This window comes from Gymnogyps californianus, chromosome 11 (assembly GCF_018139145.2).
Source record: "Gymnogyps californianus isolate 813 chromosome 11, ASM1813914v2, whole genome shotgun sequence".
Classification (NCBI taxonomy): domain Eukaryota; kingdom Metazoa; phylum Chordata; class Aves; order Accipitriformes; family Cathartidae; genus Gymnogyps; species Gymnogyps californianus.
The window spans coordinates 11,925,558-11,997,646 of NC_059481.1; the positions used below are offsets into that span (position 1 = coordinate 11,925,558).

Sequence of the window (72,089 nt, forward strand, 5' to 3'; positions counted from 1 at the left end):
ACCTTAGAGATGTTACTGTGCACTGACAACGCACAGTTTATGTGCCTCCCCTTTCTCTTCTTTCACTGGGACAGCAGTGGGTTGGATATTTGGAGCCTGCTTTTCTTGAAAAAAAGACCAAAAACAAAGATTGTGTAACCATTAATGATTTGTTATTGTGTCTGGGAGCCACTGTGCTGCAGGACTTTGCTCTAATGGTGCTTTCACAAGGAAGAACTAATTTGACTAACTTTATTACTTCCAGTTTGTTTTAAGTTTGCTCATTAGTAATTTAACGCAAGATGCTTCAGCTGAAGAGGCCATGTCAGGACAAGGAAGAGCAGAGGGAAAGTGCCAGGAATCATTAGTGTTTATTAACCACTGCACTCATCAATCTTGACTAAGAGCACAGCCCATTCGTTCTGGACTGGTGGACTGCGATACAGAAATATCATTAACAGTGGAAAATGCTTCTTTTCAGGTCAGTCTGTAATGGACAGGCATTCAGACAACACCCACACCCCCACCCCCATCACCAAATATTATCAGCCTTCAAGTTGGTCTCCTCACAGTCCAGCCTGAACTGACAGAGCTCAGGAGCCTTATGGAAGGAGGAAGCCCTACCCCTAGCCAGCCATAGCATCAATTAACAAATACAGTATTTTCATCCCCAGTAAACATTACTGAAAGGTTAAGTGTTGTTGTGAAGGGGTTTTTTAATTGCTTTTCAAATTATTAAATGATTGATACTTATGTGCTTTGCTGGATCAGGCCTGGCACTTTGTGCTGGCAATGTGTACATCTCACAGCAATTCTTGAAACATTAAAATGGAAAGGCTTCTTTTTTTCTGTTTAGACAAAGAGCTTAATAACCAATTTCAGCAACTGCAAGGCATTGAGCTGGTGACTCAAAGCTCTGACCTGTGAATCGGGGCTGAATGAATGCCTCCAAAAGGTTGGAGGAGGAAATAGTACACATTTGCCAGGTTTCTAATGAGAAATATGACCCCTGCCCAGACCACTTGTGGTCATTAAGGATCGCATTTCACTTTGAGATGCGTTTTCTTGCATCCTACCCAAATTGCAATTTGAGTAGTTACGTTCTGCTCACTAAAATATCCCTGCGGTTTAATTGGAGAAGTTACGTTTCCCTTCCCCTCTTAAAAGCTTTGTTGTATAACGTTGTGGTGCTATCCTAGTATGTGCTGTGTAATCTATAGAGCGTGCGCACACACAAAACCCCCACCGTGAAAGTCTCTGAAGTTGCTAGCTTTCTACAGTAACAAATAGCAGTTAGGGGGAAAGTGGCATCTTGGGAACCCAGTTCAGCGTTGTGCCCTATTTGAGTCTCTTGCCACCCTTGCAAAGCATGTGACAAGCACTGTCACACCGCAGAGGCAGCATTTTTGCATTTACTTTGCACATGTGTAAATCACTGCACAAGGCAAAGCATCAAGTGTCGGGTCCTAGACATAAGGTCTTTCGCAATGAGCATGTTAGGCTTAGTATTATGATGGCACAGCCTAGAAACAAGCAATAATTTTAAAACATGGCATGGATGTTCAGACAGATTGTGTGTGTCATGACTTTTTGTGGATAAGATTTAGGTATTTTATGGGGAAAGGCTTTTATTGGATGACATTCAGTGATAGAGGGGATGGAAAGAGATTGCAGTTTAATTAAAATTCTAATCCCAAGTTTGACAATTTTTCTTGCCAGGTCAGCAGCCTGCATGTTCTGTTTGTGATTCCTGTGAATTAAATGGGCTGACAGTCATCAGCTTCTTCAGAAATGCCTGTAAATCCAGCTAAAAATTAGCAAACATCAATATGTTCCAGAGCAGCTTTCAGTAGGGATATGTCACGTAGCAGTTTTCCATCAATGTACATCCAGGAGCCTTTCATAAGCACTGATTTAGTCCGCTGCTGCCAGTGCTCAAATACAAACGAAAAAACCCTTCTTCTGCAGTAGGAAGTCACGTTTGCTGTCCTGTGCTGCTGAAATCTCACTGGCGTGTTCCGGTTTTCCAGGTAGTTAAACAGTGTTGCCACAAAGGTAGTACTCATCTTTCACCAGCCATGAGGCTTCCTCTGCTTTGTGCCTCCGTGATGCTAATGAGTCTGTGCCAGTGCCGAGCTGTCAGCTTCCCTGAAGATGAGGACCCTATTAACGTTGTTGACTACCACTGTAAGTAATCTGCAAATGGTGCTAACCACTAGGGAAAAAGTTTTAATGGTTTGGTTTTTTTTTTTTCCTTGGGAAGTTAAAAAAAAAAGTCTATTTCCTTTCAAATTGAAATGTGTTTACTGGCTTTGTGTCTTTAATAGAACACTTAATCATTTTCTTAAAAAAGCAATCAGAAATACAGCAATAACTTCAGGAAAAAGAACATTTGCTGACATTAGCCATCTTTTTCTCATTTATATTCAAGACATTACTCAAGGAATTTAGTTTAAACCCTTCTACACCTAGTATATACAGCTAATCAATGCCATATATTGATTCTTTAGCTCTATAATCCTGAGTGATGGTGTAGCCCATTTTTACTTGCAGATTCAAGGCAATATCCAGTATTTAGAGGACGCCCTTCAGGCAATGAATCTCAGCACAGACTGGACTTCCAACTGATGCTGAAAATTCGAGACACACTTTATATCGCTGGCAGGTAATTTTCCTTCACTCAGCTCATTAGATTAAAATTCTTTTCTCTTCTGGTTTTGCATTTATGTGTAAAATTCATTTAGAAAAATCTGCAGAATATGATAAAAATTAGAATTGATGGAGGGCTTCCCAGAGAAATATACCGTATCTATGGCCAGTGCATGAAAATTGGATTTGAAGGCTGCAGTTACTGTAGTTACGCTAAAACCGACGATCAAATACTCTTTTCCCTCTTTTATATTACTGCCCTGATAAAAACCTCTCCTGTTCATTTTAAACTTGGACTGACACATCAGGGATGTAGGAAGTGAGGATAACACACTTGACTGTTTACAGTCTGGATTAGTCTTCAACAGAATGGAAGGACAGAGATGGATAGCTGGACGCTGTAGATGCTATCTAAGGACCACACCAATAAAAATCAAAACCACCCCATGTTGCCCATGACCAACCTTCTCCGATTTGTATTAAACACAGAAGATCCGTAAGCATTTCACAGAAGTTTCTGGTCTAGCAAAACACTCTAAAAATAGATTTAGCTTATCGAAAATAAGGCCAATGAATTAATGCATGTACTTGTGTCTTTTTACTCTTTGCAAACAGGGACCAAGTTTACACTGTAAACTTAAGTGAAGTTCCAAAATCGGAAGTTACTCCAAGCAAGGTGAGTAGGTACAGGTGCTGGCAAGGGAGAGGTACTTTCTTTAGTTTTAATTTTTTTTAAGATTTTTTTGTGGAAAGGAAATCAAATGTTCTTTTCTGGTCTAACAGAAATTAACATGGAGGTCAAGGCAGCAGGACAGAGAGAACTGTGCTATGAAAGGCAAACATAAAGTAAGTTTAGCACATACATTATAGAAAAACAACACTAATATTTATTATATTTGTGAAGTCTATGATTAATACATCTTACTCCCTTTTCAGGATGAATGCCATAACTTCATTAAAGTCTTTGTTCCAAGAAATGATGAGATGGTGTTTGTCTGTGGAACAAATGCATTTAACCCTATGTGCAGATACTATCGGGTAAGGATATTGAAAATGTCATTAATCTATTGCTGGTTTTGCTTGCACTGATTATGCTGTAGCAAATACATCCAGTGTGATTGGAGAGTGCTTCAAGGTGAAATAAAAACAGACAGAAGCCAATGTGCTGAATTAAGTTTTGTGGAAAGACAATGTTATGCTTTTGTGCCAATGTACAAAATAGAAATGACACTATCACCCATTTATTTTTCTTCTCTAGCTGAATACCTTAGAGTATGATGGGGAGGAAATTAGTGGTTTGGCAAGATGCCCATTTGATGCCAGACAAACCAATGTCGCCCTCTTTGCTGGTAAGAACTTTTGCTTGTAATGAGTCTAAATGATTAATGACACCAAAGGAGCCAGAGAGCTTTTAAAGCAAGCACAGGAAAGCTAAAGGTGTCATGGTGCCCCTGCTCTTAAATTTTTTTAAAGGGCCTCCAAAGGATTAGAAGCTGACCTGTTAATAAATAGGTTACAGCAATTTGGGGAAGAGTGGCAATAAAGAAATGGGGAAAAATACAGGCTAGTCAGAATTCTGTAGATTATTAAAGGCCTCTTAATACCACGTTTTCTACTTCCATTTTAGATGGAAAATTGTATTCGGCAACAGTAGCAGATTTCCTGGCAAGTGATGCTGTTATTTATCGCAGCATGGGGGATGGATCTGCCCTAAGAACAATAAAGTATGACTCCAAATGGATAAAAGGTAATTTGGGGGAGTATTTTCCCATACACATGGCAAATGTAATTTCAGTGGCACAGAGGGTCAGGTAATTCACAGCCAGCGTGCTTTACACATACGCTACAATGTCAGCATATATGCGGCTTTCAATATAGTATGATTACAACAAAAAAGCAGTTTAATACAAATAAAGTAAATTTCTGTTAAATATATCAATGAATGAATCTGCAGTAACAAAATACCTTAGCTGGAATGCAGTTTCTGTGAGGCCTTTTTACAGTCCATTAGCCAACATTAAAGACTTCAAGTTCATGTCAGCTCCAGTGCCCCCATATTTGGACATCCTAAAGTATCTGGAAGACTGCAGCTCATGTTAGCTGGTATGGACCTGTGGAGACGCCACCGAGTCACACAGCGTAGTCGGTGTCGTATGCCGATTGAGTAGCTCTTTGAAGTAACCTTCTCCTTGCTCTTTCTTACAGAACCGCACTTCCTCCATGCCACAGAATACGGGAACTACGTTTATTTCTTCTTCCGAGAAATTGCTGTAGAGCACAATAATTTAGGCAAGGTAGGTATCGTCACAGTGAGCTGTCAGGTAGCCGTGAGTCGTAGTGGAATGAGAACATCTCCTACAACAGCATCAGTAAGAAGCACAGTTTACAATATGAAGTAGGAACTAGTACAAAGTTTGCACAGTTTTCCCATCATTATAATTTACGGGGGGGGGGGGGGGGGGGGGGTGGGAAGAGAAATAGAACAGTGCATTCTTCAACCAAAAAGTTGTTTCTGTTCTCTATGCCTTGCTGTTAGGCAAGCTCACTACAGGTATCTTTTAGTATTGCTGTGGCCTTACTGTTGCTGTTGCCTTAACACTTGTGGCAAGTAATGGAAAATCTGAAGGTTTTTTCGTGCTTATTAAAGAAACAAAAGAAAACAACACAAAAGAGTTTCAAAGAAGTTTCTCTAATGTCCCTGGATATTGAATAATTCAGTCATGCCAGTACAGGGTATAATACTCATGCCTCACAATGGAAGGATATTCTGTAATAAATTATTAAATCCTTTACACATGGTTAATTAAAGTCTTTAAATCTTACTAACAATATGATTTTGAAGGGAAAAAAGGGTGGGGACAAGCTGCAGAATTGCATTTGCTTGGTGATACATTAAGATGTGTGTGCACTACAAGCTAAACACCATTTGCTTTCATCCTTTCTGTGCAGATAAATGGCAGCTTCCTCTTAACAAAATTATCTTTGGTGTTTTATTAACAGCTCAGAAACAAGCACTGTTTTCCTTGCATCTCTCAAGCCTTTCTCCCTTTTTCTTTTTTTTCTTTTTTTCCCCTTCACAGGCTGTGTATTCCCGTGTGGCACGCATATGCAAAAATGACATGGGAGGATCCCAAAGAGTCCTGGAGAAACATTGGACATCCTTTCTGAAAGCTCGGCTCAACTGCTCAGTTCCCGGGGATTCATTCTTCTACTTTGATGTTCTGCAGTCTATCACAGACATAATAGAAATCAATGGGGTCCCCACGGTTGTCGGTGTATTCACCACACAGCTTAACAGGTGAGAGATGAGCAACCTTACATCAAAGGTAGTTCTCTGGTTCTCTCTTACACTGAGACTGGTGCCATTGTAGTCTGAGTTCTTGCAACTATTTTTCTGATTTTACAGCATCCCGGGTTCAGCAGTGTGTGCTTTCAGCATGGATGACATTGAGAAAGTCTTCAAAGGGAGATTTAAAGAACAAAAGACTCCTGACTCTGTTTGGACAGCTGTACCTGAAGACAAAGTACCAAAGCCAAGGTAAAAGGTTCTTACTCATGATGCCATAATATTCTCCTTGTAAAGAGCTACCTTAAATCAGCTGCACTCTTGAGTGCCTTGTCGGGTACAAACCAAGGCAGAGCTTTACACCTCAGCCATAAGGATGCTCATTAGCAGGCTGCCTTCTCTCATTAACTAAAATACCAAGAGGAAAACAATGTTGTTCTCCTTTCAGACCTGGCTGCTGTGCAAAACACGGCCTAGCAGAGGCTTACAAAACCTCCATTGATTTCCCAGACGAAACACTCTCCTTCATCAAATCTCATCCTTTGATGGATTCAGCTGTTCCCTCAGTCATTGAGGAGCCCTGGTTTACCAAAACACGTGTCAGGTATGACACCGTTCAAAAATAACGCATGTGAAAAGGAAAACAAGAAAATGCGCTGTTAATGATATGCCTTTTGGTCTTGATAGATACAGATTGACAGCAATTGCTGTAGACCACGCTGCTGGACCCTACCAGAACTACACAGTCATATTTGTTGGCTCCGAAGCAGGAGTAGTACTTAAAATCTTGGCAAAGACCAGGCCTTTTTCTTTGAATGACAGCGTATTACTGGAAGAGATTGAAGCATATAATCATGCAAAGTAAGTATTACCAGAACACCTAAGCTCTTCATCTAGTCCTTGGTACCTAGCTAAAAAAATTATGGTAAACAAAAACCAACTCATTATCACCAACATTACCACTTGTTTGTCATTTCACAGTGTTCCTTGTGTTGAATAACCTGAAAATACTTGGTCACTTGCCGTTTTGCATGGGTTGAGTGAACAACCTAATTCCACTCCAGTGACATCAGTGATACAGTCTAATTCTTCCGCAAATAGATACACTTCTTCCTGAGTATGAAACATCAGAACTATCTGCTGCTGTTAAAAAGAAGTGATGTGAGCTTATCTTGAGGGTTTCTCAAGAGTGACCAATAATGTATAAACTACATCTAATAATTTTAAACTTGCTTGTTCTGGCGCAAAGAATTTGAGAATGGAAGCGTTCCAATTAGACTCTACAGGCGTCCAATACAGGACTCCTGTTCTGCTCTGTCGAGATATTTATGCTGACCGAGAGAACGAAGAAAGTGGATTTGGATTTTTTTCCTACTTAGTTCAGTGAACTTGTCACCTAGCTGTAAATAAGAGCCAGAAGCTGGCATTTGATAACCCATAGGTTTGTTTAGAAATCACTCAGCAGAGACTAGTAAGTTACATGTAGAAATGTAAAAAGTCTCTTTTCAGTATCTACACAGACAATAAATAAATAAAATGTTTGCCCTGTAAGCACTGCACAAAGTACTACAGTTACTAAAATAATGGCCTCCTATTATTTTTGCTGAACAGGTGTAATGCTGAGAGCGAGGAGGACAGAAGAGTCATTTCCCTTCAGCTGGATAGAGACCACCATGCTCTGTTCGTGGCATTCTCCAGCTGCGTCATCAGAATTCCTCTGAGTCGGTGTGAGCGTCACGGGTCATGTAAAAAGTACGGCCACGTTCCTGAACTCCCCCTTAAAGGAAGGGCACCAACATCTCTTGGGAAGGAAGTAAAAAATGCATGATTTCTTGGGGTTTTTCTCTTGCAAGGGCATGTATGGCTTCACGGGACCCATACTGTGGCTGGTTAGACCACGAGGCATGTGGAAGAGTGACACCAGGCATGCTGTAAGTACTCCTTTTCAAATTAGCCCAGCATCTCTACATATGCTTTATAGACCACATGAGCTCATATCCTATGCCTGTTCCCTTGCACTCAATTAATAAATCTCCATTTTTTTAAGATGTTTTTTCAGTGTACTGTATATGTAAGAGAACAGAGTGCTAAAGTCTGACCTAATTCTGCGATCTCTAGGTGAAGACTTGCTTTCAGTGGGAGTTTTACATGTGTGTGGGAGGACAAGCAGACCTGTAGGAAGAGCAGTTGGAAGCAGGAAGGCAAGAAATTGCTGCCTGCAAACCTGAGCAGCTCAGAGAGGACAGTACACAGTATCCCCTCTGAGGCATGCTCACGGCCAGGGCACAGTCAATTGCAAATATGAAAGCACAGGATTCACAGTGGGAAAAGAGTAAGATTTTTCCTCCACGCTGGAGCTTGGGTGATATATATGCATACCAAAGGCATTTTGCACAAATCAAGTCTGTAATATACAGTGCATTAGCAGCTGTATCTTAAAAAGAGGCCTTTGTAGCAGGCCAGTGCAAACTTTAACTAGTATAATTGGACGGTTGTATCTGAAACCAAGAGCACGCCCAATGTAGAAGACATGATGAAGTTGCTGAAAAAAGGGATTTTTTTTCTATTTCCTGGCATAAGCACATATATAGAGTTTTAAAGCCTAGTTATAGCTAACTTGTGCATTTTGTAAAACAATTTTTTGGGCCATACACTAGCTCTCGTATATGTTTCCATTTGCTGCTTCCAGGAAAAAAAAAATCACCATTTGTTTCCCTACTAATACTGTTAATTGCAGGTTCTCTTTGTTTGTTTCATACAACCACAGCACCGGAGGATACGTACAAGATGTTGAATACGGCAACACAGCGCAGCTTGGGGACTGCCATGGTAAGGCACAGTCACTGCTGCTAGTTTATAATATCCCAACAGTAGTCTGTGGCCACACTTCACTATGGATGTTAAATTTATGATGAGCTTTTCAGTAACATGATGAACACATCACCTGGTGTTACTGTGAATGTTCACAAAGCTGAGCTTTTTAGTCCTGGGTGGCAGAGTTTTGTCTTTCCTTCACCAGTTTACAACTATTTGGGGTCTACAGCAAAGTATTGAAGAATTTATTTTTTGTAACCAGTAATATTTTAGTTTTTATTTTCCATTACTCAGGTTTGAGATCTTTTGCTTTCTTTTTTCTTACTTTTTACTGATTACTTGTTCCTTTAATTCTTTTAGAAATTTTGCCTACTACAGCTACACCAGATTACAAAATATTTGGCGACCCAACATCTGGTTAGTTTTTTTTAATTTTTTTGAATTAATGACCTTTACTTTCCTTCAGTTCAGCATTTTCAGCCCTTTTTTCCTTCCTTTTGCACAGTTGGCAATCCTCCATTTTTGTGCTTTTACTCATGTTCCCACTGATGGTAAAGATAGTCAGACTCTTCCCACTCAGCACTTCACCCTGTGTAGCCGCATGTTAACAGCTCATTATTTATTGAGACATCTTTTATTAAAGAGCCTGATTAACATAGATGACATCTTCACTGCACGAAAGTCCACTAAGCTTTACTCTTTGTCCCCAGCCATGCATTTGTGAATGCCCCTATTGGTCATCTCTAATAGATGAATGGCAGAATTTCATCATCTTCCTCCTTACCTTTCCTTTCCTCTCTTCCTTCTGTCCCAGCAAGCTTTTTGCACAAATACACATTTTCTAATATGTGTATTTCTATATTTTTGAAATGTTTTAAAAGTAGTTTATGCTAATGGAAAAAATTTAACATCACAAACTGTGTAGCTGAATGAGGACTTGTGTAGACAAAGGTGGCTTAGAAAAAACTTTATGCATTGTTGTCAGATGGACTTTCACATCCTTTTCTCCTTCAGTGATTTTTCTAATAGTGTTTTCACCGTCAGCCTCTGGCGTTCAGGGAGACAGGGCCCATGCTCCTCTGTTGAACGCAAAAGCAGAACCTGTGTTGACTTCAACAGGAACAAGGCTGAGCCCTTATTTTCCAGTCTTTGCTCCTGGTAGTTGGATGTCTGCTTTCAAACCAAGGGCACATTTCTGACTGACAAATATGAAAATAATCTATTTGTATGTTAAATTTGAAAGAGCGCAACAAGAACGTTATTTTGTGGTTTGGTTTCTGATATTTGCACTTCTGTAACTTGACAAGAAGTAATGTTTGAGACAAATACTTTCCAGATATATTTACCTATAATGTAAGTTAGAGACTCAGGAAAGCAAAACAAAACTGTGTTACGTGGAAATGCTACCTTGCTTGCGCGAGTGTTTATCAACTGAATTTTGAAAGTGGTATTTTAGGACACAGATACAACTTAACCTTATTTTCAAGTTCTGAATGAGTGTGCTTTTGAGGTACCTTAGTCAGATCTCGAGCCATAGACATTCATGCCTAAACCTGCTGGGACAGTGAACACAAAATACTTGAATGTGCAAAGTAGACTTGGGATTTTAAACCCAATTTGATGCGTTTCCTTCTCATGTGCGTTTTCATGTAGGCTATGGTGCTTCTGTTCAGCAAAGGTACTACAGAGGAGCCGCAATCTATGCAACATTGTTCCTTAGGAACCATTACAAAATAGGGGTTAAAAACATTCCTTTCATCCCCACCTGCAGAAATGGCTCGTTCAGCAGTTCCTAGTATACCATAATAGCACTAATGGAGCTGATCTGGTTTCTCAGGTGTAACCTGTCATGAGTGTGTATCTTTCCAAGTAACTTCTTTTTTTTTTTTTGAAGATGTTTAAAAGGCAGCCAAGTATGTTGTCTCCAGTGAAGAATATAGCAATTAAGTAGAATAAGTTGTGCTTTTCACCTCCACTAGTTGCTTACTTTAACTTTTGCACTGCTTTCATGTTTGACTTCTCTGGCTTTTTGGCTAGCAGCTGTTGATGTTTTAATGTATTTTTTTCATGCTTAAAGTTTTGAACCAATTGATTTTAATCAGCCCTCTGTACTTCGGCAGAGTGTAGGGGGTCACATTTTGCTCTGACGTGTAACTCCCATTAAATGCTGTCTCCAGCTATAGCTTAGATATGCCATGAAACAGTGAGGAAAGCCTGACTGTAATACACATTAATAAAAATCTGTTTGCCACCACAGACATGGAGTTCTCCTCAGCTTCCATTACCACAATGGCAAGTATCCCAGTTATATCACCTAAAGTGATTGGTTCCTGGAAACCTAAAGTGACTGGCTCTCGGAAATTTGTAGTTCAAGATGACCCAAACACTTCTGATTATTCTGATCCATTATCAGGTGTCCCAAAGGGTAAGGCCTTACCAGGGAATACATTGCAGCTGAATGGAAACCTGATAGTCTCAGCATTGTCTAAGGCTCAAATGTAACAGCCATGATTGTTGGGCTATATTTCACACCCATTTCCTGTGAATATGCAGACAGTGCAATCATGTTTTTCTTACCTACTTATCTGGTGTACAAAGAGCTGCTTAGAGATTATAATGGGAAACACAGATAATAAGCTCAGCTTTTTATTCCTGGGGTGCTCCAAAGCTCCCATTAAAATCAGCGGGAGTTCTGGATGCATTAAAAAAAATGACATTCACGACTTACCTGCACCTCTGGTGGTTGTTTTCAAACCAGTCTAGTTTGGATAAGACACTTAGTCCTCATGAATGGTTGCTTACAAGAGCTTAATGAGGGTTGGTTTTTTTTTTTTCATTTGGTTTGGGGGTGGGAGGGGAACAGAAAACAAAGCACAGCTCCCTGACAGATCCGTGCGTTAAATGGGGCATATCCCAAACTGCCTGCCTGCAGCATGTTTCCGAAGAACGTGGGTCAGATCTGAGTAAGGATGTGCTGAATTTTTACTCTCTGGATGTGAGCATCATTTTACAGATGATCTCAGTACACCAAGAGACACACACAGGTTTTAAGCCGAACACAAAAAGAAACATATTCTGAATGTAATTCATCTTTCTGTAGCCATTCTTTCAGCTAAGTGAACCTTTGACTAGGCTGTTACAGCAACAAAGACTTTAATTCAGTAGGACTATTGCAGTCAACCAAAGAATCAAGAAGCTTCCAGTCCCATAACCAAAACTTAACACAAGTCTTCATCAGTACACAGAATAGCCAGGTGACAGACATGTTTGCACAATTCTGTATTTCCTGAAAATCTCACCAACCAAAAACCATTTGTGTTTTATTACCATTCACCAAAACATATCAGGTTTCCTATCAGCCATTATGGCAGTGCATTTGTCATTTTAATTTGTTGCAGTTATTTTCCGTTTTGCTTTAAGTTTTTGTTATCATTTGCTCTTGGTTCTGAATCACATTTTGTGTCATAGCTATTAATGAACTTTACTCATGTTTTCTTTCTTCTGCACAGTGCCATTAAAACCTATAACCCTGAACATTAACAATGTTCAAAGGCCTTGCCTCTAACAAAAGTGAATCTGTTCCTTTCCTCGTACTCTTTCATTTTAACAGCCCTTGGGATAGTTAAGAGAATTACTTTCATTAAAAACTAACATTCTCTTAGCTGCAAGATGTCTGTGGTTGCTTTAAAAATCTCAAAAAACAAAGGGAGCTTGTTAATACACAAATAAAAAAAACTAATCAAATATTCAACTTCTTGGTCTAAGCTAAAAGTTTTCTAAATTTTAACATTCTCTAATAACCTTGCAAGTTGGTTTGTTTTATGTTACACAAGTTATTTAGTCATTAATGAACATAAAGAAAATAAAAATTAGTTCTCTAATAGAATGACATAATCTTGAACTTCAAAAATTGTACACTTACGTAATGCAAGGTGTGCCACTCCAAGGCCAGCAACCTATGGATGCGTTAGTTTACAAGTTTTGCACTGTATTACATTAACGTGGTTATAACAATGCAGTATGTATGTTACACAGTTTTACACAACATTTGCATAATCCTGTCTCTTTTGATACTGATTTATGAGTTGGGCAGAAAATTGAGAGAGAAATCCATCCATGAGTTATTAATTGCTGTCTGGCCCAGTAGCACCTTCTAACCTCAATTTTCCAGCAGAAATCATTAATGTTAATAACATACAGGCCCCTATTTGTGAGCCTTAAAAGGAAATTTGAGGACAGGCTAAACCAAATATAATATGAGGAGAGAAGCTTCAACAAGCATTCCTCATTATCAGAGAAAATGGGCAATCTTCATTTAGACTGATCAATGCTCACAGTCACTTTTATTAAAAAAATTATTTGCATTTACCAGTGCTGTGGATTGCAGGATCCAACTGAGTTACACTAACACTAGACACAGAGTACTTACAAACACTTAATAGACACTTCCCGGAGGGAGGCTACCTTCTTCTGAAATGTATCAGTACGAAGTACATGTAGATTTATGATATACTGCATGTCTTTTGCAGGTGTAAGGTGGGAAGTACAATCAGGAGAGTCCAACCAAATGGTACATATGAATGTCCTAATCACTTGTGTCTTTGCTGCTTTTGTCCTGGGAGCCTTTATTGCGGGAGTGGCCGTTTACTGTTACCGGGATATATTTGTACGGAAATCCAGAAAAATACACAAAGATGCAGAATCGGCTCAGTCCTGTACTGACTCCAGTGGGAGCTTTGCTAAACTGAATGGGCTGTTTGATAGTCCCGTCAAGGAGTATCAACAAAACATTGATTCACCCAAACTTTACACAAACCTGTTGACTAGCAGAAAGGAGTTGCCACCAAACGGTGATACGAAGTCCATGATGATGGACCACAGGGGCCAGCCTCCGGAATTAGCTGCGCTTCCAACTCCTGAATCTACACCAGTTCTTCAACAAAAGACTCTGCAGGCTATGAAAAGTCAGTCGGACAAAGCGCATAGCAACCTCAACACTTCACGAAAGGAAACCCCACTAAAAAGCCCTCAGTTTTTTCCTTCCAGTCCTCCACCCCACTCTCCTTTAAGTCATGGACATATTCCTAGTGCTATCGTTCTTCCCAATGCTACCCATGATTACAATACATCTTTCTCAAATTCTAATGCGCACAAGGCAGACAAAAAGATGCAACATATTGATCATCCGCTTACAAAACCATCCAGCAAAAGAGACCACAGGAGATCTGTTGATTCCAGGAACACCCTGAATGATTTTCTGAAACACTTAAATGAAACTACTAGTAATCCCAAAGCAATTATGGGAGATATTCAAGTGGCCCACCAGACTTTAATGCTGGATCCAATGGGAAATATGTCTGAGATTCCACCTAAGGTTCCCAACAGGGAGGCGTCTTTATACTCTCCTCCATCAACTCTTCCGAGAAACAGCCCGACAAAACGAGTGGACGTTCCCACAACTCCTGCAGTACCAATGACCTCTTTGGAAAGGCAGAGAGGTTATCACAAAAATTCTTCACAAAGGCATTCAATATCTGCCCTTCCTAAAAACTTAAACTCACCAAATGGTGTTTTGTTATCCAGACAGCCTAGTATTAATCGGGGGGGTACATGCCTCCCACGGCAGGCACAAAGATGGACTACATGCAAGGGACGCCTGTCAGCGTTCACCTCCAGCCTTCTTTGTCCAGGCAAAGCAGTTACACAAGCAACGGCACCCTTCCTCGTACAGGAATAAAGAGGACACCCTCCTTAAAACCTGACGTGCCACCAAAACCCTCATTCGTTCCTCAGACAACTTCAGTCAGACCACTGAACAAATACAGTTACTAGGACATGTCTGTGCTAAAAAGGAGTGTGGCATTGACCTGTACAGGTTGTGAGATGATGTTGTGGTAGACACATAAGACAGAGACTTGCTTGTTATTAAAGAGAACAAAGTGGCCAAAGAAACTGTCTTTACTTCAGCAACATCTGTGTCTTGCCACGTAGCTATAGCAAGACTTTGTGTACTTGCTCAGAGCAAACACAAAAAACAAAGGAAAGTGCTGGTCATTACATTTCTTTTGTTTGGAGCTAAGGAGACATGTAGCACAATGGGGTGGGGGCTACTTTACTGTTCTAAATAGCTAAAAAAAGTTATTGGGAAAAAAATCAGTAAGCAAATACTTGAAAAAAATGGGTTCCATTTTAGACTGCCATTAAGCGTGGTCCTTCCCATTAAATGTGAACATGTTAATATGTATGCATTCACCTTGCCTCTTGCACAAACGTCAGAAAATGGTAATGTCTCAATGAATATCTGGGTTAATAATCAATTTGCTGGAATTCAGTCTCTGGCCCAACTGTAGCATTATTATTTTTTTTCTCTCCACGTGTGTGGCATTTTGTTTGTGCCACATATAAAGCTGTGCGTGTGTGTGGATGTGTGTGTGTACCGTACACACTAGGATGTACTTAGATTCCCATTGCATCTTTTATGCTATGGAATTGTTTACATTGAGCATGACTGAACAAACAGATGACTCTGCCTTCTGCAGCCCATTGGGTTCAGTTTGGAGACAGCTAAGGATGAACGGTGCATCTCTGCCAGCCTTCTGAATGATAATGCCTTGATGAAATAGTCACCCAGTGAAAGAGTGCAGATATGTTTAATTCTTCATAACTCTGTTATGCTGCTATTGATTCAGAGCTGTGCATTTCAAATCTAGTGTTTTGGGCTGGAACAGGGGAGTTTTACTGTGTTTCCACAGTGCCTCCATCCAGTACCTGGCCACTGTGAACTCGAGCCCCTGTACTTCTCATTGAGGGCAGCTAATAATCAATTCACTTGGCAAAGGCCTGTGTAACTAGAGAAGGTTACATTTTTTGTTGCATTTAATAATGCCCTACACACTGATAGACTCTTGTCAATGAAAAAGAAGAAACATTAATTGGCCTGGCAGAAGCAGTCTGTGAAAACTCAACAGTAGTGCAATCAATTTGTTTTTGTTGTGTAATGTAAGGGTTTTTTTCCAAAGTCATGCAGGTAATGACAATATTCTGTAAATATTATGTGTGAGTTTACCTGAATCTGTGCATTTTGTGCCTTATTCATGCAAATGATAAAAGTACTAAAAAAAAAAAAATAAATCTGTCAAGTGTTCTCACTATAGCACATATCTCGCGAGTGCCAGTTGTAAAACCTCTCAACAGCACCCAAAAAAAAAAAGAAGAAAGATAAAAAGCAAGAATAATTAATGGTAACTAAAGGCAGCCTACAGTCCAAGAAGACAGCAGCATTAAATCACCTTACCATGATAAACATTCCACTCCAGCTCTCCGAAGGATCAAACCATTATAATGTGAAATCAAATGAGGTTTCTAGGGTAATGGAACACCTGCTAAAGTTGTGTAAGCTATTTAGTAGGTTTTACAGTATCCACTTGCAGCTGATGTTCAACACAGATGGCTATTCTAGCTTGCAAGCTACACACTACCACACTGTTTATTGAACATAACTATAGAAATAACCATGGCAGAGGAATATTCATGAATTAGCAGGACAAATAACTGCAATGGGTTTCAGAGACGGTGGAGATTTATATTATGTGTTCAAAGGGGAGAAAAGGTTAGTCACTGAAAACTGGATCTGTGTTACAGAACAAAGAATAAAGGATAGAAGTAGTCATTTTTTTCTTGTAAGGCTGTAAGGGACATTTATTTCCTGAGACCTCTGGATCCAAAAATCGATGATCTCTCTTCCTAAACACTTCTGTCTCGCAACTAAAACACTACAGATTAATAACTATTAAAAATGTACTCAGTTGTCAAAAGACACAAACTGATCCAAATTCCTTTACAAATATTAATACAGACTTGTGTGAAACCGAAAGATAAATGTATGTGAACCCTGATAACCTCCTGTAACATTGTGCTGCCTTGTAGATGGTAATGTGAGTTCTCTCAGTATTTATGTTGAAATTTCTAACATTCAACCTAGTCCTTATTCTGTTAATTTAATAATAAAAGATGCTTTATCCATTTGTGCAAAGGTAAACGCAGATTGTATCTTTTTTAATGGTACGGCATAAAAAAAGTAACCCTTAAATGAAGCTGCTCTATACTATAGAGTACTTTAACATGTATAGATACCTTGTAAACTTGTATTGTGGATGTGTAAATAATACGTTCTTTGGGTTTTTAACACCGCATGTAAAGTCAAAATAAAATATTCCAATGTACCGAGTGTCTAATTTCATTATTAGTGAAGCTAGTTTTAGGTGCATTGTTGTTGGGATTACAATAGAGGAAAAACTCTGCTTGCCTTTAATAGTTCTGTGAAGAAGGCACAGAGACGTCCTCTCATCAGCTTTACAGGGGACTTGCAGAGGTGGATGGCAACACACACAGCTGTCCTTCGTTGTCATTGCAGCCCCATGTTGACAGGCATGTTCTTGAGGGAGAGTGTAGATGACTTTCCGCCTCCTGAGTTAGATATAAAACGTCAAAGTAACTGGCATGCAGTGGTAGAGCGTAGTAGAGAGTCAGGGTTGCCCATACGACACATCAACAAGATGCACTGAATTTGAAAATACATAATATATGCCCATATGAAGCCTTTATTGGCGCTTGATCCAGGTTTCAGCTGGGCCCTGGTTCCTGTGAACTTTTCCTGTTAAGGTTAGAAAAATGCCAATTTTGTGCAAATACAGTACAGTTTTGAAAGAAGATAGTGTGTTCCTTCTAAAATGTAGGCTACAAAAAAGATAAGAGAGAATTCCTGACAAAATTAAGTGCAGACCCTACATAGCAGGACATTCCTAAATACTTACTAATGCTTAATAACTGAAATTCACATTTCAGGCAGATAGTAAAGCCCAACAGAAATACACATGCTGTATATTTAGTATGTGCCAACATCACATGTAATTTTAAAGTAATCAGGATAATTTTGTATCAGAAAACAAATATAACGTATTCTTTTAATTAAAAGTTGATTTTAGATAATGGATTAAAAATGATTTGTTATGAGATTATGCTGGCAAGGTATTAATCATTTGAAATTATTGTGCATGTTATAACAATACAATGGCACCTAGTTGTATCTTACTAAAAAAAAAAAAAATAAAGGGAAAAGAAACATGGTGCTAAAAACAAAAAAATCCCAAACCTGAAATGGCTCAGTATGTATTTTTTCTAGTGCAGAAGCAAATTTAGATTTCTTTTTACTGATGTGGGGTTTTTTTCCATTGGAAGTCTTTATGTATGAAATGAAGAGTCGAACACACTGTCATATGCTGCAAGCCTGTGCTGCTTTTCCACTTTAAAATTAACTATACCTTTGACATGAAAGTGTCAGCCAGTATAGCTAAAGGTCTGCCCTCTGTGAAGGGGCAGTACCTTTTGAAGCACACCTGCTTGAATAATTTTCAGTCAGGCATTAAGGGTTGTAATGAGAAATTACAAATAGTTATTTTAGTGACATATAACTGCATCTACAACACAAATGATGGAATATTTTTGTTCAGAAAATAGCTGTATTTATTCTATTTCTAAAAGATGTCAAGTGACCATTTTCCACAGTTACTTATTTTGGTCTATATTGAGCCAGCTTGCACTTAACCAGAGTGAGGTGACTGGATGGGTCTAGCCAGACAGTCATCTCTCCCAACATGCTCTGCCGGGCTATATGGTGGGTGCAAACACCACAGCAGTCTATGAAAACAAATACTCACTGTTTGTTAAATAAGTACAAGAAAAACTCTCCCATTACTAACAGAGAGGGAACATGGCAGCCAAAGGCTAACCAGCCATAACAGTAGCTTTTAAACTGCTTTGTCTTTAATGATGATGCCAAAGCAGCCACCTACAGCCTGCCCATTCTGAAAGGGAACTGCAGCAATAAGGAAAAGCTTAGCAAGAAAAGAAATGAAAGCAATTTCAGTTTTTCTCCTCAGATGCTCTCCTGGGTCAATTGGTTGGTTTTAAGCTTCCTAAAGTCTCTCTTGAAGAACAATCTGTAGCCACAGCGCTAGCTGATGAGCACATGAAGGGTGCTTGATGCTGGCAGGCGGGAACTTGCTCACAAGGGGAGGTCCCAGGCCCAGAGCACAGAGTTGGCCTGAGTGCTCAGGGCTGCCGAGAGGTGTGTGCAGTCCTGGTGTGGGCACATGAAGGCAGAGGAGAGGCTCCCGCTCACCTCTGGCTTGCTTTGTTTTTTGTAGAAAAAAAACATAAATAATTTTGAACAGAACACAGACAAGTAAAAAAGACACAAAAAAAGGGCTGCAGGCCCATAGTAGTGAGATGATTGCAAGAAAACCAATTTGTAAAGCCATGAGTAGTTATCTTTATGACTCTGCTGCCAGCACAAACCTATGGCCTTCTAAATTGAGGTCTTAAAGTAATCAGAGTAGTTGCAAAAATCAGGATGCCTCTGTCATAGTGCCATCTTGCTAATGACTCACTCTGTGACCCTGGGAAGATTATGCAGGCTTTATTCAGTATAATGGAGCCTCAGAAGGCAGTGTTCTTAGTTGGCGTATGTGCAGTTGGTCTGTTTGTAACATTTTCAGCTTATGAAGGTTTTCTTATTTTTCCTTCTCCCTTTGTGATTCTGAATACCAGCAAGGACATCTTGCAGGTAAATAAAGGGAAAGAGAAATCCCTTCCCACCTGGGAAAGGCTAGTATTTGCAGGAGTGGGCAGGAGTTGGTTGGTATTTCCCCAGGTGCCTATTAATATCATGGGATGGAAAAATATTTTTTAAAAATTGATCACGACAAAATACCTCATAAATGCAGCATCTGGACTTCAGCTGGGATGTGCAAGCTTTTCATATAAAAAGCAGTACCAGGAGACCAACCCACCAAGACTGCATTTGTTGTTCAAATGTCATCATATCACAGTATGAAAGAGCAGGAAACCAAAGGATTTGGGAGGAAAAAACCCATTAAATATTTAATAAGCTTCAGCTTTGCTCAGAGAACTAGTGATTCTCACCTTTTTATTCAATCCTACGAAAGTGCAGCTGGCGTGAGGGCCTGACTCTGGACCAGCCATTGCTGCCTGCCTGCCTGCAAACATTTTTGTAGACATATTGCATTGGCCTGACACACCTCTAAAATTATAATCTGTCCTGAACTCTCGACTGAGAAACCGTTTCTACTCTGCCTGAAATGAAATTTACTGGAAGCTCTGGCTTTATTAGTGCATTCTGAATTCATCCGATGACCTGATTTATGGTCTGCTTGCTTGCTTTTTTCCTACAGTCTCCAACAACTTTTCTGAGCTCTGCTCATTAAAATCATAACTAGATCCAAGTCTGTGTCCTACAGTGAAGGCTGCTGACCAGAGCAGAGATGCCAGAGGGTCACCATGTTTAGGTAAAGTTTGAGAATTCCTTAGGCTGCAATGGTGACGCTGTGTCCTCTCTGCCAGACTGGTGCCTCTGCCCTTCATGTCAGCCAGGAAGAGTGTTGCTCAAGCTCCTGTAATACTTTAAGGGCAGGGAAGGAGAAGAAAATCTACCACATGGACAAGCTGTCCTGACGATTTTCAGGAATGGTACCCATTTGTCAACAAAAAAAGGAAGTTTATGACAGGAAAATTTGAATGGGGAAAAAAAAAAAAAATTACCTGCGCACATCTTGCCGTCCTTGTTTTGCGAATCACAGGCTGTTTTTTCCAGGGCAGAGTCTCACTGGCTTGCACAAAAATGAGCAAAGAATAACAGTTCTCAATGAAGGCCCTTCTGCAGGATCATACCTGGCTGTAATAGCTGATTTGTAACTTTTTCCAGTAGCTGACCTTAAACATTGGCAAAGGCAAACCATGAGCTAACTCGTTTGCTGCTGTGGCTGCATGACAGCCTTTAACATATGCCTATTCCTGCACAGAAATGGACAGCTGCCTAGTTAGAGAAGGAAGGTGACAATTGGCTTTTAATTTGGGTCACTTTAAGTACAGGCTTATTTCTCAAATCTTTGATTTACAATACTGGCCTCACATGAGGAAAAAATAATCAAAAGTAGATCAGAGCAGAAAAATCATAAAAGCAATGCACAAGCTAGCTGTATCTTCCCTTTCTGTGCAATAAATATCCATCTGATTACTCCGATTTCCTCAGCAATACATGTTGGTCAATTAACACCTTGAGATTTTTTTTTTTTGTTATGGACTAATGGCAAATTTTTATAATCAGGCTGTGCTGTATAACCGTGAATGGCTATTAGTCACAGGTTATTGTGCCTGGCCAATGATTAGGTGAGCGAGAAGCACTTCCAATATTAATGCTGTATGTGAGAATTGATTTCTGTGAAAGCTTGTGCATGCAGCTCTGACATTCAGTCTCTGTCACTGTTAGCACGGGTGAAATACTGACTCCGTCAAATGAGATGGCAGAGCTGCATGGGGCCAGGCCTTCACCCTCAATCACTCAGACGTCCCCAGAAAGCAAATGCTAAGGAGGTATGAGCAAGGCCAAAGCAAAATGGGATGCACATCTGCAGGAAAGCATTTGCTGTAACAGGACACAGCCGCAAAATCATCTCTGGCCACATTTGTTTGATAAGGCTTCAGAGTAAGAAGAATGCCCCTGCAGGAACGGTCTGCTTTGCTTTCTCTGTTTTTTGGAGGGTTTTCCAGCAGGTACTGCAATGGGAGCTGAACAGGCTTGCTTAGGGCAGCTGACATTTTGTGGGTGGAGTCCTCTTGCCATCCCTGGACCACAGTGTGTGTGGTTGTAAGTTTGCCTGGTTTTAAATTCACTAGAAAAGACCATCATATATTACACTCAACTGGGACATAAGGCACCAAATGCCAAGCTCCCAGACACAAGAGAAAAGCTATATAAAGGCACCCACTGAGCTCATTGAGACTATCCTGTGGGGAGCTGCTCATGCTAACGGAAGCAGAAGAGGGTGTTTTGTGGTGTTTGTTTCACTTCTATTGGTAACACTCAAGTAAGGGGTATCAAAATATCAAAATCACAGAATCACAGAATGGTTGAGGTTGGAAGGGATCTCTGGAGATCCTCTGGTCCAACCCCCTTGCTCAAGCAGGGCCATCTAGAGCTACTCAAGCATTCAGGAAATCACTGAGCTGAATTAGGGCCCTGAACTGAAAGACAGTAAAAATGATTACTCATCCTTAAAATCCTTTCTAGGAGAACTTTCAGATTAAGCAGGTCTTTTTGCATAAAGGTGAAGTCTTCCTTCTACCCAGACTGAGGTGAGTTTGGATATCTGACTACTATTTTTATTGCAGCACTTATTTCTCTTTGACAAGCACAGAATGCACATCTCAAATAGTCCTTCACTGTTCAGATCCCAGAGGATATCAGCTGATCCTAACACACAACGTACCACTCTCCATGCGAGTCTTTCATCTGAAGTGACATCATGATCAAAGGCAAGGTTATACGGAGTGCAACACAATGTGAGAAAGTCGCATGGTATTTCAGAGCTGCTTCGTTACTGGGATGGATAGTTCAGAAAGCACTTGAAAATGACATTTTACTATACATGATATGTTCCATATTACAAGCACTCCTTGCTAGTTCCTGCTGCTTCAGTTAAACTGCAGTACTTAGTAAAAGGCTGGATTTTCTCTTCCACAGGAACAAAACTCCAGGCAGAATTTCTCCCCATACTCTGAGGGAGGGGAGATGCCTCAAAAGGATCTAACTACATAAAATATTCCAGGCCAGGAGGGACAAAATATCACATAGGACACAAAGCAAGATCAATTGCCAAAAATATACTTTTTGTCACATTTCAGACTACAACCACTTAGAAACCTGTCATCTCAATTTGATGGGGGGGGGAAGAAAATGTTTGCCCTGAAACTGGTTGACAGAATGGACAGCTTTATGACGTTGGCTTCTAACAAAATCTTGCACAAATGCCACACAGCTAACAATGATGTCAGCAGTTTCTATCTAAATCCAGTACTGGGGGTTTTTTATACTTCTCCTTGCATTCTCTAAAACATAGTTTCACTTGTCCTGCACAGGACAATAACTAACCTGTTATTGTTAACAGGTTGTTAGTGAAGCCTCACTTCTTTGGTATTTTAGTGCTCATTTGTTTTTTCATAAAGTCCTTCCAATAAAGGATTCTCCTCTCTCTGGCTGCTGCTTCATAGGATATTCTAGCCCCACTCCCCTCTGTTTCAGATGCAATGATGTCAAGTCAGGGTCAGAGGAGCCCAGCTTCAAAAAGTCAGACTGCACCTCTGCTATGCCACCTGATCTCACCTCCAGTCTTGTCACAGCATGAACAACAAGACAGAACCTTCTCCAGGATGGTTCTCTATTAGCTCTTTCCTATCGAGCATGGGCTCCTCCATCCCATCAATGTAACTTGGGTGTTGACATTTGTACCTCTGAAAATTTCCCCAGATCTCCATCAAACACCCATAAGTAAGTAGCTTGTCCGTAACAGGGTCAGGGAGAGCAGTGGGGAGGCAGACCCACACCAAACCAGGAATCTCAAAGCAAGTCTGGAAAACCAATAGAAACCAGGAGGAGATACATGTCTAAATACCACTCATGCCTTTGAAAATCCCCTCAGCTGTTAGGCCTATTTAATCCTTGCTCTCTGTTCAGACATTAATAAAGACGCCAGCTATGATGTGTATCATTCACCCTCTAGGCACAGGGAAGAACCATGGCATCTCTGGAAAGCATACCAAATCCCCTAATTCCAACCCAAAGAAGCTACAGACACCAACTAGCTAATACCTCATGATGAAGACAGGGTTTCAATCCATAACCACAGACCTATGAAGTCCCCGATACTTTATTTAAGTATTTCTGAACTATCCAAAGTTGCAGAATGTGTTTTAATTTGGGGGGTTATTTTCCTAGTTGCGTTGCTTTGCTGTTATGGCTGTTGTTTTAAAATAAAGCAATTCTGGAATATTAATAAGTCTATGTGGATTTTTTCCCCAAGAATATTACAAAAGTTGACATTAAATATACTAGCCTGAACTCAGTTTCAGTCTGATTTAATAAATTTATGCCAGCCAACCAGCAATATTTATTTTAATTAACCCTGGAGGTTAAATGGAAGTTTACTAAAATCAGAATATGTTAAATGAGTAATTTCTCCTGGCTTCTTTCAGGAAGTCTCTCTCTTACCCCAATAATCAGTTCAGCTGCAAAGAGATCAATAAGGTCTTTCAATTCAATGAATAAAAGGCATACATTAAAAAGTTGGTAACAAACCTGATAGACTGGAGAAGATATTACAGCCTATTATGGGGGTTTTTGACACTAAATCTATCATCTGCGAAAAATTCTTGAGAAAAGGTTACTGCCCATACACTAATGTTGCCAAATGGAATAATTTGTTAGCATTGCTTGAGAAGATTTCCTGGCATTTATCCACAAACACAAGTCTTGTCTGTTAAATCCTCATTACAGGAGAAACCAGACTTTTAATCCTGAAACCAAAAATAGCGTCGGAAGCCAACCATTGTTGGGTCTTCCCATCCCATAAACGGACAAAGCAGGTTATCATTTCCTAGACTACAAAATCCCATGGAACAATCCTCCCCTTCCCCATTAAGGAGACTCCCAACCTAACAGCTCACCAGGTATGGTGTGCACAGCCCCAGATACACTGCACACACTTCTTTGTCACTTGTGTTAGCAAGGTGTCTCCACACAGCAAGTGGGTTTTGTTAGCCCCAGGAGTGGTCACTCAAGACAGTTCAGCGCAGGTTACGCTTGTGAGCAAAGACTAAATTCAAGGTGATTTAGCGTCAGTCTCACTGAAGTACATGGAACCGTATAAAACCCTCCAGTTATGTGCTCTTTTTGGCTGTAATTGTACTGATCGTTTTAGATCATTAAATATAGTCATCATCATACTTCTATCAATCTCTTAAGCCAAACGTGCAGACTCACAAAGAAAAGGAGTGAGTTTTTAAGAGTCAAACTGTAACAAGAACTCAATGACAGGGTCCATGGCAGTGCACCGGAGCTTAGCTACACAGCTCCCAGCGGAGCAGCAAGTGTTTTTACATCCATTGCAGGAGGCAGAGCTAATGTGCTAGAAGAATTTCATGCTGCAGAATCCCCTCCATGGATTTAAACCCTCAGAGAGAGAAATGTCGTGGTTTATTCCCATGATATTTCTGTAGAACAGAAATCACCTGGCAAATTACTTCTGGTCATGTTTGGCAGGGATTTACCAACAGTGGTTCAGTTCTCATCACAGTCTCAGAGTTTTCTTCAGTGGCCCCATTTTGTTCTTGTTAAGTAAACAAGACTAGCACTCAGAAAAGTGCTCAAAGTAAAGCGCTTTATATTAGGTGCCTGACTGAAATAAGCATTTCAATTAGATTCATTAAGGAAGTTATTACTTGTTAATTGAATAGCAACAGACTGCTAAGGATCACTTATTGAGGTCTAATAAGTATGTAAGAGCAAAATCTACTCTTCATGTAATTCCATCAGCAATAAACTAGTGTAATTAGCTTCTTACTAACAAACTTAAATTGTGGGGAATGTTGAGGCAGATAATTGGCACTTAGGAAGATACCTATAGTAAGTTAGTGCAGTATCAATTAACATACTTATGAAATGTCAGTTTAAACTCTGAACAAATAATTGATACCAATGGGCTGTGGGTTACTTGGTTAAATGCTATTTAAATGGTTAAACTTTCATATTCAGAAAAAATTAAAACAAGTCCTCTCACTGCTCTTTTCAAAAATTATTACGTATGCCTCATTTCCAGGTGTATAACCTATGGACTACCTGCAATAACCATCAGTAAGGACTCTGGGGTGCTGGTTATGCACGCTGACACATGTGGGTGATTCAAGGACTGGTTTACCCAGGCTGCTCTCTGCTCAGAAGCCTACTTGCCTCTGACCCCTCACTCCCTCACACCATGTGCAGGTTATTTAGCAACTTACTTTCACAGAATTGTACTTCTAAAAGAGTGTGAGGCATCTGAGGACCAGCTAATCCCTACTCCTTGCATTTCAGCAGACTCAACCACCACAGGACCTCACCCCCTTTCCATTTTGATCAAATCAAGGTTCATACCTCATGACTGTGAAGTCTCATTTTATACATGAAGAATCTGAGGCACCAAAGCAGTAACTGTTGCCCAAAGGTCTCCCAGAAAGATCACAGTAGCTCTGGGATCAATTCCTTCCCCAGGAGCTAGTACATATGATACCTTTATATGCCATTTGGACTCCATAACCAACCTGAGCTGATGAAACAAGGTAAACATCAGTAATTGTCTGGTCAGGACAAGCAGCAACAGAACCGACCTTCATGCCTCTCGTCCTGTGATCTTATCACAGCTCTGTCTCTTCCTCCAAATACTCTCCAGATGTTCTGGAAAGGCTCTGCCTCCCTGTTTGAAATGGAAATCCCTCTGCTCTCTCTTTGACTTAACATGCAGTTTGGCTGCAGGAAATGAAACATTTTGCAATGGCACAGAGCTTATGGAGGACTTCTGTTTGTATGTGAAGTCTGAGCCTTCATGCCCAACGGAGGCCTTGGGAGCAGCAGCAGGAGAGGAAGGTAAGAAACCCACTTCAGGGAGCAGAGCCAGCCCTTGCTGGCAGAGGCAATGGACTGGAGCTTCAGTGAAGGTGTTTGGAGAGGAGGCAGAGGCACGGAGGTGGGATGCTGCCAGGGCAGAAACCAGGCAGAACTGAGGACAGCAGGCGAGAGTCCCCAGCTGGACACACCAGGGTGTGGGGCAGACAAGGTGGAAGGGAAGGGGAACACAGGGCTGGGGTCTGAGCCTGGGTGAGAGGGACAGGAGGGCCAGGAAGCGGCAAGCTATTGGCAAGGGCAGTACTTGCCATGTTAAGGGTATCTGTACAAACCAATTTTAGAAACTTCTATTTTAAAACAGGTTCACCCCTCCCCCTTCCCCACAAACAGAAACACACACTGATCCATCATGTGGAAATACTTCAGACTCATCTATTTAAAAAAATTGACAGCACATCCCTGTCAGCTAGGAGTGTGATTTTTTTTCAGCTATGCCAGCAAAAGCCCTAATGTAGACACAGCTGTAATATGAGCAAAAGGGGGAAAAAAAAGTTTCTTTTTGCCAATACAGCTTCTTTTGCTCAGGCAACTGATACAAGCTATATTTTTTGCAGGCTTTTTCTTAGTGTAAGCTTCTGCACTCTGAGTGACTGCACTGTCAGTGAAGCTATGGTACTAGGTTCAAAAAAGGTGTCCACAAGACCTTAAACTGTGTTGGAGAAAGGACAGCACCTAGCACTGTGAAATCCTGTCAATGCCTGGAGCGCGTAGGTATGGATGCAATAAAAATACAAAATAATAATGAATTCTGAGCCCAACTTTCCCAAGCTCCAGAGTAACAGCAGCCAAATTCTTCTTGCTTCCCCAACCTTTCTAACAAGCAGCTCCAACCCACTGCAGCATTGCAGGTAATCAATGTCTGCTTAGAGTAAATCATATCTCAAAACTTAGAGCTGGCTCAGTGTCCAGAAAGCCCTGGGAAGTTGAGAAGTATGGGAAGGACTTTTCTGTTCTGTATGAATGGAACAAAACTTAAGCATTTGGAGGGAAAGGCAATCTCAAATAATAAATAATGCAGAAACTCCAACATACCTTTTAAAGCTTCAGTCCCCTTATAATTTAATGTTTGAAATGCTATGCTATTCCTTTGGAAGCCTTTTCTTTCTCCACTGCTGATGATGGTCTGTCTTCTTAGACACTTGAATAACGTCTCTCTTCCTCTTGTAACATCTTCTTTGACTATTCCTCATGCATAGTAATGCTAATAATCTTGCAGCTTTCAGCGACATTTTTCTTCCTTTAAATGAATGCCTGGTTTTATGCAGGGCTGTTTTGTTCAGCACCTTGTCTCCTGCATGCCTCTTTCACTGCACAGTGTACCTGTGTACATACAAATATCTATTTACTGCTGCCCATTATGAGCTGTTCATATTCCATTTAGCAGCATGCAAAAAAATCAGACTAATTGATTACCTATATTGTATAAATTGTAGCAAAGCATAAATGATGCACTCAAGATTAGCTTGCTATTATGTTGAATATTGTACAAATATATATGTAAGCATAATCCCTCCCAAAAGAACTTATACCATCATTAACTAGGGACCTTTTGCATGTGAAATGGACTTGATACCCAGCAAATTATACAGTGGATAATACTATGTGCAGTCATGTAGAAGGATATATTTTATACTACCTGACCACCACAGAGTTTTACAGTTCTTTCCTCAGAGAAGATGAATTCAGATTCTATCACCTCCTAAATGTAATAATGTAAATATGGACAATAGACAAGTATTAAGCTCATTTGTCAAGGGGAACTAGGCAATTCATCTCAGGTCATGAAGCAAGAAGGGACAAGAAATGCAAATAGAATCCAAAATTTAACTGTTAGTCCAGTCCTGTAACCGGTAGGGAGCACACTAATGTGCTTTGTGCTTCTAAGCTATTTTTAAGCACCTTCTCAGTCATCATTAAATGTTAAAAGGATCTTGTATCTTTTGGAAAGGGTGCAGTTGAAGATCCTGGCTGTTTCCAAAGCCTCCTGAAATAGAAATCCTCACGTGTAAATGGCCAATATAGGATTTCAAATGCATTTTATATAAATAATTCTGGTAAGAACCCTGGACTGATGGCTTTGATACGAGCGCACAGTTGGTCTATGAACTCGCAGCCACTGCAAAGAGTAATCACATTAATCTGAACACTATTCCAATGGCAGCTGACAAAGAAATGAACACCAAACTAGTCAGCTCAGGCCCTTCCTGCTTATTTAACCAGTCCTCCTGCTGCACTTAATATTATCACTATAAAATCCAGAGAGAACTCTTCTGCTTAAATACAGTCTTGAAACAAAAAGTCGTATGCTGCATGCTCAGAAAGTCACACACTATTAAATATAAGAAGCAAATTATAAGCAAGAGCTTAGAATAAAGGTGAAACACGCAGACACCTTCAGAACATTGAACATGATTACAGCAAATGCCATCATTCGCTTTTCCTTTGAATTGATGTTAACAAGTAAAGCATTTTACTTGTCTTTGTTTACTGGGAGAACATAAATACTGCATAAACTACATCTTCTTGCCAACTAAGCTTTGTCTACAGGATGGCAGCTTGTTCTAACTGTGTTTATACTTTCAAAGAGTTGAAAGCTCAGTGGTTGAGCAGGAACAATGTGGGATACTATATACATGTGAAGTGTGTTTTTCATTAAATAAGTACTTGAGAAAATCTTAAATGCCTCAGCCTGAGATTGCCCAAAGATCTGCAGCACTGCTCAACAAGATCTATCTCCAACAAGTATTTCATGAAACACCTGAAGTGCTGTGGGAGCCTACATCCTAGTCTAAATAGCTTCCTAAGGGATTTAGAGCCACCTTTCCTAGGAAGAGTATCACAAAAGCACTCGGGTCTTTCTGAGGTGCTAATGCACTACTAGGCAATCCAGCAATGCCCTGCCTAGGCCTTCTACGTGTTCCAGCTTCCCTAATTTTGCCCACAGAAGCCCCTCTTGCTCGCGTGCCGAGCAGATGCTCGGAGCTCTGCAGACTCCCTTCAATGCGCCAGCTGCCCTGTACCTTGGTGTTCTAACACCAAACCTCCTGGTGCTGGAATCCTGGTGGAGCCTTCCTGTCATGGGTTTATTGTACCCCAGAAAATACAGCGTAAACAGGCAGTGCTGTATTAACACTTACAGTGCCTGAAAGAGCTTCGCAGGGCCACACAGCTAGTTTGGGGAAATTTTATACGCAGAAGCTTCAAGATGCCTCTGAATGCCAGCACAGCTACAGCACTAGGTGCTCTCCTTGTGGATATTCTTGCAGAGCAAACATTGAGTGATGTTGCAGGGGAAGCATCTTGCAGTATTGTGTGCTATTTAGTGGGGATAGAAAAAAGCCCTGTCCTTAGTCTCCCACCAGGCAAGTGTAGGGACCTTTGCCAATTCAGCATGAGCTGATCTAAACTTAACTGTTTCAATCTGCCTATGATGGGCTGGTTCTGCCTCCAAAGCTGCAAGCTGGCTGGAGACCTGTTGTTAGGACCTATGGATTCAGAGGAAACTGGAACAGTTTCTACTGTTTTTGTGCAAAGCCGGAGCCTGGCTTGTGAAAGAATTGACAGCATAGTATCAAAATGTATCTTTCAGTCAGCCCAAGGATGAAATGCCCTGCGTGCTTCTGCCTTGCTTGAACACCGCAATTCTGATTTCCCATTTCACGTGGAAGCAAAACAAGAAAATGATATGCCTAAGCATGGTTGCTCTGTCTAATACAAACTGGGCTGTGCTCCATAGATTACTGAATGAAATATTAGCATCAAGTACCACCATGCAGTGTGCAACATCTGGAAAAAAGTTATAGAGCAATTTTCATTATTTTTATAGGAGAAGAGAAAACTGCAAATGGTAGAAGGTATAAGAGGGAATTCTAACAGATTGTACATTGTCAGGGACTCTTTTTCCAGCTGTGGCAAACCTGATAATAAAACACACAATCACCTCAAAGCTCAAACACCGGCAGAAACAAGGCAGCCCCCATGGAGAGCTTCCATGCAAGACAGGCTTTCAAAATGGCAGCTCCCCACAGGTAAGAAACAGTCTGGATGCTCTGGAGAAAGTCTGAAAACATTTAAAGGATCAAGGTATAGCCTCGAGTGAGATATTCCTTTTTTTGTTTCTTTGGGGGAGGTTTTCCTTGTTTTGTGCATTAAAGAGAGAGCAGACACTTTACTTATAAGAATATCGTTGATAAGCATATATTCTTAGGAGAATAAAGCAAAGATGATTAGAAAGCAAAAACAAAGGAGACAGGAGGAATTCTAGGGACAAAATGTTCTTGACTGGCTATGGAGAAAAAAAATCAAGAGCTGCAAAACAGCAGCCCCTGTTATTTGCAAACACGTACCAAGGAGGCTGAGAATAGATCCAATGACAGCTGCAGCCTAATTGATAGGAGACTCGCCTAACAGGTTGTCAGACTGCTGCGTGGCTTCAGTCCAGGCCATGTTGCTGGAGGCGCAATGTTAGAAACACTGACAAACATTTACTAAAAATAAATAAAAAAATAGTCCCGGGCAAAGGGAAATATGGCTCCAAGTGACTACTTGCAAAATTGCGTTAGATCTCTAGGAAAGCGGAAAGTAAGCGGCAAAACGTGTGCGAGTCCCCCCAGGGCCTGCAGAACCGATGCAGGCAGCCTGCCAAGGCACTCCAGGATTGTGCTGCCTGTCAGGAGCATTGGCTCTGGGTGTGCTGAGAGCAGACCTCTGCAGAGGTAACGAAAATAACTACCAGATCAGTAAAGAGCACAATCAAGACAGTTGAGTAGCTGCAAAAGAAAATGATATTTGATGTATAGAGACGGATCTGTTCAATGGTAGGAAGGAAACCACAGGGGCAAGCCTCTGAACTCTTCTTTTACTTACCAGGAAAAGGATGTATGGCTTCCTTGGCCAGTGGGGATGGGAAGCACTGTAAGAGAGTTGAAAGTGGCTTAGGTACAGCCCTCAGCCCATCCCATGCAACACACTCACAGCCAGAGTGTCACATTTGGGATTCTTTGAATGTATTCAGCTACATGCTAGGACAGAAAGCTTGAAAGACTCTTTGGTCTTGAGCTCCCAAGTCAGCAATGCATCCAAGCAAGCTGCAGAGCAGACAGGTGAACAAGAGAAAGCTAAAGCAGAGGGGTGGGGGGAGGAAAGAGAGAAGCCATATGGATGAAAGCCTGTTAGGACTGTGAAGGCTGCTCTCTTTGAAGGAGATCCAACCTTGGTAAAGCTGAGACTCTACGTGGGAGGGAAACAATCTTCTGAAGGTAACACCTAACACTATAAGCGGCACCTAGGGCAGGAATATTACTGTGCACGTGTGCACAGAGGCACCTTGAGCCATGGGTACACAGTCCCTCTGGATTTACTAGCACTACTAAACAGACAAGTAAAGTCAATGCCTGAAGACAGCCCTTCCACAGCAAGGGGAACAGAGCAGAAAAAAACAGCGCTGGCTGAGCAGTCTGTCTTCAGCTGCTCTCCAGCTCTCCTCGTTGGCTTGGGGTTACTGCACTTGACACTTCTCTGTCAATCTCTGGTTAATAGTGAAGATGATCAGCAAATTAACACATTCAGAATTCATTCCTAAAAATACTTCATTAACTTCTATAGAAAGGAACTTCAGAACAAGCACTTTCTTTACTTGGTCACCCCATGATACTCATTTCTGTCTCTGAGAATGTCCAAAAAGGTTGTGAAATATCCGTAAACAATGTTTTGCAGAACTAACCAAGTGATTTTACATAACAAATAAACTCATAAACCTCCCTGTCTTCGCACGCTGCAAAACAGAGGCAAAATGCACCAAGGAATCATTTGCTGCTCTCTCCTTTACGGAAAAGTGACATTAGGTCTTTATGATCCCTGAATTAAAACTCAGAGGGCAGTTTTTTCCCACAGCAACATACAGAGGTCTAACACAGGGCTACCATGAAAATTAATGGAGCAGCCACATGGCTAACAACTCTCTAGGATACTTTCAATATATGTTCCTCAGCACTTAGCAAATCCGTGGGTAGTTACAGGAGAACAAGAAAATTACTCACAAGCCAGGGCAGTCTGGATAAGGGGAGTTCACCACAGCCAAGGGTGCTGCTACATGGGAGTGAGACACTGTCAGAAATGGGTTTCAGAGGCAGGTTTCTGCAGCATTCTCTGAAATCCCACCCTGCTCATCACAATCTCCCCCTGAAGAGCAACAATTAGCAGACACTTCTCCTTTATTAGGTGAGTTCAGCAACATGGTTTCCAGTATGGGAAATAGGGAATAACAAACAAGAAATTCAGAGCAAGGATCATGAAACAAAAAGTTACCAATAAAGGGATCTGAAATTCTCAAGAGGCTTGTGCTTGGTGGATGTATGTGTACATAGAAATATCCAGTTTATGCATGCAGACAGATCAGAAGTCTTTCTGATAATTACAGTAGGAGATGAGCCTATTTCCAAGCTTTACAACCAAGCACCTCTGGATTGTGCACATTCTGTGAGTATCAAATTAAGAAAATTAAATCACCCAAAACTCCGCTACACATTCACAGCCCCAGATCTGGCTTAAAATATTAGTTACCCCACCTCCTATTAACTGTAATGAAAACCCAGTCCCTGGACTATGGGGAGTGTAAAATCCAGCTGAAGGTTAGCCTTCTGCTTCTTAAGGCCCAGTACTCAATACAGTTCAAGGTGCTGTGTGGGAGAAAAGGCTGTAGACAGAACCACTATTTTTGTATTCTTTATGAAATAAACTCCCTGAAGAGTATACTTGCATTGCATTACTGCAAGAGTAGAATTACTGCTTGTGCTGGAAACAAAGCATCTCAATTTTTCATACAGAAATTTTTTGCCCTCTATAAAAGTTTCACCCAGTTTGGGTGAAATTTAGAAGCATGATCTCCTTATAGACTTCAACAGAAACAGGACTGAGCTCTATAATCAGCTTTTATTTAAGGCAGACATGCTCTTTTGTACTGTGTTTTTGTAACTTCACTAGACCTTAGAAAGCATTAACCTGTTTTGAATTCACAACACTACTCCTTAAATAGTGGACTCTCACCCCAGAGACTAAGGACACTGAAACACTGACCTCCTGCATCCAGTGATTTTGATCACGAGTTTGCATCCCAGAACTGCAGGTCAGGTTTAGATCTCAGCTCAGTATATGAGCACATACTGGGAGTGAGGAGTTATTTTCTAGGGCACATGAGTCAAATGCTCCATGCTGATAGAGAAAACGGTATGGTTACTGAATGTAAAGGAGTTGCTGCTTTTTTGCAGCCAGCCCGCTTCAGCAGAAACCTCTATAGGAAATAATGTAGAATCACTTTCTTACTGAGCAAACCACTGAAAGATCTTGCTTATTGACAGGGAGCAAGAGATGGGAGATAGCAGAGCACTGGAATATTCAAATGCAGTTTGAGGTTTTACGATAAAAACAACTTTCTGCTTTTAAATGGAACAAACTGTAGTTAGTCCATTTCCCCAGACAGCAAAATCAGAATTTTTGAAATGCCATAAATTATTCATAAGTTGTGTCTGTGTCATCCCAAGAAGCTGATCTAGCCACAGTGTTCAAAATTCAGAAAAGGGTTGAGCATGTCAGAAGGGGATCCAAAGCCCCACCCACCAAACTACCATAGTGAATGTCAGCAAAGAAGTGCACATTTGAAGCTTCATCCCTCATTAGAGCATAAATCCTGGGCAAAGGCTGCAGGCATCTTCAGCAGGGCTTCAGGACCCAAAGTGGCACAGCCATCTACTGTATAGTTACCTGAACTTTCAGGCACTCACCTGGGCTCCTGCTATGCTGCAACCAACCAGCATTTGATTCACCTTTCAGGTAAAGAAAAGTAGTTCTTACTCTGGTCTCAGTACTATGGTTTGTAATTAATTTATAACTCAAATTCAAGTGATTTGAGTTTCAGTTACCATTATTCAAGGCTGACATACAGCAGGCATTGGGACCATAGGTCAAGGCCATTTGTTGACCATTCCTGATGCTCTCCAACATAGCAACAGAACTGCTCAAGAACATCCTCTTTGCAATTTGAGAACTACAATCACCAACTGTGTTCCTTTAGCAGGGTCACACTTTCCTTCTGCTATGACAGTAAAACTCACCTCTGCGGGATACTATCCAGGGCAAGACTGTGCAAAGAACTCCCCAGAACCACAGTGCCTTACATCCCCACCATCCATGCCAAGCATATTTCTAGCATTAAAACCAAATCCCAGCATAGATGACAAGAACAACAAAAAACCCCAATTCCCTACTATAAAAACCCTACACAGCTCTCTCTAGTCGAAGTGACTCTTGTGGGGAGGTAATACATGATACAATTAACTGTTTATGACAGGTAATGATTTCAGGCACTAGTTGGAGGTACATGGAGGAAGGGCAAGAAAGTGATAGAGCAGAGCACTGCTACCATATCCTACAACATCATTAGCACAACGCTCTACCTCTGTCCCTTAGCATTTTTCAGGATCAATTCCTCAGGTTTTACTAAAGCAAACTGACTGCAAAAACAAGCCCAAATCAAGTCCCCACTCACCATCATAAACATTTCCAGGTACACACACTTTCTTCTGCCCAAGAGGAAGAAGCTCTGCACTACCAAGGACACCAAAAGAAGAGCCCCAGGTGCAGCCCCGACTGCCAGGCACCCCAACCAGCAAGCAACCCTCTCCTCGCACCACTGCAATGGCCTCAGAGAAGACACTGGGCAGTGCTGGATCAGAGCCTTTCTTCATTCATCTACAGTCCTGTATGCAATGATTAAAAGTTGTATATTGTCCATCAATATTTTGGCACTAACTGAAGGGCTGGAGTCAAAAAGCTTTTGTTTGGCTGCTGTTCACCACTCCCCAATTAGTGGTTTTGCTAATCATGTGAATAACAGTCGTTTTGTCAAGAAACATTTTTTAATCTCTGTCAATTCAAATAAAGACTTTGCTAATCCTCAAAGCCATGGAAAACAGGCAGGTCACAACCGTTTCAGGGGAACCTTTTATACTTTAATGCTATCAGGAAGTAATGCTTTACCTGAATTAGCCGGTATTGGAACTCTTACTGTTTGAAATGTTCAGCTAGGAATTACCTTGCTCACAGGTGCTGCAAAACCAGAGATTACAGGTTGGTTGCAAAATTTCAAGTGCCACATAGGAAGATATCTATTAAGCATATGTGCTAAACATCATTTTGTACAATTTAAGTCTTAAAAGACACACCTAACAGCCCATTAATGAACAAGTTGTTACTATTATTATTTACTGAAAGCAAACACTGTGATACGACACAAAGGGAGATAAGATGCACTCCTTGCCCCAGTAAGTTAACAAGATTCAATCATTTGGCTTCACTGAAGAACTCAAAGGGGCTAATGAAAAAATCACTGACACCAGAGACCATGCATGGAAAAATTCAGTGGCAAGGAGTGCCTTGGGAAGTTGTAAGGCTGTAAAAACAGAGATGTAACAATGATATTTCTGCTGTAAACTTCAACGCATAGTAATCATAACCAGTTAGACTTAACATGATAAGAAATATGAGGAACTGACAAAACAACAAGCCTGAAACTTTGTGAGAAGACAGACGAGCCCTTGCCAATCTGCCTGGTCCAGCTTACTAGCTTTTAACCCCCCCACTTGTAAGCCTTTGTGATGGCCCAGCTTGACTGACTTTGAGAAGAGTGCTCATGACTTCGGCAGACATTAGATTGTAGGTGAAGAGCACTAATAACCACAACCACCTAGTTCCCAACAGGATCACCAGCTATTGCTTTTGCTTGGCCCTGTTTCAACAGGATCATCATACAGAGGAACAGCACAGAGAGTTAGCAAAGAAAAGATGACCAAGAAATTGAGGTCCCTTCCGCATGGCCTTGGCAAAGCTCACTGCCCCTACGCGTGTTTTAGTCCCCCATTGGTAAACAAGGGCCAACCAGAAGGAGAAAGTGCTGTGCGATAACCCAGTAAGCAAACCATCACCTTGAAGGTGTCCTGCAGAAGGAAGCATATTGTAACATACCCACTTTAACACACAAAGTTTAATTTTGTTTCAAATGTTTATGTTTTTTCACTGTCTAGCATTACAATACGATTATGGATCACCACTTTACCACATGAATACATTCCATCATTCTAGATTACAGCAGTAACTTATTATGTATAGTATGACAATTCAGTCATAACTCTCTGAAAATTATGACTATATTTCCCAGAAATATTCCCAAAGAACAAAAACCTGTTTATTATTGAAATTATTTTCTCCACGTGTCAATTCACTTAATCCTGTGTACAATTCAGCAAGCTTTAATCCTTCTGCATATTTCCAATTCAGCAGTATTACCCTTTTAGCTATTGCATTTGCTCTTAATAGAAATTTTCCCCTGTGGTTCATTTATATTCAAGAGACTATTCAGGTCACCCAGTGCAAATATTTTTGGATCATTGGCGATGTCATTGTCCAGAATCATATTCACTCTATTTCCTCCATTCCCAGAATGAATTTACTAGGTATGGGATGCTGAAAAAAGCTCTTGTTCTCATTCATCTCATATTTAACTGAAGAAGCAAAACAGAAAATAAATGAAGTCTGATTTGCATGAAATTGTGCATTCTGTATCCTAGTGTTGAACAAGAGCACAGACATTCTTTGAGTTCTGTCATGTCTAGTTTCTATATTTAATTCATCTCCCTGTCACCTTCTGTTGAATTAAGGGAATGATACAGTAAGGTTTCCACAACTTAATATTTGCCACTTTATCTGGCTACTAACCCCACCCTAATAATACTACCTTCCTTCTATCTGCAGATGCTGCATTTGTCTCTCTCAGTACTTAGAATCCTTAACAACCAAATCCAGCTTAACCTGTTGAAAAACCCACAGAAAGAGGGAAACGAGGGAGACACATCCTCCCTGTTGGCTTCCCAGCTAAGAGCAGCACTGCATTTGTATTTTGCAGCTCCTGCTTCAGAGGACATTGTGTCCCTTTGCTCTCGGTGCACTTTGAGCAGTGCCTTGCTCAGCCACTTCCAAACTCTGCTACAGAGATAGCCCCAGACAAGCCTGTCTCCAGGTTCTGCCAAGTGACAGATCAAAGCCAGAAAATTGCTGTTCTTTCTAACACTCTTCCTGCATTTAACACTTTGCACTCTCTCCTCCAGGCACCCGAGAGGCCTCTCTGGCTCCTCCAAGTAAAACCTGGAGCCTGAAGTCCTGTTGGTGGGAGAAGCAGCACCAAACAGACCCCTAAGGGCCCAACAAACAGACAATGTGCAAAGTTATATGAAATTAGCTCCCTTGTTTCTCTTAAAAGAGACAAAGGAAATGAAAGACGAGCTAGAAGCAAGGCCATGTGTACCCCCTATTCCTTAAGCGGCCCCTTCTAGACATTATTTACAGCCGCACTGGAAGCGCTGGAGCCTGCCTTTTAGAGCTCACTGAAGAAGTCAGTGGGAACCTTTCCAATGACTCTGTGGCCTTGCTGAAAATTGCTGAGGTTTGGTCTGTGCTCCTTTAAGGCTGCAGCGAGAGTACGAGTGGTGGGACACAAGCTAAACTGAAACTGCTGTTAAAGCAGGGGGTGGGGGACCAGGACAGACAACACCGAACTATTCTCCAAGCTGAGAAAATAATAACTTTAAAAAAAAAAACCTTTCCAAGCATTTTTTTCAACTTTAAAGAGCGGCTGCGGCTGGAGTGGTGCCAACTGTGCAGACTCACTCAGCAGACACAGGCTGAACATCACAATAGCTTCCGGTATTGACGGTTTTAAGACCTGAGGAGTTGGAGGGTAGTCAATGTTGCCTTTTCCAGCCCTTTAACCCTCAAGATACTGCTGTATTTTCACAGCCCTGGTTTCGGGATTGTTTCATGGTCCCAAGCATGGGCTGAGGAATACCTACTGCCACAAGAAGCACAGGTTTAATCCTAGTACAGCCAGCTCAGCTCTTCATCTTGCACAGACAGATAACTTGAACACCACGCAATTCATTGAGCATAGGCTGTTCAGACACAGCATTAAAAATGGAGTGGAATGGCTTTACAGCATTTTTCTAAGTGTAGCAATTTGCTTTAGCAGTCCTGGGCTAGACACTCCCCTTCTCTCTGTTCCTTTGTAACGTGCTGGTTGAGACGGTTGCCGTTACTGCCATGTGGCAAATTTCTGTGACCTATCAGGATGAAAACAGCTTTATAAAGGTAAAATGACAGATAATCACGAATGCCTGCAATCTTCAGATAAAGGCAACACACAGAATAATATAACTTGCTTAAATAATATGATCGTGATTTAAAAATGCAGCTTCTTTTCACCTGACACTGCTATTCAGATGGACAAACTTTATTCAAAAGCAATCTGTTCTTTGTGGGTCCATGTGTGTCCATGTTTTTATTTAAAAAATACCTTGCTATGCTTGAGTATCCTGATTTCACATCTCCTGGACTGAAAGAGGGGTTGCCTGGTACCACTGTCACCCTGGTGTGAGTGAGAATCCTCAAAAATGGCTGTACAGGAGGAGCAGCACTGCAAGCCCTGCAGCTAGCACGGCCTTTAAGCTGCAGAGAGATTTCAGGGGCACGTTAATTAAGTCACTCCAAGCAAGGTTAGAGTGACATGATGTTGTGCTGTCACCCAAAGCCTCTTCCACCCTAGCAAACCAGGTATTGCTAGCACAAGTGCTGCTGGTCTGGTGTGGGCTTCAGTGAATAGTTTGATATATGTTTTCCTACTGCAGTCAGACAAACAGGAATAGTATTTCCTGTATCACTTCCCCTGCTTGGAAGATGGTGTGGAAACTTCAGCTGCTTTTTCCTGATATGTAGGGAGGAGAGAGACAAGGAGGGGAATATCTAGAGAGCTGGCAGAAGTACAGTAAGAGAAAATAAAAGCAAGAGCAGAGAAAAGAAAGCAGTGTCCAGGGCAAAAGAAGACTGAATGGCACAAACGTGTAAAGACAACGGTCAGTAAACTGAATCAGGCACTGTAACAGTCACTAAAAGGGGAGTGGAAGTGTGTTTCAAAACAGTTTTGTGTGGTTAACACAAGGCCCTAAGAGAAGAGAGTCTTCTACAGGTGGCTTTACTTCCTGATTCCAAGGGAACCAGCAGAGCTCTGCTGGATAGGGCAGCAAGGAAGCAAAGAGATTAGTAGAGACTGAACAAAGCAAAAGGGCGGCGGGTGGAAGAGAAGGAGATGGATGAGGAAGGGAATATTATTTTGTAGAGCAATACAGTACTTTGCTGGGTCACAGCCAGCCTCTGAATGCACCTTAAACTCTTATTTCCCATTCTCTTCCAGCTGGATAGATAATTGCCTGACTATAGAATTATATTAATCATTTTTATGTCTATGATCTCCAATGCCAGCACAAGGAGTGCTGTTAGACAAAGCTATGTCTCACCATAGGCTACAAGAACAGAACCCGACCCCCTTCCCCTCCTGTATTTGAGATCAGTCTCTAAGAAAAGCACAGGAAACATCAGGAATTCCCAAGGATCAATAGGGTAAGATATTCCTATGGTTTCAGACATATGTATTGTATTCCTTCCCCAAGTCTTTCATACGCAGCCTGATTTATTAGCCTTAGTCAGCATTCTGTCTTGTAGACCTGCCAGAAAAGCACAGTGGGATGAAACATCTGGTAAATTTGCTCAAATTCTATTATGAAATATGCTCAATTCAAGTTTCAATGAAAAGTAAACAAGTCATTGTCTTTAAAAAGTGATTTGCTTTGCTGTCAGAAAACACTGGCAATCAGCAGTAGGCATTAGTCCTCTTTGCAGGGCTGTCAAGGGAGAATAGCTCCAATCGTGAACCACTCCGGGCCAGGTAGAAGATCATGTGTATCATTGCTGGTTCAGTGAAATTTAACTTGTTCGCCAATGTCTGCTGTCTCATTGCCATGCAGTGACATTTGCTTACATTTTAAGAGCACCCAAGGGGTGCATAGAGAGCATGGGACACAGCAGGCTTGCATCTCCCCTGCGAGGCAGGGTGCTGCAGAGACTCCCAGTTCAGTCAGCACTGAACTGACTCCAGATCTGCATGCAGTTTAGCAATGTATAGGTACAAGCCTTCTCAGAGCCAGCTTGGGGATTTCTAACATAGTACAGCGTGGTGCCTTGCAGATGTTACCGAGTGAGAAAATGCAAACTGTGGTGGTAAACAGGTACAGCCTGTCGAGCTACAGTCAAGAAAAGGAGGTACTTAACAAATGCTCTGTATTGTATTTCTCCATGCTGGCTCCACACTTACACAAATCCATTGGCCCAAAACTCCCACATTATCCTTCCATGTAGGGCAGGGGCCAGAGGCCATTATTTCAGTCTCTAAATTGGAACAACACCTATAGAGAAGCTGCTCTTAGTTTCTGCAGGTGAATTCCAGCCCTCCTCGATCGCTTGGGCTGTTTGTGGAGAGAGGTGAATGTCCCCCACCAAAGGACTCTTCAGCGGTAGTTTAATTTCTACAGAAAGGCATTCCTCTCTTACAATTAGCAGCTTTAATAAGTGGATGTGCTGCAGGAAAAAAAAATCTATTGGTGGGTCAAACTACAGCACTTGACTGTATTCATCCACAGGGGATATTTTTTAATTGGTGAGGAGCCCTTATAGAGCCATCTGACTTTCCTGCATACCTGTGGTGCATGGTATATTTGAGACAGATTTAGCTAGAAAAGGACAGATCAAAAAGACAGTGAACACATTATAGATCATTACAGAAAACAGAACTGCACTAAGAACTAGTCCATCTGTAAAGGAGTAGATACCTGCATTTAGGGCAGGTTGTGCACTGAATGATGGTATAGCAGAGAATATGCTTATCTGTGCAATCCACACAACACACTGTCTGCAGTCAACACATTCCTACGTGCGCTGGCTTGAGTCATTCGAAACTGATTTTCCATTTATGCCAGTCCTCATGTTACACCATGCCAGGCTGCTGGAGCTTGGACACTGAATGAGGCAAATCCCTGCCACCCTCTTTGGCTCAGGGTGACTTTAGGACAACACAAAGTACTTGGAGTAAAACAAGATAAGACATAAAGTGAAAAAAACAAACCAATTAGAAGTGCCATCAGAGCTGGAATTTCTCTGGGAATGTGTGATACAACTGGAGAAGGTTTAAAAAGTGCTGCAGACAGCAACGTGGCTGCCAAAAGGAGAGCAACTGTCAGAGCAGGGAACTTTTTTTGGGCCAGGGCTAGTCCTGAAGAAGATGACATTTTTCACAGTTCTTATTTAATGTGGGCAAAGAAGGCTGAGTGGGGAGAGGTAATACAAAGACAGGAGCAGAGCTGCAACCACAAAAGATTAAAACATCACAGAGACATGTTTAGAAACAGAGTCTGCAAGAGAGGCTTCTGGCAACAGAGAGAAATTTTGGACCAATCTAATAGCAAGGCACCAGTCTCAGTTGTAAAGGGTGCTTCTGAGAAAGCTGTTTGAACCTGCCAAGCAGAGGCAGTCAGTCAGTGCAGACCAGAACTGATGGGGAGAGGACAGTACTCTTCTGTTGCAGGCAGGAGAGAGAATATAAACTATCATGAAAAAGAGACTGGAAGCGGAAAGGTGCAAGGAACTCATAGCTGGAGCTGACTGAAAAACAACACATCAAGCTATGGACAATGCCTATCATTTGGAGAAGAGGCACAAGAATGGCAAGGAGCTCATTTGAACGAGATCACAGCATGGAAATCATAGCAGTGCCAGAAATAGTGACTTCCGCAATGAAAGAACCACCACAGATAAAAAGTAAACGGGTAAAAAACCCTCCCATTTACCAAGCAGGACCCTTCGCTAATCCCCACTGTGGGAGGACGTGAACTGCATACTTGAATAAATAATGAACTGGGAAAGAAAGAATATGCGATAAACAGTACCATGGAGAAAAGTACACACCCCAGGGTAAAACACATGCCAAGGCCCTGGTCTCAACAGGGTGAACCAAATGTGGAGGTAGGGGAGCAGAGCAGCTGGGGGAGCTGCGTGGGGCAAGCTAACCGCTGGGCTGGCAGGCATTTCCAGAGCTCTGCTGGAAATAAGAGACAAAAGTGGGGAGGAGGAGGAGGGATGAGACAGATAACAAAGCCATTGCAGACTGTCTCTATGGGGAAGAGCCAGGACTGGAGGCACATTGGTCAGCCAGTACGCAAACTAGATGGAAACTTTTTACTTCTCCAGTGAAGCGTGTAACTAAAGTCACCACAAAGTTAACAGAAAATGGGATTAAAATATTGCCCATTTCACATTCTAGTGAATTGTGTTTCAAATGAAGTTTTTTTTCCCACAAAAAACATTTTATTGTTTTCTATAAGAAAATACATTGCAACTGCTGCATCTACCATCACACCACACTTGAATAATGTGTCCTGATCATCACATTTGGAGGAGGCAGGGCTCTGTGTGAGCAGACACTAGCTCCCTGCAAATGTGTAACGTAGATAGAGTGCACTTTTGAAATGTTAAAATTAAACAAAGGGTTATTGCCTTGTTAAAGATAACATAATTGCCCTCTGCCAAGCAGTGCTAACAGAGCAGATCAGGCTTGTCCCCTGCTTGCCCAATCTGATATGGCAAGGGACAGCTGCAATCACACTGCCCCAGGCAGTCTGCAGGAGCCTGCCTCTCTCTGTCCCTTTTCCTCACCTTTCTGCCCTGTTAGGAAGAAAAGGCCACAAGGTAAACCAGCAGAAAGAGTACAAGCTGTCAGAGGCCTCCCTCCCAGGGCTCCCAGAATTCACCCTGATCCAATGGATCAGCAGAAATCCAACCTCTTCCAGGCTCAGAGACTCTGGGAAGGAGCAGCAGGGAGGAGATGGACACAGGGCGGGAGCAAATAACTGTGAGAAGATCAGGAGCAGTGGCGTGGCACAGCTTTTTTCTGTGGCTCCCGTCAATGTGGGAGCTACCTCCTGACTCCAGTTGTCAGTCTGGGCTCTTGCAAACTCCTCCTTTTATTGCTTTCTCTAGCTGCTATCTCAACAGAACATTGTTTTCATGACTTTCCCTATAATGACAGTTTATTCTAATCAATAAAGCTAACGATGAATGATCAAGAAAATACAGCAGAGAAGAGAGGAGAAAGCCCTTTTCTACTCTGAATTGGCTTCAGCCATCATTGGCAGACTGCTCAGGAGCCCAGCCCCAGCCATGAGAAAGCAACCCCTCAGCCATCCCACACCTTCTACCCTCCACTCTCCGGTTCCCTTTGTCATCCTCAGCTTGTGCAAGCCTCTGATTTTGGGCTGCCGTGAGCAGCGACAAGTGGGAGACAGGATACAGAACAGAAGGGATGGGCAAGCTGTATTTACTCTCCTCTGTTCCTTGTAAAGCTACCATTGCCTTGCTCTTCGTCATTTTCCCCCCCTTCCTCTATGACTTAGAAGCAGCAAGATTTGAACAAGAGGGAAAAATATTTTAAAACACTTTAGGGATATAATCAATATAAATTAATGGATTTCCCCACCCCACCCCCCCAGGGAAGCACAGGCTCCACACTTCCTTCTGTCTTTTCTTGCAGTCCCAGGCTTTTTGTTCTCTGGCAAAAGCTCCCCATTGAAGTGCATGGCATTTTCTGGGCACTATATCTTCAGTATATTCTTTGCAGCAGTGTAATTTTTTTGATAGTCACTTGAATAATCAGCAGTCAGTGTTAAAATACAGCATTGTACATTGACACCCCTAACCCCCAGGAAGCAGCAGAAGATGAAGAGGGAAGCCTGCAGTTCTCACTGGCCTCATTTTCTTTCCTTGAGAACTAGCTCTTTCTTTCCTACATACAAGTATCCCACACAGTTAAAGCCAGCCCTAGTTATCTATAGCCAGCTCTTGTTCCCATTCCTATTATCATACAACTGGAGTACAGGGGCTGTTTAGGCTAGTAAGGGAATAACATGGCCTTCTAAATTTGTCCCAAAATGAGTTGTTTGCACAACAGCTTGCTGTGTTCCTAACCTGAACACCTCCTCAGATGTGGCAATACTTAAAAAGAGCTGTAGAAATTTTTCATTTGCAGATCTAAGTTAATTTGTTAAATGTTGACCACAAGGCTAGTAAAGAAGCTGGCTGCTTTAGGTCCTACCCTTTCAATACCAGGATGTATTTCATAAATAATTTAACAAGACAGAAGAAATTAAGGAAGGAAACATAGAGCCAAGTCTGAAGGAAGGAAAGACTGTTCTCTTATCACAGCTGAAACCATTTACTTTTGTTACATGTAGTTATATTATAAGTACTCAGCTTTTTTAATGCTAGTTCAAGCTTGCTGTTTCTTGGTGACAGCCAGCCATATGTGACCCCCTGTTCTTTATAAACATTACACACTGTGCAAGAAGATCATGTGGTCGCAGACAATGGGGTTTTTTCCTTCCTGTAAAACTAAATTCTATCAGCCTGAACCACTGGCTTTCTGTCTCCGCTCTCCTCTCCTGCTCTGAACTTGCAGTGTCAGAGGCTTAGATGTAAAGGATTTTTCAGAGAGGAGTGTGTCTTACTGGAGGCTCCTTCTGCTTCCCTGTAATTTCAGGCTGTTGTTTCATCCTGTCCTCTTCCAAGAGTACAACTGCTGCCACCAAAAGTTAAACTGAAAACCAGGAGAGGTGGTAATCTCACCTGAGACCACGTAAAGGCTTTCACAGGGCTTGTGGAAGTACTATCATCCTCCTTTAGTCTTTCTCACCTGGTAAGCAGGAGCGTTTTTGAAGTCCTCAAACCATGCTTAATTAGCTGCATTGCTGGAAAGTGTGCTTGTGGCCCACTGTGACACATACTATTCTCTTTTAAGAGAACATAATCACAAAAAGAAGCCATAGTGGCATTTTTAACTCAGGAATTTCCGGCTTTGCTTTTGGGCAAAATGGTACAGTTAAACGATGGCTCTGCAAGCACATATAGAGGCCTGATCAGGAGAGACGCTAAAGTACCCAGCAGCACAATGAAACAGGATGCTCAGAACTTCAGGCAAGACACTGCATACCAAGCAGAAGCTGACCCAGAAATCACAGGGATAAGGATTAGGCTGAAACAGAGTGGTGAAACGAGGCCAAGTGGAAGCTCTGTCTTACCATAGTCAATAGGTGCACTCTCAGACTCAAAGCAGAACATCTCAGGAGAGAGGGAGGAGAAGCAGCTTTTGAGAAATAAAACTCTAAAGGCAAATTGTGGGTTTGCCATGAAAGAATCTGGGGGAGTGACTCAGATAATTACATTGCTCCTATTTCATTCATAGAGCAGCCAACCCCCAGGAACAAGGGCCACCATATGTCCTTAAGAGGAAGTGCTGTAGTTTAGTTTTAAACATGACAGCAGTTTCACTGAGGAGAAGCACCACCAAGGGTCTGCTGCTTGCTGAAACACTGCTAATTCTTCTAAAGGTGTTCCCTTTAGATATACAACACACACCAAGCCTTCACTATTTTCTTTCTGTTAGGTTTGTTACTTGGCCTTGGAAAAGCCAAAAATGGACTGGAGTATTTTGTGATTTAGCAGATTTAGAAGAATGAAGGCAATCCAGTGAGGTAAATCACTGGGAGAAAGGACACAAAAAGAGAAATGAATTACTATGTAACTGAAAGGTATGAAACTGGTATTTGAGACAAGAGGTGGACAAGGAAGTGCAGGAATAAAGCTAAAAGAATAAAATTTGGCTAGGAAAGTCTGAAAGGAAGAGTGGAAAAAGATTTTCAAGGAATAAAGACAAATAAGAATTTTTCAAGTATATAAGAAGCAAAATGTCAGCAGGGCATCTAAGAGAGTGCTAGGGTTATTTAGTAACAGAAGAAAAAGATTGCAGAAAACTCAAATGAAATCTTTACCAATTGTTCATAAGAAAGGATGTAGGACTGAGGTAAAAGAGAGTATTACTTTTTCCATGAAAGGGGAAAAATACTCAAAGAACTCCAGGTTACAAGTAGAAAGAATAAATAAATTACAGCTCTGCATAGTACAAACAGTCCCCCCCCCAAGTCAGAGATGAGGCAGGGAGGTCTCCTAAGAGTGAATTTTAAATACATTCTGTAAGAACCAGGAGCAGAAAGGAATCATCCATTGCACTTATTTGTCCTACATGAGGCAGAAATCTATATAACCTCCCAATCTTAGGTACTGTGAGAGCAGAGATCATCCTCAAGAAACCATCCTTATGCTATTTTAGTCTCTCTGATACTGCAAGGGTCTCACAGTGAAAGACAGGTTTTGTGTGTGCACACAACAGCTCACAGCTGGCCCTGCTTTATATCCCGGAGCTGCTGTGGGGACAACAACCAACAGCTGAATCCCTTCTCGGTGTTCCTAATTCAGGAACGGATTTCTGGATGTTACAAGGTGGACCAAGCTCACCTATGAGTACAGTCAGTGACTTGCACTGGAAGCATTCACCAGACGAACAATGAGCAGAGTTACGCTGCAAACACAAAACCACGAGGAGCAAAGTGAGAAAGGGAGTAGCATCTCCGAGATGGGAAAGGCTTCAGGCAAAACCAGTTGGAACGTCATAATCAAACTCTACCCACTGTTCTCATTCCTTTTTAAAAAAAACAAAATTGTTTTAATTTTTTTATTATTATTATTTAAGGACAGGATATTCACAAGGCACATAAGCACATGACAAGAAAAGGACCTCCTCATGTGTCCTCTCCTTGAGAGAGTTACAAAGTGCCATGGCTGATGTGCTTTGAACAAACCTCATCTGGATGCTTGTCCCAAAGGACAAACATTGCCAAATGGCTGTCAACAGTGTGCACTCTTTGAGCTGCCTAGCCCTTACCTTGTATTCAATCTCATACTTTATATTAGCTTTTGAAAACAAAATGTATGGGCATAGGGTTGGAATCAATGTATTGTAGCAGCTTGGGGAACACTGAAGAAATAATAAATATTGTCAGAAGCTGATGCTTTCTCCTTAAAATGTTTTTGCTCAAACCTGGCTTTTCTCTCTGCCATCTCTCCATGCTTCCTGTTTGAACACAAGGTGACCTTTCCATGCTTAATTACCCGAACAAAATACACAGAACATTAATGCCAAAAATGCCTCTTGTACATTCTACTACATTTGCAGATGTTTGAAATAATCTAACCTAATCTCTTCTTTTTCAGGTTAGGGTGAATGTGGTGTGAAATAACCAAAGAAAGTAAACAAGAGAAAGGAGGATGGACAAACACATGTTGACAAATACCAGCTAAGAGAGAGAGTCTGTGTGTACACGCACAGTAAACTGTTCCCCAGCAGAGTTTGACTCTATTCTGAAACAGACACTTGATGATAGTTGTTTGCCTTTATATAGCAATGTTCATGCAAGCATCTCAAGGCATCCCTTAGTCACACGCAGCACAGTGTGGCAATCAGAAACTACCAGTATAATCGTTTTACGGAAGAGTAAATTGGTTCATATGGTCTGGATGATTTATCGTCGTTCATCACAAAAAATCAGTGAAGAAGCTGGGAGTACAACATGGAAATCACTACTTATGAGGCTCTAATTATCATCTCTGCTCTGCAGTCTTCACCCTTGCAGACTGCTAACACTGCACGGTGAGAATTCCCCTGCTGTGCACCCGGGGATGATGCGCTCCCTTCACCAGGAGTGGACATCTGCCTGAACACTGCTCGGAGCAGACATTCACTGATGCATCTTTGCTAGCAGGGACTGAAGCACCGCCTGCTCACCTCGCTACCTGTAATTTGTGGCACATTCAGCTGACCTCTGGTATTTGAGCATTTCACCTACTGCTCACGTGATGAGGCTATTTCACATGACTGGTAAATTTAGCTGTGCTGGCGCAGGGGCAAATGGGGCTCCAAATCCATTCTTGCAGGAAGAAGTGAGACTGCAGGTACCCTGAAACCCAGCTGGACCCAAGCTGCCTTCATGCCACACTGGAATAGGAGAAATAGGAGCCGTTGCCATGTCCTATCCATGGACTACTTCCAGAGCTCCTCCATGATGTGGTTTCTGAGGCAGGTATGTGCCTTGGGGCTCTCACCTAGATGAAGTGTTAGGTCACAGCTCAACACGTGATGCAGATCTTCAAGCAGAGGCCTAAGAAAACTCTTCAAAAGGCTGGAAGTACACTAAACCTCAGGCATACTTTGGAGGAGCTAAACTGTGGCAAAGAAAATGTTAAAACCCATTTCTATATGACAAGGCACTTAAGTAGTTCGGCCAATTAGACTGCTTGATTGGCTGACATTCCTAACACTATCATTTTGCACACAGGGTGCCTCATGCATGAATGAAGATGGTGTTTGAAGGCTTTGTTTTTTGTCAAAGCTTTTATGTTTCTTTGTGGAATAAGCAAGTTCATATTAATTTCCCTAGCATTTTGACTATAAATGCTCTGGGCACCTAATAAATTAAATTACCATTTATTTAGTTACTGTTTGGTTATCTAAGAACTTAATAACAAACATATGTAATGACCTGAACTTGAATTACAGAATTCCTCATTTGCAGTTCAGATATCAAGATAGAATAGCTCAGCTTCACTTCACAGCCCTCTAGCCTGGCACCCAAATAGACACAGAAGCAATTGAGATCATTCAAATGGAGATAGCCCCAGGGTGCCATATGCATTTAGAGAGAACAACTGAGAAATAAGAGGAACATTTAATACAGGAGAAAAACGTCCCTTAGGCAAAGATTTCACTAGGCGCTAGAGACTTGTAGGATAGTCTCTTTCCTGCACAAATGACATGATTCAGTCTTCAGCTCCCTATTGTGCAAGCAGCCCTAGAAGCATTTCTAAACCTGCCCTCTGTCCTGCATGAGAGAATTAAGATGCTGTAATTATACAAATAATTTCTCTTGTCTTTCACTAAAATACTACTAAGCATTTATACAACATCCTTCACTGAAGACACTCATGACACATCCAGAGCTAGGCAATCACCATCTATCTTTCCTGGATGACAAGATGTATGGAAAGGACAGAGCTAGATTAGGAGTTACCCTTAGAGTTTTTATGCTGAATTCAAAATAATTAAGGTCATCTTCTCATTCCTAATGCAAACAAAGAGGTCTGCATTTACTTAAATCTCAGCCATTTCACAGGGGAATGTAATTTGGCCTAAGTGATGTACCCAAATTCCCAGAGGCGTTCTTGGGTACACTTCTACACACACAAGTGTGCCCAGACCTACTCTATTTCTGCTTTGCAGTGGCTGGGTGAGAGCCTGATACAATTTGGAGACCAGTTCACAGTAGTTTGACCTAGTACGTATCGCCCTGCAGCAGCACTAGTTCTGTGAACCTCTGAGAGTGTGATGTACCATGTACCAGCTAATGGCTTAGCAACCCACGTGAACTACAGCTTTCCTCTCTGATTGGAATAACAGTCTTGAAAAACTTAGTTGTTTCGTGAGAACATAATCACAGTCCTTGACATATTCACTGGAGCAACACAGGTCCTAAAGGTGACGATAGATCTCTCCTGATCAACCAATTTCCGATTATCTACAGAGGTTTAAGAATAATTAGCCTGATTCACCTTTGAGTCAGTCCATTTCTATGTTGGTAAAAAGGCACTGGCTTCAGTGCCACTACCATCTTAGAGCTGGAACAAGGCAGAGCTCTCCTCTGGCATAAATCTGGAATAATATGGCATTTTGGGAGGACTAGTAAGGAAAAGCATTCAGTCGGTGGGGCCAGGATTTAAATGGTCCTTGTTTGGGTCTCATGCTCTTTGAAGGGTCAGAACCCCACAGAATTGCAGAGGCAGAGAGGACCTCCAGAAATCACCCAGTGCCCTCCGGCACAGCAGGACCAATGCACCTATGGCACTCTTGACAGATGTTTGTCCAATCTGTTCAACAGCGCTCTAAGCCAGCCAAGGACTTGGTCCTTGACTTTGTCTTAATCCCCAAGATAAGTGAGAAATCAGGCATGTTTTCTGTACACACTGACATGTCAGTGAAATTAAAAATGCGATGGATTTTCGTATCAGACTGTTGAGGACTAATTACAACAGTGCTTTCCAGCAAACCAGTGATTGTAGGCTAATTTTCTGTTATGAAACAGAAACCAGGGTTAATGAGGCTAATTGTGTCTACCAGTGTTTCGAACAAAAAGGAAGCCAACTCAATTTTGAAGCGAGTTCTTTGTCAGGAACAAATTGAGGAAAATTGCTACAGTTGTACCAGTGTTTCCTAAAATTGCTTAGTACCATGCTTGGGAAACTAACACTATAGAACACAAGCTAGTGGTACAGAAAATGAAGCTTATTAGACAGTAACTATATTGAGTTTCAAATGCACAGCTGTTTGACGTACAGTGATGGTAGAGCTATTGAAAGCAATGCAACAGGGATTCATTAATAAAGTGAGTGACCCTCATTCCAGCTCTACTGAGGTATACAAAGAGAAAAAATCAAGAAATCAAGGTATGTAGCAATATCTGTCAGACAAAAAAAAGCTTCAAGTTCTATGTCTCATCCATGACTGATTAATTAATTACACAAGCTGGACTAGTAAAAAATGAACTCATTACTGCAAAGCAAAATTCACAAGCAGTTAGCAGTCCTTCAGAAAAAAAAAAATTCAGTTTAGGCTCTCTTGCTACAAGCTGATAATCCTAATAATTACTCAGAAGAGTCGAATGACTTCAGTGACAAAAGACATAAGCAATATCTGCAGCATAGTACAAGCAGCTGCTGCTGGGGAAGCCTCATCCCTGCCAAATACACCTCAGCATTAATGCCTCTGCTATTCCCTTCCCAGTCACTGTTGAATCCCCAGCCAGGCCAAACAGCAATGCTTTGGTTTTATGATGTAACCAACTGGAACTAAAATGCAGCCACATTCATTTGCACTCCAGACTGGTGTCCAAATCAAGCCAGCGTGTGCTAGAAAGAATATGAAGGCTTTCAGCTGCAAAACACGCAGGCGCAATGGCTGCGGTTTGACCTTACTGCAAAATCCAGGCTGTCTTGCCCCTCTGTGTGCCCAAGGCAGAGGCATCCTGGGATTTGCAGGAGGGCCTTACTCTGCTGCAGAAGAGAGCTTATGTTGGAGAGATCTAAAGAAAATCCACATCCATACATATGGCTGTCCAAAGAGGAGCTCCTTAGAAGGACAGTGAGTAAGAAAAAAATTATAGTGTGCCAGACAGCAAGGACAACAAGCAAGAAAACAGACAAGCAGAAGAGGTCCTGTGGGAAAAAATGCGGAGCTAAGGAAGGAAAGGAATTAATGTGGTAATACATCAACATAAGAGAGAATAAAAAACATATGGAAGAAAGGGGGAATCTAAAGATTAAGCACAAATAGGGAGACATACTGGTTAAAAAAAGCAACAAAAATGTGCATAACATTAAGGTCAGTAAAGGTCACCAATTCCTTGGCCTATATTTCCTATCAGAAAATCACTTCTGGGAGAAAGGGGGTGAGGGGAAGCAAAGGGAGTCTCAAGACAAGAGTGGGGAGCACCTGGCTGAGATCTCAACTTTTATAGTGAAAAGCCCATTTGATGTCTTTCAGTTTAAAGTTATAGCCAGCGGCTACCCAGCTCCAGCAGCTCTGCTGATCTGGGGCCTTTTGCAGACTGTAATGTGTTCACTGGAATCGAAGCTTGCCTTTAGAAAAATGATGTCTGCAGCCCTTCTGGTTTGCCAAGATATAGCCTTCACTATGTAAATCAATGCTCTGCTGTCTTGTCGAATCTACAGCCTGAGGTATGAACATCTCCCATTCATCTTAATGGGATGTTAACCTCAAAGCCTCATTGTGACTCTCCGAATGCTAATAGTATATTGAACAAGTTGTTTAACATACAAATGCTGGGTCTAAGTCACTCACACAGGAGAACTGGGTCTGACTTTGATTTTGCATCTGAGGACCTACAGAAAAATAGTCTGAACAAAACAAATACCTGAATTTCTAGTCACTGGTCATCTCTGCAAATCAGTTTTATTTTGGTTTAGAGATGCAGGGAGGGCCTTAGGTTTGAATGACTGCTGGTTTTCCCTATTTATCATCTCCAGGTAGGTAAATGATTCTCTGTTTGCTTTCAGAATTTCTATTCCCTCTCCCAAAGCTGGTGTCAATACTACTCGGGTTTACAAACCTTTCGATTCACTTTTCTGGGCCAGCCTCTGCCTTCTTTATTCATGTTCTCTGCTCTTGAGAAGACCTCAATAAGGACATGGAAGAAAGAGCTCAATGATGAGGCACAGTGGGACCATCAGAAGGCATCAAGTGCCCTTCGCTCTCACGTGCAGACTAACCATGCTGCTGCATGGGCAGAGAGAGATCCGATGCCGCGAGGCACACACCAGTGCAAGGCAAGCGCTCCCTCTTGCAGTGCACACAAGGGGTGAAAACTCCAGGTTTCCAGAAGTGGCTGGCAGTTACCAACGCTTCCATTGTTCAGCTCTCAAGAGGAATCACCTGAAAGTTTGGAAATTGCTAATATCGACCCTGAAAAACCTTTGAAAGCCTCACAATTAAGTAACCAACATCTCTGGTCTCCAAGTTCCCCAGTAGCTCTAGGAAATCATAGGTAAAAGCCTTACCCAGAAGTCGCAGTCAAGCCCCCACACTTTAGCCTTGAATAAAGATTTCAGTACTGGGTTTACTACCAGAAGTGAATGCACATCCATCAAAAAATAGATCAAAAGACAAATGAAACTGCCTGTACAGATAAAGCCCTTTTCAAAAAGTTAAAAGGGGAGGGGAGGACCATGAGGGAGGATTTAAAGAAATGTCTGTTGAAAGATAAAATAAGCAAGACACTGTGATGAAGAAAGCAAACAATGAAACAGAATCCAATACAGACAGATCAACTGAAAGAAAACCACATTACTATTTACAGTAAAGATCACTCATGTAACATGTATAATTAGAAATTCACACACAAAGATAAAAGTGACCAGTGAATGCTGCTGTAATCAAAAATAATACAGCATTGTATATATTTTAAAAAAATCTAACACTCTCCAAAAATAGGGATAATGGGTCTCATTAATAGAGTCTTCATCCGAACTAAACAAGTTCCCTTTATTCACATCGTAATTTTTCCTAGCCTGCCAAAAGAAACCCTCACAATAAGTCGTCACAGTGCAGCCCCCCCCCGCCCCACACATCTGTGCCTAGCTGAAGTTTAGTTGCAGACAGGACAATGATATGCAAAGAAACCCATTCACATTTCAAAGACTTCCATTTTCGCATGAGCTTGTGTTGCTTGGGCTATATCTGAAAATACATCACAGCACCTGGGTTTTTCTCTTTGTGCAAAACAATGGCTCACAACACTTCGGCACTCCACTCAGTGCACACGCATATCTTTAGTTGAAATACAAATGTTCAGTGAATATGTGGGACAACACACCACAGTGGAAAATCTTGAAGTGCGAGGAGTAATGAGAGGAGGTATTAACATTTCAGTAAAATTTGGAAGGCTTAAAATATCGGCTTAGGAAAGTGTCTTTTTTCTTTCTTTCTTAAAAAAACCCAAAACACAACAAAACAAAAGCCCGCAAAAACAAACAAACAAAAAAACAAAAAACAAACCCCCAAAAAAACCAAACCAAAACAAAAAAACGCTTCCAGCAATGGAAGCAAGTTTTTTTCTCTTGGTTTCTTGGAATTTTAATTATAATCTGTTATTATTTGCATGCCAGTATCCCAGGCAGACACACAGTCAGAGATGGTTGCTATTTTGAACTTGTAATTAGTTAGAGAATCAGACTTCCATGCAGGTGACAAGCGAGAGGGTTTGTACCTAGCCAGAGTCCCAGCAGACTCACCAAAAATTCAGCCATGAAAGCAAGCAAATCTACAAAAGGGGTATGATCAGGTTGCAGCTATATTATAACACCACAAAATTACAACTTAGTATGTTATTTACTACTATTTCCAGATTTGATAATATACTATCAGTACCTTGTCCTTAACAAGGTACTCCCAAGGGCATTCATGACTGCTGATATTACACTGTTCAGTCTCTACAGAGTGAAATTATTCTGGAAAGGCCATAACCTACTGAGCTGGATTGTTTCTGGTCTCCCTGGACTGTAAGCCTACCAGAAACAGTGTGATCTGGAAACCTGTCTCTGAGCAACTGCCAACTCCTCCTGTTGTGTTACAAAGGACAATAAATATTGTTACATTACCCTAGATTTATCCTTATTATGTCTCTTCGGTGCCATTTCATGCCACATGGAAAAACACTCATCAAGAAAAAGGATGGAAAAAGAAGACGAGAGATAAAATACCTAGTCTATGGATTCTAGTTTGACTTTACTCCCTGTGCAGGGTTTGCGGGGATTTTTTTAACATAAGCAGCCAAGTGTTCTGCAGATTCATGTGTGGGGCAAAGAGAGATGTTAGTGCTCAGCACCTCTGAAAAGATAACTTAAGAAGCTAGTTCAGGTCCTACAGGTTTAATATTTCAGACTTACTACCAAAAAAAAAAGTGTCAGTAAGTCTCCTCTTCTCCTTCTTCTTCTCCTTCTTCTCTTCCTTCTTAAGACAGTACTAATTTTAAACTAAACTTTTTTATATTCCCCCAAAGTGGTAATTAATAATTACATAATTAGTGCAAAACAGAGGCAAACATAAGACAGGAAATGAAGTCCAAAACTCACCAAATATTATATTTATATATTATTTGTATCTTATTAAATATACACTATACCCCAGGCACTCTCTCTCATTATTATTATTCACAAGCAGCCAGCCTAACAAACATTCACTGAATTTACACCTTAAAAAAAAAAAGAAAAAAAAGAGAGAGAAGAGAGAGGCAGACAGACAGAATAGATCAGCAAGTCAGGAAAACAGCTATCTAATCTTGATTCAAACTTTCTTTCCTGGAAACAAAAAAATGAGTTCTTACTTTCCGAAACTGTTTATAGCATACTAGCAATTGTCAGCAACCTTCCTGCACAATAAGCCTTTATAAACATTTTCTTCACCTCTGAAAGTCTGTGAGCCATCTACGGTGAAAAAATGATGACTAAGGACGATAAGCAGCATATGAAGAAGGGCATGGCAGTTTTATATGCTTTCCTAATGGAAAGGTTCTACAGAAGTGAGTAGGAAACACCTGAAGTTGCGTATATGCTCCAAGAAATATCATAAAATCTAAATAGCAACATATGAAGATAATGGGACTCATACTTTTCTTATTGAAGTCAACAACAGTTTTACCACTGACATCAGTAGGAGCAGGACTGGGGCCAATAAATTACCATAGACACTCCTGAGAGAAACATTCCCAGCAATTGCCTGTAGTGGTTTGGATGAGCAGCTCTAAAAGAAGACCTTATACTTCCAAGTAACCTGCCCTAAAAAGTCAAATACAGTATTTCACTGGGACAGGAAAAAAAAAGCTCTAAGTCATTAAAATACCTATCTCCAAACAACAAAAAACAGATTCCCTTTACGTTCTTCAGGCTAGAAAAAACATATATATTTTAACAGAAAAATATTTCAGTCAAATTCACTTGTTAAAATTTTTTTGTCATCATGCTGAAACATCTTTCCATGCTGTTCTGAATTTACGCATACAATGTGAGTTTAAATTAGCATATGATCAGTCACCAAAGATGTCAAGTGCATTATCAAGATTAGTCAAGTATGAAATACTACGGAGGGAAAAATATTTCAAAGATGTAAACTGACTTAGTTTCACAGCCTCTTGTTCCAAATTATCAGGATTTCACTAACGATTGTATTTGTTTCATCTTGTCAGAATGACTTGCAGCTTATGAAGTGCATTGATCTACTGGTGAGAATTAATTGTAGAACCCAGTGACTTCTGTCAAAGTAATATACTTAGTTAAAACCTTTCTGTTGTATATCTTTGTTGGTGTCTCCAAAATTAAAATGCAAAACTTAACAAAAGCAGAACTCCGTAGGAATCTCAAAGCGTCAGCTGGAACTTAACAATTCTTTCTCATTTTGTATTCCACACTAAACCTAAGGTCAGTTAACAAAATATATTCTGTGAATAAAAGCATGATTATTGGTGCAATTTGCAGTGCAAATGAAAGAAAATCATTACTTCCTAATTAACAATAAATATGTCAAGAATTCAGTAAGAAAAATAGACTTAGAAATAAAATAATAATAATTTTAAAATCTACAAGCTTTTTATCTTCTGCTCTGAACAGAAACCACAAGCCCTGTGTGTTGCCTAATTTCTTTTATAAGTAATTCACTCCAAATTGTGGACATTTTCCATAGCAGACATTTAAATCTCAAGAAAGCTTAGTGCACTAAATAAGAGGAGCTTCATTAATCATTCTCTATTCCTTGAAGTCAATTTTTAACTATGGCTTCTTGCTGAAGAAAACATATTTTTACTCTAAAGTTTTGTATGCGAACTGTCAATAACGTCTCCTCTAGGATGTCTGAGATCCTTTTAGATATTTTTCTTTTTTAAAAATGAGTATTTTTTAACAGAATATTTCCAAAAATTCTTTAAAATATAGCGGGATACAATTCTAGTAAAGTCAGAGTGTTCTAACGGAGGCTGGACCCAGTCCAGAGGGTTCACTTCTCAAGTCATCACTACACTGGGATTCCCAGTTACATCAGCAGGAGCTTAGGAACGAGTACCTGGTTCAGTTCAGGATAGTCAAAGAAAGCACACTGGGAGTTGAACAAAGGCAGCTTATTGTGCAGAGGTACAATTGGTCACCCAAGCTCCACCCATCTGCTCTGCTGCAAAGCAGCTTATTTTCAGCATCGTTGCTCTACATGCCTACATTGCAGTGCCTTACTTGAAGCTCCTGATCAAGGTAGCACTGCACTCAGCTATCAATAAACCACACATTCATCAGGGGGACAAATTCCAAAATTAAGGCAATTCCAATCACTGGCTTTTTCAAAACAACAACAACAACAAAAACACAGCTGTAAAATTATGACACAAAGGACTAGTACAGGATATAGCCCTGTAAACTCTCAGATAAAGAAATATGGTCTGTCAATAACCTCCTCATAGCAAAGAAAGTGTATTCAGGGTAAAACACACAAATCTCTCAATTTACAGGACCTGTCCCAAAACTAACATACTTTAAAAAGAATCCAAAACATAGTTTTCAAGTACAAATAGTTACGCAGCTGATTTCTCTGACAACTTTTGAAAAATAGTATTTTCATCAATTGTTTTGTGTCAAGTATCAGACAAGTTGTTTATATGTAGAGATATACAATTTTAAAATTAAGATTTCCCAGACACCCTAACAAACAACAAGACTAAGTTGATCTAATAAAAGCTACAACTTAGAGAAAGATATTACTATTACTAAGTTACAACATAAGTGTATCAGCAAACAGGTGTTATCAAAGATAATTTATTCCCATCAGTGTACAAGTTAGTTAAAGCTTGCTTTCCTATTGCATGTCTTAGGGACTCCACTGATACTGAGCACCATGGGGACCTGGAACACTATTATCGACTCCCCCATGTAGGTAAATGTTTGGGATTTTTTTTCTATTTTTAGGTTCCCCACTCAACACTATCAAAAGCTTGTATACAGAGAGAATGTGAAGAAACCAGAGACAATACAAAGCACAATATAACCATCAGTTCTGTAACAAAACAAAGCCTATTTAAAACCACCGACCCAACTTCACCATAACACGTGACATGCCACAAAGCAGGGGGAGAGTGCAGACTGAGGGACAGCTTGTTACAAACTGGCCTGAAGAGGCAATATTCCCTGGGTGAAACCACAGGATGGCTGTGGATCGTTAAAGCCTTGTCTAGAGATACTGAACTCTTCAGAGGACAGACACAGCATTAGGAATAATTAACTGCATTAACATTCACTACACTGCCAAGCATTGTTCATCCCCTAGTAAAATGAACTTTGGTTTTTGCCTTGATTAGCCGCCACAATCAAGGAAAACATGTCTGAAATTTGCAGACAATTTTCATGCTCGAGGAGAGAGCACTGTCTTATTCTGCAGCACAAGTGCTGTATTATCCTTCACTTCTACAGAAGAAGATGTCAGTATGAGACACACTATATGTGACAATTTAAATGCGTGCCCTAGGGCTTAAATCAGCACAGTGCCAAAGTCTAGGGATACTCGCAATCACAGACAGGCTGACCTCAACTGCAAGAATCAGAAAATAGGCTACATTTCTTAAATTCTGAGCTGGACAAGGCCTCTTTATAAAAGGTCCTGGGAAGAAGCTCATTTCTTTTTTTAAATTGTGTAGTCTGTCAATAACTTCTCAAAAGCTCGAAAGTAAACAGAAAATTTGCTTGCCTAAATCCGTTGTTTTTCTTGTAATAAAAACTATATTGTTTAACAATTTTTAATTGTTTCTGTTCAAACAAGGTATAATATGTGATAATGCACATGTGACATGCTCAGATTCCATGGAGCGGAGAAAGCACAAGAAGGGAAGTCAACTGCTAACCACCATTCAAACTTCTCCAAGGGGCTTTGGGGAGTGGGGATGGATAGAGATGTGTAGGTGAGGCCATCTGAGCAATTCAGGGGTGACCTTTACTGGCGTTAATGGCAAACTCCCTGTGATTTCAGCAGAAGCTGGAGTTGCAATCACAGCATTTGAGTGCAGAGGGACGGACCCCCCTGAGCAGCCGCCCACCCCGGCAACTGGTGCTCATCACTGCTGCAGTGCAGACCCACTTTTCATGCTGGGTGTTTGCCTGGTCTGCAGACAGCTTCTCTGCCAACATAGCTGTTGCAGTTAGGTGTGCAATCTGGAGCAGCAGTGTAACAACGTCTCCCAAAACAGAAACAGTGCTATATTGACAGAAAAATGGCCTTAAACCGTCGTCACAGCTTGTTCTCCTCACATGAGCTCTTTAAAAGTGGGATCACCAAATACACACAGTGTCATTACGGTGGTACAAGCCTCTTAGCACACTTACAGCTATGTAGTTACCACAATATGCTCCAGCTAGTCTTACTCAAGAACCAGGTGGTGTCTTTCCAAAGCAAAACCTTCCTAAATCAGCCAGCCATTCCTAACTCATCCATGTCACACTCTCAGATGGCTGTAATCAAATACTGCTCATTTTGCTTTGCATTTTGAATGGAGCTTGGGTAAACTCTTCCCTGTGTTTTCCTCCCTTGCCTGGACCTCAAAGAGGTGATCTGTACCCACGCGTGTTATTTCTGTCAGAAGCGTCACATCATTTCCAACATGCCAGTGAATGTGCCAATATCTGAATCCCATGGCCATTGCCACTGTGGGCTCTCCCTTTGCTGCCGTTTCATGGGTATTTGCGAGTGCTTGTTAAGGAATATGATCTGGTGCCAGCAGAAGAAAATTTCTCATCAGTAATCTGCTATTGTCAGCTCCTCTTCTATGAAATATGTTACAACATGGGGAACCGCACTGGAGAAGGGCTCTTTGCCTTGAAAACAACAGCTCTTGATACAAAACATATAAACATGCAAAAGTCTGTGCACATGTTTCAACACGGAGATTAAATCCATTTAGAACTATCCTTCAACCAGGTACTAGAGGGGTTTGGAAATCAGAACTCAGCAACTGGAGCTTCCTGACTGTGTTCTGCTTTCACGAACCCCCAGAGCTGTTTCTCACGCATGCGCCCATCTCACCAAGCACTCCAGGGGCTGGCATGCAATTCCGTGTTCTGTATGTTCCTCCCATGAAAACTTCTGCCATGGACCACACTTGTCCTTGGCTGCACAGCTATGTGAAATGCCTGTTACTGGGGGCTGGGTCCTACATAGTGCAGTGATGCTACAAAGCCAAAGTGCTCAGCACCTTCCAGAAGAGAGGCATTACTATTCCATTATTTTAAGACACTGCTGCCGACAGGCTTGGCCACTTCCATGGGCATGCATGTCAGCTACTCTGAGACAAACAGGCTGCCTGCACTGCATTCCTTCTGTTCTCGCCAGCCTCTGTCTATCATCTGTTTTCCATTTCATTCCTTTACCTCCCATTCTTTAAAAGTATCTGTAGGGTTGAAAAGTATCCACTGGCTTCCTGGTCTCTGCTGCTGGAAGCAGAGCCATTTTTCTTACTTGTTCCAGTGAGCAGGCCAGAAGCAGCCAGCCAGGGAGAGCATCAAGCCAAGAGGTGGGGTTTTAACGGGTTCGTGGGTTGTTTTTTTCCTTCTTGTAATCTCTGCCTCCTGCCTTGAGATTTTCCAAGCATACCCAGAGCCACTGGGCATGGCTGTGACGTGCGCTCATGGTTAGGCCACAGTGGTCATGGTCACAGGCCACCGCAAATCACTGAGCTGGGAATGACTCCTTCCTTCCTGCACTCCCTGTTGCCCTGAGTTCAGTTAAGAAACTTAATTGATTTTAATTAAAATAATGCAAACTCCTGCATGACGCTCTCAATTTAGTCTAAGAATAGCTTATTTAGATTTACTTTACACTTGTGCCTAATTGATTAAACCAAAATAAGCTATCTTCATGCTAGAATCAGTGCATAGATTTAACTAACCCAGAGCCGGTTTGTCCTTCCAAATGTGTGCAATAACAAAGAGCATATGAAGGCATGCAGTGAGTATTAGCTTGGACTGTGAAACACAACATTAATCTGTCACCCCCTGACCCTGCGCTGTATTGCCAATACGTCAAACATCTTCACTCTGCTTAGCCCAAGCACATTCCATGCACTGTGCTCTTTGTCAATAACCGTTCAAATATTTCTCTGCCAGTAAAAGTCACATTTTCCTGCCCCCTCCAGCATCAGCAGAGTTTCTTAGCTCTTCATGAAAATTCAAATGAAAAATATCGACAAATTTTCATTGCTTTTAAGCGCAGACAAAAAGCAACTCCATCTGCTTTTTCCCTTCTTTGCAAAGGGAATGCAATGCCTGTGGATTTTTAATTCCACCTTCATCTTCAAGTCAGACTTGAAAAACTGAGAACCTGTTTTTATGTGGGCTTTAGGAGAATGATTTCAGAGCTTCTCAAGAGCAGCTTAACAAATTTCAGCAGTCCGACATGTGAACTCTATTGTGAAGAGCTTTGGGATCCTTCAGCAGAGAAGATGCTCTGCAAATGGACAACATTTATCATTTGCACAATGCACACACAAACACAAAACTGACAGAAAAGATCTCTTATCTGTAAGACAGGACACTATCCACTTCTGAAGCACAGCTTGTCACAGCTGCTCCTCAGCACACTCTACTGCCTCCTACCACCGCAAAAAAGCTAGCCTGGGTGGGAGGGGTGAGGTTAGCTTTCAGCATCTTTTAGCTAGTAAGTACTTTTTTTAATGTTAGTGAGCAAGAGAGTTAATAGAGAAAGGAACCGGCATCGTGTGATACCTTTGCAGTGTGGGGAAACACAGCAGCAATGCCCTGGCGGGATCAAGCCTGGATCCCTGCAAATGAGATGCCTCAGCAAGGTACAGGTTGCAGAGGCATGTATCTCTGGGCAGCTGAATTACTACCTATGAATATTAGAAATTTTAAAAGGCAAATGAAGGAAGGGAATTATGAGAATATCAGAGTAAATTATTTGGGAAGAGGGTTTTTAATAAGACAGTTTTGTTGTTTTGGGGAAAGGAGAGGGAACATGTCCGACCCTTTTTGGAAGTGCAATGAAACTCCTCATTCTCCACAGCCTCTTCCAAATGTAGTCCCATGTTATTTCTGGAACATTCTTCCAGAGGTATTTGGTTTTATTCCTGTTCTAGACCCAGTCCCATGACAGATGTCTGCAAAGCCGTGCTGACTTCAGTGGGACATGGCAAGGGTGGGGGGGACATGTGCTATTAGACTTTGCTCTGGGACAAAGATTCCAGTGAATTATTTACTCTACTGACACTATATATAATAATTTCTAAATCAATCATGCAAGTCATTCTGTTCCACAAAGAATTTGCAATTGTAGACACATTAATTTCCTTAGACCTTTTGACACTCCCCTTGTAAAGGGACTGTTTCTTGAACTCTCTCAACACTTACTGCTCTCAGTCTTACAGTATATTCATGGTATTACTAACTTCAAGAGGAGGGAATAAAGTAATGAGGGAAAAGCCGCAAGTTATATTTCCCTGCACCCCTTGACTTTTTATTTAAGCTCCCTTAACTCCAGCATCCTATTTCTCTCAGGAAGCTTCTTTTTGTCTTTTTGTACTTTTTTCCCCAAATAGAAAACCTCTCACAGCAGCTCAAGTGGCTCTGCCTTGCATGCTGCCCTAGAGTTTCCAGCCCTGGAACAACTTCTGACTAGCCATGATTTATCTGGCTGGTCAGAGGTTACTGTACACAGAAATGCAATTTCTTCCTCGCACTCACTCTATCCTTCTTTGGCAACTCCAGGTGTCATCAACAATCTGCTGCATGCCATTTTATGGCCTTTCCTCCAGTATTTTATTCAACTGATATCCCTTTTGCTGAGCAACGCTGCCTAGAAAGGGCTAGAGCCATTTTCTCTGTATATATTTAATTAGTGTAACTGCTGATTTGTATACTAAAGAGTTGAAAATTCATTCGCAATAGTTCTGTCCTTGCAATGCTGTCAGGGTGTTGCTTCAGCCTGACATTTGAAGAAAATGTCTTTTTATTCCTGACTGCATTCAGGTCTGGGATGATGCTCTTCTCTGGAAATTAGTATTCAAAATTACCTGGTGTCTCCATAGTTTCCCAATTTTGAGTTACATTAAATACCATTAAGGTTTTGCATTAAGCTTTCTGAGTTCTGTGCTTTGATAACCCACTTGAGCCTGGCAACTGACAGTCTCAAAGTCTCCTTAATTCTGGCAAAATAAGTGAATTTTCCCATGCTCCTGATATTGTTTTAAACAGAAGACAGGAAATCTGTATGAAGTAAGACTTTACTTTCTTTGCAAATCTGTTGCTGTGCTGCTTCATCTCTTCTCCTGTTTTTTGATCAAGACCCCACAATAACCTACAGCAAAGCACCCAGATCAGATCGTTACCTACCTCTGCTGCTTGCTAGTTAAACCTGGCTGGGGGAAAGTCTGCAACACAGCTGAGTCTAGTCCAGAGTCAGAGAAAATACATGTAATTTTCTTTCTTTTTAATTATTTTTTTAGAATATTTGCAGTGACAAGGACAAATCATCGTCCTTTACTTCATCTTATTAGGTAATGGCAGTGCTACTCTTTCTGCTATAAACTTTTGAAAACATTTCTGTCACCAGCCCATAGTTTTAAAGATTAACAGGAAAAGAGAAAACTAAAAGGACGTAAGAGACAAAGTAGCTTTCATCAAATAATTTTATATTAGGGAAGTCTTGAGGATTTGCAGATTATACAGAAGAAAGTTTCACCCACAAACACTGCTACTGTACTAGCTACAGTCTAGACCTGTGCTCCTGGAGAGAATGGGAATTTTTAGTTATCTTCAGTGTAAGCATGATCAGGCTCAGTATAGCCAAGAATGCAGCACTGATCTATGATCAAAAGGGCAGGTCAGAGTAAGAAAAGGCATTTCCTCCAAAGGAAGAAGATACAGCTTTCATTTTTCTTACTAGGTGCTCTAAAGTACTCCAAAGCCTGATTTATGGCACTGAAGATTTACAGCATTCAAAAATCCTGTGTACCCAGGTACTTTTTTAAATTTTTTAGTCCTTTTTTCCCCTATTTGAAATAAAACTGATGTTTGATTATCATCTGCAGCAAATCTACATGCCAACATTGATCAAATTAGGCCACTAGGTACACTGTTAACTCATTTTTAAAATGCTTCCAGCTTGGGTTGCCTAGTGCTTTCACCAAAGCAGATGCCCAATTATGGCTTTATAAGGCTAATTTTGAAGCACCAAGGACTGAAAATATTGGCCTAACAAAAAGTCAAGAATAATATCCCCTGTCATTTAGAGCTAGATGAATAAGAATGAAGGTGGCACAAAGAAGTCAGCCAGCCAGTGATCACATTAAAGAACATGATCCTGTTACAGGAGCACATGATGGGAGAAACAGAAACACGCTCTGAGCACTGCTAAACCACTGAAGAAACGATAGAAAATTCTAGCACTGAATATCATTTTTTAAAATATTTAAGTTCAAGCAATTACTTTGCAGGCATGCTTTAGTCTGACATGTAATTTACAAAATATCTTCCAAGAAGACACACAGATTTTTCTCTGAGTCTCCCTAGGAAAACAACAGAGAACCCATGTACTATGAGGCACAATTTTGCAGTGGGTCAAAAGATCAACCAAGAACGTGAACAAAGGAAATGTTACAAAATTGATTAACTTCATAAGGTTCAACATTTACATTAACTGTTTTAACTAAAGTAATATCAATAAATATATTCAGCAATACGTTCAACAACAAATCTACTCAGAAATGTATATGAACACCTTTCTATACCAAAAACTCCAAAGAGTGCAAATAATTGATAGCCAGTGCTCCCAATTGCATGGTCACACTTCTACTGTGGTTATTGTACTGTCAAGGGGGATGCAATGTCTTTTAGCTGCAGACGCATACTAAACTGGTTAGTATCTTTATTACTAACTCTCATAGAAACACTTGTCTAGCTTTTGCCCCTCTTCTTTCTCTCTGTTGTTTTTAGTTGTTAGCTTGAACACATGCAGCTCAGACTGCCTGAGGAACAGAGGGCAGTTCCATACAACACACTATCCAAACCTTTTTCTATGTTCACAGATAGTAACTTCAGATTAACATTAAGCACATGATACATTGGCTCACATTACATTACTTCAGCTGTAGCATGTCATGTTATGTCAGCCAAGGTCAACATTCAATGTGACATGGTATGATCTGACACGATGCAGGGTTATTGCCTCCTGTGCTAGGAATCTCAGGCTAAGAAACAGAAATAGAACAAGCAGATGCACATAACAGATCACTTTATAATACTCCTGGGAAAAAGAATCATTATTAAAAGCATTGCAAATTTTGCCAGTATCCACCTTACGGGATTCAGCTGGGCCTCCAAGCTACCACAACATGTCTTTTTCTTTTTTCTTCTTTTTTTTTTTTTAAGTAAGACCCAAGGCTTGGCGAGTCAGTCAGATTGGTACTTGGACCTCACCACAGGAGGAATTTCAAATAATACAGCGGACTTCACAAGCTCTGATCATTCTACTAATACTTTCTGCTCTCCTAGACTTCAGTGACATCTCTTTCATGAATAATGTGAGTGACAGTACTGAAAGTCCCAGAGGATCTTGATTCCACTGAGCAATGTGGGGTTTTGGCCTGCAGAGTGACAAGCCATAGGAAGGAAATGTTTAGGTGCTGTACTGGGCTCAGTATGTATCAGAGAAGGATAAAACTTTAAAAGAACCGATAAGTCTTCTGGAGTTTTAACTTGTTTTCACACACTGTATAGCTTCCAAGTTACAAGCTCGGTTCCCCCCTCAGTTACACCCACAGAACTGCATCTGTGCTTTGAGGACAGAGTGAGACCAAAGTTAAACTCAGCCATATTAGTCAAAGGGGCTGGTTATATTCATGCAATTCTGCTGTATGGCTATAACCTCCCTGATTTTATTCTTTGTGCCTACTATAAGCATAGCCAATACGTGCAGTGTAAGGATGGTAGTATTCAGCCTTACACATGCAAAAGCCAGCCAGATTCCCAGAAAATAAAGACAGGAATTTCTCATATTAGGTTAAACCTTTAGTTCTAAATTAGAAGTAATAAACTCTCATAAACTACAATAGTTATCAGTGGCCACTGAGATCATTTAATATCTGGCGAAACAAAAAAGTAGAGCTTCAAGAGCCCATCCTGTCTCTGATATAACACAAGGTTGTATCATTTTTAGAACAAAGGCTAAGCTAATCGCAGCTGACTTCACATTTCTCTATTTTCTGTTCACCTTTGTAAACATGAAAGTAATGTTTTTCTTTTTAGTATTCTGTGACAACAGAAAACATAAGCATTATTTTATTAACCTTTAAATGCAATTTGGTTGTTCTCTTTCCATTTCAGCTCTGGAGCTTTGATGTCTGAGTGACATTGGATATACCTTAAGGGCTCAAAAAAAAAAAGTTTGATAGGCTTCATAGCCTCAGCATAAAATACAGAATAGGGAGAGAAAATAAATAAATAAGTACATACACACATATTTCCCTTTTTTATGACTTTGAAAAGCCACAGCTGTCATTTGGTTCCTCGCTCTTTCCTCGGGGTAAAGATCATCCAATGAGATAGGAATGACCATGGCAGAGTCTTTAGATTGGATGCTGAGAAGCTGATATTTTGACCTAGTCAGCTAGCATGGTAAAAAAAACAAAACAAAACAAAACCAACACAAAAAAGCCGCCTTCGAAGCCCTTAGCTGTATCCTCAGATGTACCCAGAGAACTGTTCCCCAAACTCAGGGAACGCTGACATCAGCACTTATCTGCACCAGCCGCCTCCCATTTCTGTGTACTCTCCAGAATCCAGCAAAAAAATGGAATCTTGAACCTTGATTTTCCAAAATTGGGTCAATTTGTGTCAAAATTGACCCAAAACCAAAGCAAATGTTAATTCAGGCCAGAAAAATCAATCCTTGGAGTAAAACATAAGGCACTGTTCATTATTTTGAGACACCTTCAACATCACAATACCAAACCTTAATCCTAAATCTAACCCTATAATTACATCAAAACAACCTACCAGTACAGAGAACAGAACGTAGGTTTAGACCCCTGTTGACAGCAGCCTCTTCTAATGCTGCAAGCAATAAGCTGGATTCTTGACCCTTGCAATATCTAAATCCCTAAAAGAAATGCTAAAAAAATCCCCAAATTTTTAATTCAGAAGTGGGATTGACCATACAACAAAAGTCAAGATGAGGCATTGGTCTCTACTAACATCAGTTTTCCTGAATTCTGTGACCTGTGCCTTGAATGATAAAATGAGCTCTGCCACCCTAACCCTAATCCTCAGCATAGCTCCTCATATAGGTAGCAGCCCTATTGCTTTTGCAAAAGACAGTATCAGGCATACTTTTATGCCTGCCCTTTTAACACATCCCCTCCTTCTACAAGCTCTCTCTGGAGGGCTCTTTACACAGTGGGCTCTTTACACAGATGGTCTAGCAAAGATAAAAATGTCTAATTTGTTTTGCTCAACTCACAGATCTTATGAAAACCTGCTCAAGGTTTTGAATAAACATAATATGGCTTGTTATTGTTCTGGATTAAGGCTTGACTAGCAGGACTGTGGAGATGTGTCTTCGATCTTACCATGGCTGGGAGCTTTGTTTTGTTGTCTGCATTCCTGATACCCAAAACAGAGCTTATGTTTAGGACATACTATTGCATCCACCTCTACAGAAAACAAGTAAATAAAAACCTGGATCATGCCCTGACAGTGGTAACTCAGTCCATTTTCACAAATAGCACAAGCTGCTGGAATGGGAATAGCAGAGCGGCATAAGCCAGGATGGCAAGTGTCACTACAGAAGTGACGAATCTCCACCACTTCTCAAGATATGAAACAGTTCAAATATGTTTGAACTTTGGTTCATAAATGAGGGGGTGAGCTTGTACCAGATCACCTGATTGCAGTGACCCTCCTTTTCTTTGTTTGTATTGTGCTGAAAAAAAATTTTCACTGATCCTGCCCTTATCAAAACAAACGGAGCCAAGTTACATATTGCTTGTACTACTCTGTCATTTGTCAGTGAGCAAAGGCAGAAAGCAAAGCAGCAGGGTGATGTAGTGACTATAACTAATGTTGCTAAATATCACAACTTTTTTAGCAAGTCTGGCTTCTCTCTTCAGTAAACAAGAGACAGTCACTGAGCTTGGTGACAATGAAGAAAAATCTGCTTCTTTGTGGAGGTGGGTGTATTTTGCTGCCAGAATTATGGAAGATCCAGTATCAGTGAGGTATTCTGATTTAAGCTAAAGGCAATTCTCTCCTGAGAGCTGGTAAATTCTCAAGTACTATATACCCAGGCAAAAGCTAATGTAAAGGACAGTTCAATTTCTTGCAAGGGATTATAGAGAGGAAATGGACATTTACATTTCAATCCCACAATAATATTCACTGCAAGTCTTTGCTGTCTTGAAAATAAACCTGACAAACACCTCCCCCCCCGCCCCCCCCCAGGCTTCCGCCAGATCTAAGCAGGCTACGATTTTTAAAGAGCACACTGAACCTCTAGAAACACTTTGTAAAAATCTGGACTACATAATACTGTTCAGGAAAACCACAGAGCTACAAGAACTCAGATTAAAGTGTAAATGGAAAAAGATCCAGTAAAGAAAAGCTGCAGCAAAGAGGCAAAAGGGCCAAAAGCACTGGCCATCCAAAAGGGAAAAATCCCAGTGGTCATGTTACCTGCATTGTTAATCGGGCAGGGCAGTGTCAGTGCAGAAGTGAACAGGAACATCACTGTTAAGTGCCTGCGTGAACAATTTAGCATACTTAAAATATTCAAAATCCATTTCACTTTGAATTAAGAGCATTTTTTAATCTACAGAAGGTTTCAAGAAGGAATGAATAATCATGGTACACTTTGCCTGCAAATAGAATTTTTTGGCTCATACACCACATACACTAAATCTCTGTATTTTCTCATCTGTCAATCTTTATTATAAAAATTCCCATTCAAGCTGAATAGCTGTCTTTCAAGACCTCATCTGCTCATGGCATTGATTCCCCAATTGAAGCCAGACCTCTGCTGAAGATGTCATCTGCACACCAAACTGCCATGTCATATGCAAATGATTATAACTTTAGGTAGGAGACTGGAAGATGGTATAGATGTATTTAAGGAACAGAAAATTTCTTTCCATGTAAATGCCCCAGGCAAATGGACAGTAAGTATAGAGAGATGCAGATCATATAAGCTAGTACATGCAGAAGGATTTCAAAATAGATTTGTTTTTCAAAACTACCATGGAAAATGAGCAATCTTTAAACAAAGTGCTTGGTATAACATACCTCACTGCAGGCAAAAGTTAAATTTGGGTTTTTAGGTTACAGGGAGAGAAAATACAAGAAAAATAAGAGATCATGTGTGATTCAGATGGAGCTACTCTTGATGTCAATTTGGATGAGGTTATTGGCAAATACCTAAAGATATTTCAGTCTTGTGGAAGTTGGGGTCCTGTGCTCTCTTTCCAGTCACTAATTGTGCTAAGAAATTTTGATATTGGTTTGACTGATATTTGATCTAATGATCTTCAAAGCAGTAAAAAACATTCTTAATCATCAAGGCTGCTTAAGTAAAGGCAGCGTTGTCAGAGGATATGCTGCAAGGCAGCGACAACCTCTGGGTTATTTCACCTAATGAGGGCCATGCCATAGCAGTAACTAGCCTGTAAAGGGTTGCAGCATTCTGATATGTCAAGAGAACCATCTTGCTGGCCTTGAAGCGGAAAAACTGAAGCAGTGCCGTGAACAAGCCTTAGACTGGTGAAGGGGGGGAGAGATGGGGGATTCCAAGAATTGGATTAGCTTTTACTGGAATCCTTTCATATCACCAGGATAGATGTATAAGCAGAAAAACAGAAATTGGGTAAACTCTGCCAAAAAGCATCCTGCCTTAGTAGCAATCTGCACAGTAAACTTGACACTCCTGCTTCATCATACATTTTCCAATTCCAGTATCATTAAATAGTAATTGTTCTGCTCTACTTCCTGTTTTGAAAAATGCTGCTTTTTGCTCTGCCTTCATAACAGCCTCTTAAGTCATTTAAGTTTTAATACTCTCACAATGAATGGCTACAAGAGGGAACCTTGCTGAACTGTATAAATTTATTTCAGGACTTTGAAGATGCCATCATTTATGTTAGTTCATAATTATTGTAGATGTCACTTCCAACTGCCTCATAATGCCTCCATGAAAAAGGGAAGTATTAAAAGGAAAATTTTCAAAAGGATTCAAAGCTCCTATTGTGGTTGCTGGATACAGCCTGCTACCACATTTAAGTGGCTAAAGAAAAAGCAGAGAGCTCTTTTAAGAGTGTGACTTTGAATGACTTGCTCTCATGGACATCTGTGCCAGAACTGAGAACAGACCACGCATCCACACTAGTGAAAGGACCACATTTAAAACTCAATTTACAACTCATGTAAGGTAGGGAACAGCAATAACAGTTTGTAACATCCCAGCATTTTACCTCGGCAGGATACAGGTTCCTTATCCGAGTCCAAAAATGTCAAGCGAGGGCATGCAAATTCAGGTGAGGGCAATGCTTTAGTTTGTAGAAAACAAAATATGTGATATATTCAGAGGTGGAAAAGGCAGAGGTGGGAGGTGGTAAGAAAATGACACAATAAAAGTAAGACTGAGCAAGCAAGAGATAATTCTGATAAGATAGGGAGGCAAGAGAAAGAGTAAGTATCCAGATGAGTAAGCATTCTTTCACAGCCACCTTAGTGTTCAAATACTCTCTGTATGCTGTGTGTTTTGTACGTTCTGGTGCTATAAAGCAGGCTCCCTGATCTATGGTACATGCACTTTCCTACTGAACTCCACTGTGTACATGAAGGTGTGCACTTCTTTGCTGCACTTGACAAAACAAGGTTTTCAATAAATCCAATGCAGCAAAAAAAATCAAAGAATCAGGCACAGCAACAGGAGGGAAAATGCACCATGGCTGCATTACACCCTCAGTACCCCTCTGGTTGCTCAGCCAGTGTTTCAGAAACATAACCAGAGCAGACACCAGCATACCAAAAGATTCTTCACTATCACACATTCAGGAAGTTTATAACCACCTTGCAGCAATGCACCATTCATAACTATGCTGCTTTGTAGCTGTTTTCTCCAAGGAATATTGGGCAATGAGCACACGTCAGCGTGGCTCATCTCCAGTGAGGGAGTGACCATTGGTCTACCCAGAGCAAGCTCTATGCCTAGTGACACATTTACTGCTGATCTTGCCAGCAGTTTGAGCCCCCGCTCACAAGTTCAACAAAGGCAAGCTGGACTTGCTGCTGAGAGGGCTGTTTCACCCACTTCAGCAGTGACGTCTGATTGCCGGACTAACCACACACGTTTGATAGATAGCTGCCTGCTGCTCTGTTGCTCACGCCCGCCCTCTCCACTTCTGACTGGAGATTTTGCAGCATCCTAAGCTGCAGGTTTTAATGAAAAGGCGGAAAGCCCCAAAGGCCTCTTTGGTGTGCTTCCTGCAGAGCCCCCATCTTGTCAGTGGTGGGTCTGTAACACGAAGGGGGTTCACAAGCTGCAGAGGATGGTAAAAGATCTCCTATCACACCTGCACTGCAGTCAGCAGCGGGGTTGAAAACTGCAAAAGAGGACCCAGGAGTAGGACCTAAGGCTGCACAACCTGGAATAAGATGTGGGTATTTATTTGAAAGAACCTATAGATCAAAGGAAAGTGCAAGTTCAGATCACCCCAGGTATTGCTTCAAATCTCAAAGGAATTAACAGCAGTGCACGTGCAGAAATTCTCTGAACACCACCAGAGCATGCAATAAACCCCTCAGGAGCTTCCAGAACCAGGTAATTACCTCAAAATTGGGAAACCCTGTCTTCAGCATGAAGGTCACTGACTTTGTGCTACCTTGTTTTCTGCAGAGTGTTTTTAAGAGCCTTTAGTAAGAATAAAAAGCTGGATCACACACTCTCACATCAGCGTGTTCACGCTCACCGAGACAAGGAAGAGTTGCTAAAAGCCTGCACGGTGAAAACCTCTCTGCCAAAAGGACATTCCCCCAGAGGCTGGGGGTCCTGCACATGGGGTCACTGCAGCTACCCTTCCACCCTTTGGTCAGTCCACCTTTCCCTTAGCTCCCCAGTACTGCATTTAGCTGGCTACAAGTAGGTGTTCTGGGAGACAGTTATGAAGACCAGATTTCCACAGATGTAAGCAGGAGTCCCCAAACCAAACTTAGCGAATGACTGTATACCTCTAGATTTTGGCATTCAGCAATTTTGGACACATTTCTCCA

General features: G+C 41.1%; 1 protein-coding gene across 1 annotated transcript; it reads left to right on the forward strand.

The window, feature by feature from the left end:
• The first annotated feature begins 408 nt into the window (after nucleotides 1-408).
• On the forward strand, nucleotides 409-16,945 carry SEMA6D (semaphorin 6D). Its single transcript, XM_050903110.1, is given in 20 exon segments — nucleotides 409-460; nucleotides 2,010-2,166; nucleotides 2,533-2,644; nucleotides 3,244-3,304; nucleotides 3,412-3,474; nucleotides 3,565-3,666; nucleotides 3,887-3,977; nucleotides 4,256-4,375; nucleotides 4,834-4,922; nucleotides 5,709-5,926; nucleotides 6,035-6,166; nucleotides 6,363-6,518; nucleotides 6,602-6,775; nucleotides 7,526-7,666; nucleotides 7,768-7,845; nucleotides 8,652-8,743; nucleotides 9,089-9,145; nucleotides 10,986-11,153; nucleotides 13,258-14,325; nucleotides 14,328-16,945. Coding segments are annotated over 19 exon segments (3,264 nt in total). The 5' UTR covers nucleotides 409-460; nucleotides 2,010-2,057; the 3' UTR covers nucleotides 14,561-16,945.
• Nucleotides 16,946-72,089: the final 55,144 nt, after the last annotated feature.